Source organism: Oncorhynchus nerka, linkage group LG14, assembly GCF_034236695.1.
Source record: "Oncorhynchus nerka isolate Pitt River linkage group LG14, Oner_Uvic_2.0, whole genome shotgun sequence".
Lineage (NCBI taxonomy): Eukaryota > Metazoa > Chordata > Actinopteri > Salmoniformes > Salmonidae > Oncorhynchus > Oncorhynchus nerka.
Genome location: NC_088409.1, coordinates 27,619,312 through 27,691,400, shown reverse-complemented (window position 1 = coordinate 27,691,400; position 72,089 = coordinate 27,619,312). Strand labels below are relative to the sequence as shown.

Here is a 72,089-nt window from a genome sequence, read left to right as displayed (position 1 = left end):
GTCCCTCTCTCTCTCTCCCTCCCTCTTTCTGTCCCCTTTTCACTCTTTCCCTCTCTCTCTCCCTCCCTCTTTCTGTCCCCTTTTCACTCTTTCCTCTCTCCCTCCCTCTTTCTGTCCCCTTTTCACTCTTGCCTCTCTCTCTCCCTCCCTCTTTCTGTCCCCTTTTCACTCTTTCCTCTCTCTCCCCTCCCTCTTTCTGTCCCCTTTTCACTCTTTCCTCTCTCTCTCCCTCCCTCTTTCTGTCCCCTTTTCACTCTTTCCTCTCTCTCTCCCTCCCTCTTTCTGTCCCCTTTTCACTCTTTCCTCTCTCTCTCCCTCCCTCTTTCTGTCCCCTTCTCCCCGTCCCTCTCTCTCTCCCTCCCTCTTGCTGTCCCCTTTTCCCCGTCCCTCTCTCTCTCCCTCCCTCTTTCTGTCCCCTTTTCCCCGTCCCTCTCTCTCTCCCTCCCTCTTTCTGCCTTCCTTTTCCCCGTCCCTCTCTCTCTCCCTCCCTCTTTCTTCCTTTTTCCCCGTCCCCTCTCTCTCCCTCCCTCTTTCTGCCTTCCTTTTCCCGTCCCTCTCTCTCTCCCTCCCTCTTTCTGTCCCCTTTTCCCCATCTCTCTCTCTCTACCTCCCTCTTTCTGCCTTCCTTTTCCCCGTCCCTCTCTCTCTCCCTCCCTCTTTCTGCCTTCCTTTTCCCCGTCCCTCTCTCTCTCCCTCCCTCTTTCTGCCTTCCTTTTCCCCGTCCCTCTCTCTCTCCCTCCCTCTTTCTGCCTTCCTTTTCCCCGTCCCTCTCTCTCTCCCTCCCTCTTTCTGTCCCCTTTTCACTCTTTCCTCTCTCTCTCCCTCCCTCTTTCTGCCTTCCTTTTCCCCGTCCCTCTCTCTCTCCCTCCCTCTTTCTGCCTTTTCCCCGTCCCTCTCTCTCTCCCTCCCTCTTTCTGTCCCCTTTTCACTCTTTCCTCTCTCTCTCCCTCCCTCTTTCTGCCTTCCTTTTCCCCGTCCCTCTCTCTCTCCCTCCCTCTTTCTGTCCCCTTTTCACTCTTTCCTCTCTCTCTCCCTCCCTCTTTCTGCCTCCCTTTTCCCCGTCCCTCTCTCTCTCCCTCCCTCTTTCTGTCCCCTTTTCACTCTTTCCTCTCTCTCTCCCTCCCTCTTTCTGCCTCCCTTTTCCCCGTCCCTCTCTCTCTCCCTCCCTCTTTCTGTCCCCTTTTCACTCTTTCCTCTCTCTCCCTCCCTATTTCTGTCCCCTTTTCACTCTTTCCTCTCTCTCTCCCTCCCTCTTTCTGCCTCCCTTTTCCCCGTCCCTCTCTCTCTCCCTCCCTCTTTCTGTCCCCTTTTCACTCTTTCCTCTCTCTCTCCCTCCCTCTTTCTGTCCCCTTTTCACTCTTTCCTCTCTCTCTCCCTCCCTCTCTCTGTCCCCTTTTCCCCGTCCCTCTCTCTCTCCCCTTTTCCCCGTCCCTCTCTCTCTCCCTCCCTCTTTCTGTCCCCTTTTCACTCTTTCCTCTCTCTCTCCCTCCCTCTTTCTGTCCCCTTTTCACTCTTTCCTCTCTCCCTCCCTCTTTCTGTCCCCTTTTCACTCTTGCCTCTCTCTCTCCCTCCCTCTTTCTGTCCCCTTTTCACTCTTTCCTCTCTCTCCCCCTCCCTCTTTCTGTCCCCTTTTCACTCTTTCCTCTCTCTCTCCCTCCCTCTTTCTGTCCCCTTTTCACTCTTTCCTCTCTCTCTCCCTCCCTCTTTCTGTCCCCTTTTCACTCTTTCCTCTCTCTCTCCCTCCCTCTTTCTGTCCCCTTCTCCCCGTCCCTCTCTCTCTCCCTCCCTCTTGCTGTCCCCTTTTCCCCGTCCCTCTCTCTCTCCCTCCCTCTTTCTGTCCCCTTTTCCCCGTCCGTCCCTCTCTCTCTCCCTCCCTCTTTCTGCCTTCCTTTTCCCCGTCCCTCTCTCTCTCCCTCCCTCTTTCTTCCTTTTTCCCCGTCCTCTCTCTCTCCCTCCCTCTTTCTGCCTTCCCTTTTTCCCGTCCCTCTCTCTCTCCCTCCCTCTTTCTGTCCCCTTTTCCCCATCTCTCTCTCTCTACCTCCCTCTTTCTGCCTTCCTTTTCCCCGTCCCTCTCTCTCTCCCTCCCTCTTTCTGCCTTCCTTTTCCCCGTCCCTCTCTCTCTCCCTCCCTCTTTCTGCCTTCCTTTTCCCCGTCCCTCTCTCTCTCCCTCCCTCTTTCTGCCTTCCTTTTCCCCGTCCTCTCTCTCTCCCTCCCTCTTTCTGTCCCCTTTTCCCCGTCCCTCTCTCTCCCTCCCTCTTTCTGCCTTCCTTTTCCCCGTCCCTCTCTCTCTCCCTCCCTCTTTCTGTCCCCTTTTCCCCGTCCCTCTCTCTCCCTCCCTCTTTCTGCCTTCCTTTTCCCCGTCCCTCTCTCTCTCCCTCCCTCTTTCTGCCTCCCTTTTCCCGTCCCTCTCTCTCTCCCTCCCTCTTTCTGTCCCCTTTTCACACTTTCCTCTCTCTCTCCCTCCCTCTTTCTGTCCCCTTTTCACTCTTTCCTCTCTCTCTCCCTCCCTCTTTCTGTCCCCTTTTCACTCTTTCCTCTCTCTCCCTCCCTCTTTCTGTCCCCTTTTCCCCGTCCCTCTCTCTCTCCCTCCCTCTTTCTGTCCCCTTTTCACTCTTTCCTCTCTCTCTCCCTCCCTCTTTCTGTCCCCTTTTCCCCGTCCCTCTCTCTCTCCCTCCCTCTTTCTGCCTTCCTTTTCCCCGTCCCTCTCTCTCTCCCTCCCTCTTTCTGTCCCCTTTTCCCCGTCCCTCTCTCTCTCCCTCCCTCTTTCTGCCTTCCTTTTCCCCGTCCCTCTCTCTCTCCCTCCCTCTTTCTGTCCCCTTTTCCCCATCCCTCTCTCTCTCCCTCCCTCTTTCTGCCTTCCTTTTCCCCGTCCCTCTCTCTCTCCCTCCCTCTTTCTGCCTTCCTTTTCCCCGTCCCTCTCTCTCTCCCTCCCTCTTTCTGTCCCCTTTTCCCCATCCTCTCTCTCTCCCTCCCTCTTTCTGCCTTCCTTTTCCCCATCCCTCTCTCTCTTCCTCCCTCTTTCTGTCCCCTTTTCACCATCCTCTCTCTCTCCCTCCCTCTTTCTGTCCCCTTTTCCCCGTCCCTCTCTCTCTCCCTCCCTCTTTCTGCCTTCCTTTTCCCCGTCCCTCTCTCTCTCCCTCCCTCTTTCTGCCTTCCTTTTCCCCGTCCCTCTCTCTCTCTCCCTCTTTCCCTTCCTTTTCTGTCCCCTTTCTCCCTCCCTCTTTCTGTCCCCTTTTCTCTTTCCTCTCTCTCCCCTCTTTCTGCCTTCCTTTTCCCCGTCCCTCTCTCTCCCTCCCTCTTTCTGCCTTCCTTTTCCCCGTCCCTCTCTCTCTCTCCCTCCCTCTTTCTGCCTTCCTTTTCCCGTCCTCTCTCTCTCCCTCCCTCTTTCTGCCTTCCTTTTCCCCGTCCTCTCTCTCTCCCTCCCTCTTTCTGTCCCCTTTTCACTCTTTCCTCTCTCTCTCCCTCCCTCTTTCTGCCTCCCTTTTCCCGTTCCTCTCTCTCTCCCTCCCTCTTTCTGTCCCCTTTTCACTCTTTCCTCTCTCTCTCCTCCCTCTTTCTGTCCCCTTCTCACTCTTTCTCTCTCTCTCCCTCCTCTTTCTGCCTTCCTTTTCCCCGTCCCTCTCTCTCTCCCTCCCTCTTTCTGCCTTCCTTTTCCCCGTCCCTCTCTCTCTCCCTCCCTCTTTCTGTCCCCTTTTCCCCGTCCCTCTCTCTCTCCCTCCCTCTTTCTGCCTTCCTTTTCCCCGTCCCCTCTCTCTCTCCCTCCCTCTTTCTGTCCCCTTTTCCCCATCCCTCTCTCTCTCCCTCCCTCTTTCTGCCTTCCTTTTCCCCGTCCTCTCTCTCTCCCTCCCTCTTTCTGCCTTCCTTTTCCCGTCCCTCTCTCTCTCCCTCCCTCTTTCTGTCCCCTTTTCCCCATCCCTCTCTCTCTCCCTCCCTCTTTCTGCCTTCCTTTTCCCCATCCCTCTCTCTCTCCCTCCCTCTTTCTGTCCCCTTTTCACCGTCCCTCTCTCTCTCCCTCCCTCTTTCTGTCCCCTTTTCCTCGTCCCTCTCTCTCTCCCTCCCTCTTTCTGCCTTCCTTTTCCCCGTCCCTCTCTCTCTCCCTCCCTCTTTCTGCCTTCCTTTTCCCCGTCCCTCTCTCTCTCTCCCTCCCTCTTTCTGTCCCCTTTTCACTCTTTCCTCTCTCTCTCCCTCCCTCTTTCTGCCTTCCTTTTCCCCGTCCCTCTCTCTCTCCCTCCCTCTTTCTGCCTTCCTTTTCCCCGTCCCCTCTCTCTCCCTCCCTCTTTCTGCCTTCCTTTTCCCCGTCCCTCTCTCTCTCCCTCCCTCTTTCTGTCCCCTTTTCACTCTTTCTCTCTCTCTCCCTCCCTCTTTCTGCCTCCCTTTTCCCCGTCCCTCTCTCTCTCCCTCCCTCTTTCTGTCCCCTTTTCACTCTTTCCTCTCTCTCTCCCTCCCTCTTTCTGCCTTCCTTTTCCCCGTCCCTCTCTCTCTCCCTCCCTCTTTCTGTCCCCTTTTCCCCGTCCCTCTCTCTCTCCCTCCCTCTTTCTGCCTTCCTTTTCCCGTCCCTCTCTCTCCCTCCCTCTTTCTGTCCCCTTTTCCCCATCCCTCTCTCTCTCCCTCCCTCTTTCTGCCTTCCTTTTCCCCGTCCTCTCTCTCTCCCTCCCTCTTTCTGCCTTCCTTTTCCCCGTCCCTCTCTCTCTCCCTCCCTCTTTCTGTCCCCTTTTCCCCATCCCTCTCTCTCTCCCTCCCTCTTTCTGCCTTCCTTTTCCCCATCCCTCTCTCTGTCCCTCCCTCTTTCTGTCCCCTTTTCACCGTCCCTCTCTCTCTCCCTCCCTCTTTCTGTCCCCTTTTCCCCGTCCTCTCTCTCTCCCTCCCTCTTTCTGCCTTCCTTTTCCCCGTCCCTCTCTCTCTCCCTCCTCTTTCTGCCTTCCTTTTCCCCGTCCCTCTCTCCCTCCCTCTTTCTGCCTTCCTTTTCCCCGTCCTCTCTCTCTCCCTCCCTCTTTCTGCCTTCCTTTTCCCCGTCCCTCTCTCTCTCTCCCTCCCTCTTTCTGTCCCCTTTTCACTCTTTCCTCTCTCTCTCCCTCCCTCTTTCTGCCTTCCTTTTCCCCGTCCCTCTCTCTCTCCCTCCCTCTTTCTGCCTTCCTTTTCCCCGTCCCTCTCTCTCTCCCTCCCTCTTTCTGCCTTCCTTTTCCCCGTCCCTCTCTCTCTCCCTCCCTCTTTCTGCCTTCCTTTTCCCGTCCCTCTCTCTCTCTCCCTCCCTCTTTCTGTCCCCTTTTCACTCTTTCCTCTCTCTCTCCCTCCCTCTTTCTGCCTCCCTTTTCCCCGTCCTCTCTCTCTCCCTCCCTCTTTCTGTCCCCTTTTCACTCTTTCCTCTCTCTCTCCCTCCCTCTTTCTGCCTCCCTTTTCCCCGTCCCTCTCTCTCTCCCTCCCTCTTTCTGTCCCCTTTTCCTCTTTCCTCTCTCTCTCCCTCCCTCTTTCTGTCCCCTTTTCACTCTTTCCTCTCTCTCTCCCTCCCTCTTTCTGTCCCCTTTTCAATCTTTCCTCTCTCTCTCCCTCCCTCTCTCTGTCCCCTTTTCCCCGTCCCTCTCTCTCCCCTTTTCCCCGTCCCTCTCTCTCTCCCTCCCTCTTTCTGTCCCCTTTTCACTCTTTCCTCTCTCTCTCCCTACCTCTTTCTGTCCCCTTTTCACTCTTTCCTCTCTCCCTCCCTCTTTCTGTCCCCTTTTCACTCTTTCTCTCTCTCTCCCTCTCCTCTTTCTGTCCCCTTTTCACTCTTTCCTCTCTCTCTCCCTCCCTCTTTCTGTCCCCTTTTCACTCTTTCCTCTCTCTCTCTCCCTCCCTCTTTCTGTCCCCTTCTCCCCGTCCCTCTCTCTCTCCCTCCCTCTTTCTGTCCCCTTTTCCCCGTCCCTCTCTCTCTCCCTCCCTCTTTCTGCCTTCCTTTTCCCCGTCCCTCTCTCTCTCCCTCCCTCTTTCTTCCTTCCTTTTCCCCGTCCCTCTCTCTCTCCCTCCCTCTTTCTGCCTTCCTTTTCCCCGTCCCTCTCTCTCTCCCTCCCTCTTTCTGTCCCCTTTTCCCCGTCCCTCTCTCTCTCCCTCCCTCTTTCTGCCTCCCTTTTCCCCGTCCCTCTCTCTCTCCCTCCCTCTTTCTGTCCCCTTTTCCCCGTCCCTCTCTCTCTCCCTCCCTCTTTCTGCCTTCCTTTTCCCCGTCCCTCTCTCTCTCCCTCCCTCTTTCTGCCTTCCTTTTCCCCGTCCCTCTCTCTCTCCCTCCCTCTTTCTGTCCCCTTTTCCCCGTCCCTCTCTCTCTCCCTCCCTCTTTCTGCCTTCCTTTTCCCCGTCCCTCTCTCTCTCCCTCCCTCTTTCTGCCTCCCTTTTCCCCGTCCCTCTCTCTACCAGCTGGTATTTGTACATGAGTAATGGGATTACCACAGTGAACGTTGGAGCAGGGAGAGAGAAGGGGGGAAAGTCACAGTGGAGGGGAAACAGTAGGGAGGTTAAGGTGGGGAGAAGAAAGACTGATAAATGAGGATGTAAACAATGCTGGATATTCTGATGATTGTAAACGGAATGTCACAGATTGAGTTTTGCCAGTGACATGCAGAGAATCCAAGCACACACACACACACACACACACACACACACACACACACAATACGTGTCCTAGTATACCCACAGAAGTACACCTGACTCTCTCTTTTAGAAGACAGCTTCTATGTAGCACTGGCATTCCAATGCATGCCAGCTTAAAACCAGCCCCTGGCACTATTTCCATCACCCTAGAGCTAGACAGAAAGCCACACATTTAATGTAGGATTACCATGGCAATGGCCGAGCCAGTAAAGAACAAAAAGCTCATTTTGCAGTCTGGAAAGTCTGGAAAAAGTGTGCAGGGTGGACCTTATTAAAATGGGGAGGTGGAAAGAGAGGGTAATGTGAGCGCTGGAGAAAGGCACAGAGAATGTGTGTTATATTAAACCACTGTCTGGCAGTGTGTCAAGCCTGCAATACACTGAGTAAGAAAATCCAAGGTCCAATGCAGCTGTTTTTTATCCCAACAGCAAATAATTTCTGGGTAACAATTTAAGTACCTTACTGTGATTGTTTTCAATTAAAATGGTAATATATATATACAGTGCCTTGCGAAAGTATTCGGCCCCCTTGAACTTTGCGACCTTTTCCACATTTCAGGCTTCAAACATAAAGATATAAAACTGTATTTTTTGTGAAGAATCAACAACAAGTGGGACACAACCATGAAGTGGAACGACATTTATTGGAAATTTCAAACTTTTTTAACAAATCAAAAACTGAAAAATTGGGCGTGCAAAATTATTCAGCCCCTTTACTTTCAGTGCAGCAAACTCTCTCCAGAAGTTCAGTGAGGATCTCTGAATGATCCAATGTTGACCTAAATGACTAATGATGATAAATACAATCAACCTGTGTGTAATCAAGTCTCCGTATAAATGCACCTGCACTGTGATAGTCTCAGAGGTCCGTTAAAAGCGCAGAGAGCATCATGAAGAACAAGGAACACACCAGGCAGGTCCGAGATACTGTTGTGAAGGAGTTTAAAGCCGGATTTGGATACAAAAAGATTTCCCAAGCTTTAAACATCCCAAGGAGCACTGTGCAAGCGATAATATTGAAATGGAAGGAGTATCAGACCACTGCAAATCTACCAAGACCTGGCCGTCCCTCTAAACTTTCAGCTCATACAAGGAGAAGACTGATCAGAGATGCAGCCAAGAGGCCCATGATCACTCTGGATGAACTGCAGAGATCTACAGCTGAGGTGGGAGACTCTGTCCATAGGACAACAATCAGTTGTATATTGCACAAATCTGGCCTTTATGGAAGAGTGGCAAGAAGAAAGCCATTTCTTAAAGATATCCATAAAAAGTGTCGTTTAAATTTTGCCACAAGCCACCTGGGAGACACACCAAACATGTGGAAGAAGGTGCTCTGGTCAGATGAAACCAAAATTGAACTTTTTGGCAACAATGCAAAACGTTATGTTTGGCGTAAAAGCAACACAGCTCATCGCCCTGAACACACCATCCCCACTGTCAAACATGGTGGTGGCAGCATCATGGTTTGGGCCTGCTTTTCTTCAGCAGGGACAAGGAAGATGGTTAAAATTGATGGGAAGATGGATGGAGCCAAATACAGGACCATTCTGGAAGAAAACCTGATGGAGTCTGCAAAAGACCTGAGACTGGGACGGAGATTTGTCTTCCAACAAGACAATGATCCAAAACATAAAGCAAAATCTACAATGGAATGGTTCAAAAATAAACATATCCAGGTGTTAGAATGGCCAAGTCAAAGTCCAGACCTGAATCCAATCGAGAATCTGTGGAAAGAACTGAAAACTGCTGTTCACAAATGCTCTCCATCCAACCTCACTGAGCTCGAGCTGTTTTGCAAGGAGGAATGGGAAAAAATTTCAGTCTCTCGATGTGCAAAACTGATAGAGACATACCCCAAGCGACTTACAGCTATAATCGCAGCAAAAGTACAAAGTATTAACTTAATGGGGCTGAATAATTTTGCACGCCCAATTTTTCAGTTTTTGATTTGTTAAAAAAGTTTGAAATTTCCAATAAATGTCGTTCCACTTCATGATTGTGTCCCACTTGTTGTTGATTCTTCACAAAAAAATACAGTTTATATCTTTATGTTTGAAGCCTGAAATGTGGCAAAAGGTCGCAAAGTTCAAGGGGGCCGAATACTTTCGCAAGGCACTGTATATATTTAGCAAACCGCAATTTCTCAAGCAAGAATTTAGCTAGTGTAACGGATGTGAAACGGCTAGCTTAGTTAGCGGTGGTGCGCGCTAAATAGCGTTTCAACCGGTGACTTCACTTGCTCTGAGACCTTGAAGTAGTGGTTCCCCTTGCTTTTGTGGAGCGATGGGTAACGATGCTTCGTGGGTGACTGTTGTTGATGTGTGCAGAGGGTCCCTAGTTCGCGCCCGGGTATGGGCGAGGGGACGGTGTAAAGTTATACTGTTACACTAGGACTGTCTGGGAGTGGTCAGAGTGGGGAGGGGGAAACTGAAAACTAGCTGTTATTGGCAGAGCTTTGGAACTCTCATTCTTATTGGTCTATTAACCAATTTACGCTGGTAATGCCACCAGGCAGGCCAAAACTCCATCCTGCCAAAACAGGCTCAAATTTAAGGCAGTCTTATCAAACGGCTCTTACAATAAGAATCCATTAATCATCATTTTCACAGTATTATTCCAACCTCATAGTGTGGCAGTGCAGTATGTACAGCATAAAACATAGGAAAATCACTTTTTGGACTGCACTGAGCCTTTAATGGCAGAGAGACCATGTTAATTTAGCCATCAAGACATGACACTGACAGGAGTAGCAAGAAAGGAGAGATATGAAGTAGGAAGTTAATTTGGGGGGTTTTAAGGTCGCGCTGGGTGTGGGCAGAGATGGAGAGGGAGAACGTGAGCGAGGAAGAGAGGGTGTAAAAGGAGAGAGAGGTATGCCTGGCATTGTGACAGTTGCTATATTGAGCATAGCATGCGTGTTGACAGTGTCTCCTGTATCTCACAGAGGAACAAACTCTTCCTATTGGCACAGTTGTCAGCTTCCCTTCTCTCACCCTCCTACTCCCCCTCTCATTCCCTCTCTCCCCCCTCTAACCCCTCACTGACCAAATTGTTCTCACCCTTCCTCTCTCAAAACCACGTCTCCCCTCTCCTCTATTGTGTCATCCTCTACCTCTCTACTTTTTACCCCTCTTTCTCCATGTATTCCCCCTCCACCTATCTCTTCTACACATGTCATAGCAGGGCTAGAATTAGATCAGGCAACTGTAGCCCTCTCAGATGAGCTGGCTAGGTGAGAGAGTGAGTTACTGAGTGTTTGTGAGTGAGTGTGTGTGTGAGAGAGAGAGAGGTCTGAGTCAGATCCAATCAGGGCCTGCCCCTCACCCCTTCTCCCATCCCCATCACATCATCAGAGCAGGGCCACAGGGCCACTCACCCCCTCCTACCAGATTACACCCCTTTCATCCCCCCTCACCCCACTACCAAATGAAACTCATGCCCTGTCCATCTCATGCTCTCAGAGCCAGTCGGAGTGTGTTCAGATAGAATGGTCTAAGACTAGGAGGTTGTGGTTGGGACCCTGATCCTTGGTATGGGCCTTGGTCTCTGGTTGTGCTGTGTGGCATCATTGGCATGTAGACAGCAGGTCTGTGGGTGGTTCAGCTATGTGTCATACTGTGACAGGCCAGTAGCAGTGTCAGTCTAGGGGCGGGCTGCTCTCACTGGAACATGGAACTGCTGTGTTCCACTGGTGAGTCTGGTGTGTTCTGCCCTCCCTCACCCGGGCATGGCTGTGGGTGGTGTAGTAATGTGTCTTAGCTGCAGGGGTGGGTTGTGGATTCCTCTCGTGTGTTGTGTGTGCTGCCCTCCCTCACCCGGGCATGGCTGTGGGTGGTGTAGTAATGTGTCATAGCTGCAGGGGTGGGTTGTGGATTCCTCTCGTGTGTTGTGTGTGCTGCCCTCCCTCACCCGGGCATGGCTGTGGGTGGTGTAGTAATGTGTCATAGCTGCAGGGGTGGGTTGTGGATTCCTCTCGTGTGTTGTGTGTGCTGCCCTCCCTCACCCGGGCATGGCTGTGGGTGGTGTAGTAATGTGTCATAGCTGCAGGGGTGGGTTGTGGATTCCTCTCGTGTGTTGTGTGTGCTGCCCTCCCTCACCCGGGCATGGCTGTGGGTGGTGTAGTAATGTGTCATAGCTGCAGGGGTGGGTTGTGGATTCCTCTCGTGTGTTGTGTGTGCTGCCCTCCCTCACCCGGGCATGGCTGTGGGTGGTGTAGTAATGTGTCATAGCTGCAGGGGTGGGTTGTGGATTCCTCTCGTGTGTTGTGTGTGCTGCCCTCCCTCACCCGGGCATGGCTGTGGGTGGTGTAGTAATGTGTCATAGCTGCAGGGGTGGGTTGTGGATTCCTCTCGTGTGTGAGTTTGTTGTGTGTGCTTTTTTTAAAAGTTGAAGTTCTGTACAATGGGTTCATTTGTGGTGGGTGCTGATGTAACATGTTATGTTCAAATGGATTTATTTCCTTTGTAGATGTTGTATTGTGGAGAGTTATGGTGTACAGTAAATGCTAACAAAACTAACATTAAATTGACACTGTATAGCATACTGTGTTTAGAATTGTGCTAAATGTGCTTATTCTAAACAAAGTTTATGCCCTACTGTTGGAACCAGTAGGTCTCCCCACCAGTGTGGGTGCAGTGCTGTTCTAAACCATGTCAGGTTGACTGTTCTGTAGTCCTGAAGTGTGTTCTGTTGGTATGTCTATCAGTGTTGAGGGGTACAGCCTTGGTTTCAACAGAGCTACTTACTGTTCTGGAGTGGATTTCTCTGTACTCTGGCTGTTGTGAGTGATGTGTGATACCTGGGTGAACGGGTTTCCCTGTTGTACCCACTGTGTGTGTGTGTGTGTGTGTGTGTGTGTGTGTGTGTGTGTGTGCCTCCAGTCTTGTGCCCACTGTGTGGATGAGAGTGGCAACGTGCTTCCAGGCCCTCTCTGTGCCCACCCTAGTTGCGGGCGAACTGCTGTATGTACGGTGAGGGGGTGGGAGCAGCAGGAGGGAGCTGACTGAGACTCAGAGTGAGTGGAGGAGAGCATTCAGAGATGACTGACAGTTGCTACAACCAATCTATCCTTTCAAGGACTGAGAGGGAGCAAGTCACGATATTATATTCAAACTGGGGTTACCTTTGCTACACTTTGGATCCTTACCATCCTAAACAGGGCATCGCGGAGGCGGTAAGGGACCTGAAGACCTTTAAATTGGATGCACTGATTGACACACTGGTCGACTCCATCGGTCAATATGGGCCCAGATTGTCACCATAGTAATATGATCCTATGTACACAACATGATCAGTGAGTCATTGTGCGGTGGGCGTCAGAAAGCTGCTGTCACACTCACACACTGTTACCACACAGAGTCCTCCACCTCCTACTGTTGCACATAGACACGACACACACACACACACACACACATTCAGCACGCACGCATATGCCACGCACAACACACACACTGGCAAACACACTCAGCATGCGCACGCACAGACGTACAGAGAGCGACAGACGGAGAAAGGGCCAAACACAGTCAGTGATGTTTGTCAATCAACAGATGTCCTATGACTCAGTCGAGAAGGACAGAAAGAGAGAGAGTCAGACTCCTCTTCTCTCTGTCCAGGTCTGCTGCGTGACTACTGCTCATCTGCTGGGTATCATCAGTTGTTGGTCTCACTGATAATCAGGTCCAGGCCTCCACCTAGTGGTGGCCTACTGCTAGAGCATGTTGAGCTGACACCTAGTGGTGGCCTACTGCTAGAGCATGTTGAGCTGACACCTAGTGGTGGCCTACTGTTAGAACATGTTGAGCTGACACCTAGTGGTGGCCTACTGTTAGAACATGTTGAGCTGACACCTAGTGGTGGCCTACTGCTAGAGCATGTTGAGCTGACACCTAGTGGTGGCCTACTGTTAGAACATGTTGAGCTGACACCTAGTGTTGGCCTACTGCTAGAACAGCTGACACCTAGTGGTGGCCTACTGCTAGAACATGTTGAGTTGACACCTAGTGGTGGCCTACTGCTAGAACATGTTGAGCTGACACCTAGTGGTGGCCTACTGCTAGAACATGTTGAGCTGACACCTAGTGGTGGCCTACTGCTAGAACATGTTGAGCTGACACCTAGTGGTGGCATACTGCTAGAACATGTTGAGCTGACACCTAGTGGTGGCATACTGCTAGAACATGTTGAGCTGACACCTAGTGGTGGCCCCCTGCTAGAGCATGTTGAGCTGACACCTAGTGGTGGCCTACTGCTAGAACATGTTGAGCTGACACCTACTGGTGGCCTACTGTTAGAACATGTAGAGCTGACACCTAGTGGTGGCCTACTGCTAGAGCATGTTGAGCTGACACCTAGTGGTGGCCTACTGCTAGAACATGTTGAGCTGACACCTAGTGGTGGCCTACTGCTAGAGCATGTTGAGCTGACACCTAGTGGTGGCCTACTGTTAGAACATGTTGAGCTGACACCTAGTGTTGGCCTACTGCTAGAACATGTTGAGCTGACACCTAGTGGTGGCCTACTGCTAGAACATGTAGAGCTGACACCTAGTGGTGGCCTTCTGCTAGAACATGTTGAGTTGACACCTAGTGGTGGCCTACTGCTAGAACATGTTGAGCTGACACCTAGTGGTGGCCTACTGCTAGAACATGTTGAGCTGACACCTAGTGTTGGCCTACTGCTAGAACATGTTGAGCTGACACCTAGTGGTGGCCCCCTGCTAGAGCATGTTGAGCTGACACCTAGTGGTGGCCTACTGCTAGAGCATGTTGAGCTGACACCTAGTGGTGGCCTACTGTTAGAACATGTTGAGCTGACACCTAGTGTTGGCCTACTGCTAGAACATGTAGAGCTGACACCTAGTGGTGGCCTACTGCTAGAACATGTTGAGTTGACACCTAGTGGTGGCCTACTGCTAGAACATGTTGAGCTGACACCTAGTGGTGGCCTACTGCTAGAACATGTTGAGCTGACACCTAGTGGTGGCCTACTGCTAGAACATGTTGAGCTGACACCTAGTGGTGGCCTACTGCTAGAACATGTTGAGCTGACACCTAGTGGTGGCATACTGCTAGAACATGTTGAGCTGACACCTAGTGGTGGCCTACTGCTAGAGCATGTTGAGCTGACACCTAGTGGTGGCCTACTGCTAGAGCATGTTGAGCTGACACCTAGTGGTGGCCTACTGCTAGAGCATGTTGAGCTGACACCTAGTGGTGGCCTACTGCTAGAACATGTTGAGCTGACACCTAGTGGTGGCCTACTGCTAGAACATGTTGAGCTGAATTTCCTTTAAGACCTTCAGGGTTAACATTCTAAAACAAGAGCTATAATAGAGATGAGAACGTGATCTAGAGATATTAGAGTGTAGTGTACTGTTTTAAACACACCAGAGGCCACAATCATCTGTACAGTTTTTGTCTCCTGTTTTTATTTGGATGAATGAAACACTTTCAGTTACAAAAATGACTTTAAATGAACAACACTGTACTATGAACAAGCAGAGATATTTTTCTTGTTTTTTTGTTTTTGTTTTAAAGATAAACACAGTAAAAGGCTAAGTTGCTACCACAAGGAAGAAGGGAGGGAGAGACAGAGGAGGACTGCTCACATGATGTAAGACACATGATGGTAGAACAAATGACGGGAGAGAGGATAAGGACACACACACACACTAAAATGGATAGGGAAACAAACAACAAAGGTTGAAGGTCGGACAGAGGGAAATTAACTACATGTTGACTAACAGTAAATCCCCAATCAAGCCAATGTTTACAAACCTGTTGCTTATCTAACAGATGAAATACATTTTGAGGCGAGCGCACACACACACCTACACCTTGGGGACTTATTTCCACAGAACAGTTATAGCAGTTATGACAGTTTTCCCTCCTCCCTCCGTTTATTAACCCCTCCCCACAAACCACCAAAGAAGTCTGGAATTCCCTGGAAAAACTCACATTTTCGGTTGAAACATGTAGCTTTTCCCTCTGCCCAATGAACACAGAGGACAACATGGAATACAGACAGACAGGCAGTGGTAAGGGACAGACAGACAGGAATACAGACAGACAGGAATACAGACAAACAGGAATACAGACAGACAGGAATACAAACAGACAGACAGACAGTGGTAAGGGACAGACAGACAGGAATACAGACAGACAGGAATACAGACAAACAGGAATACAGACAGACAGGAATACAAACAGACAGACAGACAGTGGTAAGGGACAGACAGACAGGAATACAGACAGACAGACAGACAGACAGACAGTGGTAAGGGACAGAGAGACAGAACTAAAAGGACAGGGTCAACAAACCCCGAGAGGATCATGGGATCATCAGAATTACTCTGGCAGCATGAGCAAAAAGGACGAATCTCAAAAAAGATCAGAACAACTACAGAGATACCAAGAGAAACATCATTATCGTCATCATCATCATCATATTTACGAGAATCTTAAGGTAACTTTCCAATGACAAATACTTAAAAATATACATTTTTATCATGATCTTAATCATCATTATTATCATCATTGATATAGCTGAGGTCAGAAACTGGGTTACTAGGTGACGGGGTTGGAGCAGAAAAGAGATGAATAGACAGAAAGGAGAGAAAGAAAGAGGGATGCAGTGGCTGTCTGTGAAAGAGAGGAGGAATGTCGAACTCTTTGGTTTTATTCTGTACGATCGGACTTTGCTGTCTTGCTTAAGGAACTTTGGACTGAAGCTGTATTGTACAAGAGAGAGAATGAAGACAGAAGAAAGCATGAAAGAGAGGGTGTGTGGAAGTGAGTAGGTACGAGGAATATCAGTCATCCTCCTTTTTTTGTTTCTTTGCTCCTGATTTTGTCTTTTTGTCCCCCTTTGCTTTCTCCTGCCTTGACATCTACACAATGTTCTGTCATCTATCAGTAAACTGTTAATCATTGCCTGTTCTGCTCCAATTTAAATCAATTCCAGCTTGGTCTCATACCAAACGTAACATGTACTAATTACACTGTCTCGGATTTACATTTACTATGTTACGTCTATCCTTGAGTCCAGGTTGCAATATCGATTCCTACATTTCACAGTTTCCTTTGTTTCTCATTTGACACGGTTGCTAAGGTGTTTCGCTGAGACTACAAGGAATTAATCCATGAACTGAATCAATGTTGTGATGTTCAGACTGTAGAAATGTACAAAATGGTTCATGCCAAAGATGTCTGGAGATGTTCTTCCAGACTAAACTCTGCTGGGATAATGTTGACCCAGGCTATATTAAAGGGAGTAGGATTTGTTGCCTCTAGATGCTGATCTAAGGTCAGTTTTGTGTTCTCCCTACACTAATAGCTATGATTAGGGAAAGGTTAACAGATCCTAGATCTGCACCTATGCCCAGGTGACTACTCAGTCTATAGGAGAGGTGTAGTCTCTGAATGGACAAATCACATTTTATTGGTCGCATACACATATTTTGCAGATGTTATCGCGGGTGTAGCGAAATGCTTGTGTTCCAACAGTGCAGACACGGGTAAACAGCAGGGTTTTAGGGAGTGAGTGCATGGTGCCGTATCCAACAGTAGGGCATAAACTTTGGTATCATTCTCTTGTGGGGGTATCCCTACTGAAAGGACTTACACTTTGCATGTGATCCCTAAGACCCTGAGATCCACAGAAGCATCCTACCAGGATGTAGAGGACCTAAACTGATCTACACCTCATTACAGAAGGAAAGAGCAAGGGAGAAATAGGGACTTCCACCTTGGGGGAGTGTATGCATGCGTCACCTAGCAACCACAGTCTCAGCCCTTCCCCAGTCACCTACCCCTCTGCGCTCGCTGCCACACACATCTCTGACGGACACAACATCCAGTCAATAATCTAAACAACACAACATCCAGCCAATCACCTAAAGACGCTGGGTACCCAGAGGCTAGCCCCTGTAAAAAAGCTTTGTGTTAAGGAGTAGGACAAAGCTGCTCCATAGACACTGACCTAAGGCCAGTGTTATGTGCCCTGAATGGTTAAGATTAGGATTTGGAGGAAGGTAAGCTGATCCTAGATCTGTGCCTATGGGAAACTTATACTTGGAGAGTGTTTCGTTTCAGCACGGAGGGAGCAGTAGGGGAGAGGGGGATGGAGAGAGGGCTGTACAGAGCAGGGGGATTGTTCTACAGACCAGACTGAGAGGGAGGTGTGTGGGGGAGTGGACTGGGAACCACAGCGAGAGGGCTGGCATACAACTTGCTACCCAAAATGTCTCCTGATTTGGATGGGGCACAAGAAATGTGAACTCTGACCCCATTACCTTTGAACTCTGCCGGACCCAAGCCTCGCTCTGGCCATTCGTGGTCACACTCACACGTACACACAATACCACCCCACACCCCGATCCCCACACGAACCCCGCTTTAAAAAAAAAAAAGCTTTAATCTATTTGGTTTATCATCAGAGTATATGAGGTATATCTCTCTTTAACATCCTACAGTAGATGTGGGAAACAAAACCTACCAACATCAAGAAAAGTCAAAACAGAAAGAAAAGAAAACAAGTCCCTCTGTCACGTTCCTTTACCCCAGTCAATGCATCTTCTAACTAGTTTTTTGGTTTGGTAGCTGTTTAAAGCTTTCAATGTATTTCTCATGAGGAGAGGAGAGGTTGTGAGGGAACAGCACTGTATCTTGAAGAACAATCTGCCTGCCTGACCATCCCTGTCAGCGGAGCTCTCTTCCAGAACTGTTGGGCTATATTCAAACATACATTATACTATCTTATAGGCAGCGCTGACTACGTGTACATCCGGGATATAATCCCTCTAACCTGATCCGTCCAAAGTATATGGTATACATCGTAATGGGAACAAACAGTTCTAAAGCTTTGAGATTTATTAATACAATGTTTTAAAAGTTTCACTCATGACTGGTTTGATCCCACCTGGGTGTGGGTCTCCAGTAACAATCCTGGACTGTAGTAAGGCTGTAGAGAACCCTACTGAGGCTCCCTATCCCCACTTCAACTAAACACAACATCACAAGACCGCACATAAAGCCAGAAACACTCAGATGCTCTGTCCCTCTCATCTCACCAGTCATTACTCATCAATCATACAATAAGGACATCACTAGTAATATCATTATCGTTAGGACAATTAACCCCATATTTAGGAAAGACAGCATGCAACACCTGAAAACATTGAATTGCTCAAATGTACATCAATATGAAGCTGACGTTCCTATTCCCATGACCTTTCCCTGCCCTGTAAATGCCTGAGAAAACGCTGTTAGGTGGTCATACTGAAGTGCTCTATGTAGACACAGTGCTGGCCCCTGTAAGCTCACCCCAACCATTTGAAAAGAGTCTCGGTGAGCTCACCCCCACCCCTTTAAGAGCTTTAAGAGTAGTCGCAGTAAGTCTGTGGCCAAACATGACCATGTTCTCCTAGGCCCCGTGAGACCTGTGGTTGCATGTATCTGGTTTGAAGAGGTGAGAAGGTACTTCAGCAGGATTTTTGGTCACAGCCCCGTAATATATATTCTAAATATATACCCCAAAATATATCCCCTGTAAAAAGACTCTAGAATAAATAAATAACAAATAAATAGTTAGAAGAAATCAATATAAGCTTAAATCAATCAAATTTAAGATGAATAAATAGTACAATCAATCAAAAGTCCTAAATGATTCGACAAAGAAAAATAAACCATATATTTATCAAGAGAGAGTAACATTTTTGGTCTAAAATCAAGTCATTATCATCAATGTTTTTAAGATATTTTTTGTATGTTTCTCAATACATTAGCAATAAGTAAGCATTAGGACACAGATCTTTTTTTCTACTAAATCTATAGAAGCACTAACAGATACATTCCGTCTAAGAGTTCATGTTGAGGAAAGGTTTCACCTCGTGGTTAGAACCCCCACATCTAAAATAGATTAATTCATTAAGGATTCTCATTTGACAACTGTATTTCTGTGTGTCAAACCAAATACTCTTTGGATGCATTTTAAACTCGACTGTAAATTTTTGCCGAAGTGTGTGTGTGTGTGTGTGATAATGGCGGTAAACGTGCAAGGGAGGACATCTTTGTAAACTCCACTGAATTCTTTCTATAATGCATGTACACACAACACACACATACACACACACACACAATATCACACCCTCACACAACGCACACACTTCAGATAAATTGACACAATCATAAGTGTGAGCCCTAATGCAACGGCAGGGACGGCAGTTGGACCATCTCTAGTTTTATCCTGCCTTTTTGGTTTGGTTTGGTATTTGGTGTTTGATTTGGTGTTTGGTTTGGTATTTGGTTTGCACGTTTTGCTTTTCAACTCTTGTTTTGGACTTTTTATGTGTCTTTTTTCTGCCAAGACAGTCAGGTTTTTTTTTTATCTAATAAAAATCTGGAAGCTACATTTTCACAGTATTTTTCCAACCACCTGATTAGAAATCTCTAGAACAACTAGGAAAAAATAAGGAGCTGTTGTAGTAAGTGAATACGTTATTATCCCAAATGAGTAAAGAACAGCACATAAACAGCATCAAGAGACACAGCAAACAAATCAAATACAAAATAAACCAACAAACAGGAAAAATAAAAACTGACTTTGAAGATTCAGTTCAATGAGGTCATTAGAGATTTCTCCATCCAGGACCAGAGAAGAAGAGCTGAGTTTGGAGAGAAAAAGACAGGGGAGAGGGAGGATGTCTCTCTATACATCTGTCCATCTGTGCTACACAGTGTAGAGAGGGCCACTGAAGCCCAGTTAGTTGGATAACAGACAGAGGTGTCAGCTCCAGTCTGTAAAAACACATTTGTCCTCCTCCCCTCACCCCCCCCCCCCCCCATCCATATTTGGTTGTGTTTCTTTTTGGTTTGTTTCTGACATTTTTGGTTTGTATTTTTGGTATCCTCTTACAAAAACATCCCCTCTTTCTGTATGTTTGATCCCATCACACCATCCGATCCCCTCCCCGTATGCACCCCTTTTATGTTGGGTGAGGGTTCTGTCCTTTTGAAGTGACCCTCTCGGGCATAAGGAGATGGAAGGGGTCAACTAGGGGGGTTCAGCGGGAGGGGTAGGGTGTCCCCCCAACCCCTACAGTATGTGAGTGTTAATGTCATGGCTGACTCCTCTGAAGAGTAACAAATGCTTTGGTTTAAACGTGGAATAATGGCAGATTTGGGTGGAAAATGACAGTGAAAATGGGATGGTTGGAGGGATGATGAACAATAAAAACAACGTATATTAAACATTAAACAGGTTTTGATCTCTGTTTCTCTACTGCATGTCGAGACAGATGACTGATTGACAACGTAAGACAGACCTGTCCATGACTAAACTAACATTTTTATTAATTTACCTCTTTCTTGCCTCAATGTTACTAGTTTAAATCTCCAATCATGCTCAATTTCATACTGTCATCATGGTGGATTGGCCATTCACAAGGACTACATTGAGTCTATGTCTAATATTATTTCATCAAGTGAGTCATTTTGTTGTGAGTAATTACGGAGAGAGAGAGGTTTTTATCAAGGCTGGAAACTGCTACACTCAGCCTGATCTCTTGTTCACTCTTGTCTCTTATTATCTCTGACAACATGAAGTAAATGGCACAGCATGATGATGACAGACTCCAACGCTATCAGTAAACTATTGGAAATCAAGGGGGAGATAGGATACCCAAAGAAGCAGAGGTAGGAAAACACAAACAGAGACACACCTGTAAGCTTGGCTCATTCAGTATCAACCATTTACAACAATCTAAAATATCCCACAGAAACAACAAAATTGCTGTGAAAGTGAGTGACAGACTATGACAGACATGATGGGTGGATGACTGATTGGATGGATGAATGTGATTGGCTGTGGATATTGTGTGTGTGTGTGTGTAGCAGAGTCCTGGTCCTGGATAGGATCAGTATGTACAAGTCGTTTGGATAAAGCTTTTCCTTCCGTATTTTTGGTTTCTGGGATTTTGGTATGGTTGTTGATTTTTGTCATCGTGCGTTCCTCTTCTCCTCCTCAGGTACATTTTTGGTTTAAAATCCTCCCATTTCCTCCTCATTCAGACCTGCAGCTTTTCAAAGAAAATCATCCACTTATTTTTTCTGTCCCCGTCACCATTCCCCCAAAACACACAGTAATGTTTATTTTTGTCATTTTTGGTTCACACGATTCGACACATCTCTAATCCTGTTATTTGTCATTGGTTTATTTTCCCGGGAAAGAAAGAGAGACAGAAAGGAGAGGTGCGATATCGCTCAGTATTGACTAAACAGTCCCACGATGCCTCCTCCATCACTTTGGATAGATAAAGATTTTTGGTTTAAATCTTCCTCTTTCCCCCCTTCTCCCCCTTTTCACTTCTGACTCCCCCCTCTCCTCTCTTTCATTCTGTGTATTTTTGGCATCGAAAGACTGGGGGGGAGAGAGAGAGAGTGTAGGGCGAGAGTGATAAAAGAGATAGCTTTGGTTGAAAGGCGAGGTTGTCGTTTCCTCCTTTCTCCTTCTCCTCTCTGATTGGCGCTTGGCTGTGTCACTCAATCTTAGCCCCTCCCAACGAGGATGGGCTGTGTGCCAATTCATTGAAGTCGCAGGAAGAGGCGGGGCTAGAGCAAGGGGAGGGGGAGCAGGGGGTGGGGCTTATGCTACTGGTGGAGGGGAAAGGGGAGGGCTGGGATGCTTTGGCTATGGCAGCGCTGATCAATCCAGAACCAGAATTCTGGCCCATGTGGAGGAAAGCGGGGTGGTTGAGGAAGAAGGAGGACTGGAGACCCCCTCCCTGCCCCCCTGCACTACCCAGCAACACCTTACTGCCTCCCTCAAGACTGGAAAGGGGCAGCTGGCCACCACTGGCTGCTAGGGCTGAGAAGGGACGGAGATGAGAGTTAACGTCATTATACCTACTGTGAAATAACTACATTTACTATAGACTTTACTATAGAGATTAAATTAAGAAGTGGATGAATGAGAGAAAAATAATAAAACACACACACACACACACACAGAGATGGGGATGAACATGTGGGAGTGATGGGACATCCCTGTCATAGCCCTGCTCACCAGTTCTCCAGTTTCTTCCATCAGATGATCTATCATTCATCTCATCATCTCTGACAACAGAGACACACATACCTATACTGTACACACACACACACACACACAGATGGGGATGAACATGTTGGAGTGATGGGACATCCCTGTCATAGCCCTGCTCACCAGTTCTCCAGTTTCTTCCATCAGATGATCTATCATTCATCTCATCATCTCTGACAACAGAGACACACATACCTATACTGTACACACACACACACACAGATGGGGATGAACATGTTGGAGTGATGGGACATCCCTGTCATAGCCCTGCTCACCAGTTCTCCAGTTTCTTCCATCAGATGATCTATCATTCATCTCATCAGCTCTGTCATTCTTTCTGTCTAGCATTCATTAACATTACTTACCTTTATTATCACTTTGTACCTCAAATTACTGTCCCTCCCTCTCCACTTTCTCTCCCCCTGTCTCTCTCTCTTCCTCCTTTATTTCCCTCTCTTTTCCCTCCTTCCCTACACCTCTCTCTCCCTCTAACACACCTTGTATAGTAGCCAAAGGGTTGTTGCTGAGGAGAGCTTGGTTCAGAGCCTGGTTCCCTGTGTTTACTCCCATCACAGTGTTCCTGTGTTACATGTACATATACACACACACACACAGGAGGAAATCCATTTACATACAGAGGAGAAACGGAGAGAGAAGCAGGTTTAGCAGCAGAACAGACAGAAGACAGACTCAGGGACCTGAACACAGACACACTGCAGGAGAAACCCACAGGTCAGATACACACACAACCATCTTGATTCATATCTTGTTTTTATGAGCTACAAATCCAAATGCTTGCTTGTGGACCTTGTGTCTGTGTGCGGACGATCATATTCCTGTAAGAGAGAGAGTGTGTGTGTGTGGGTGGGTGTACAGTATAGGTATGTGTGTCTCTGTTGTCTTCACCTCAAGTTTGCAGCAAAATCGGTGATGTAGTTAGACACGTCACCATTCTTTTTACCCAAACGCCATAAGCTGTGGACACAAAACACACAGTCACACACACAGGTTAGAAAGTACTGCTGCACAGAAGTAGCAGTGTCAATCATGTGTGGGTGTGATAAACATTTGCTGCAAACTGCAGGTGAACCAATGGTGAAGCACAGTGGCCAAAGTGTACACTTTGTATGCATACTCACCCTGTGTTGAGACTCAGTGTGCTGTGGCTGGGAGGGGCTGGGCTAGCAGTGCTTCGAGGAGGAGTCACTGGAGAGGAGGCAGAGCTGAGAGATGAGTGGGTGGGACCACTGGGGGTATGAGGGGAGAACGATGACATGGTGGTCAATGTGGTACTGAGGCTGGTCACTGCCTGGGACAGCTGACTGGACAGCTGACTGGACAGCTGACTGGACATCTGACTGGACAGCTGACTGGACAGCTGACTGGACATCTGATAGAGAGACGGGTGAGAAAGACAAAGAGAAAAAGAGGGAGAGTGTATATTTAAAAGAGTATCTATACTTAGCTGTATCCAATAGAAAAAGGGCTAAATGGGATAGGATTATTAATGTGTAATAGCAAAGCACTAAAGCAATGCAGGTTGGGTAGTACCATCTGCACACTGGAACAGGGGTGCAGAAGAACATCCACTATGACATGCGGGACACACCATTCATATGGGGATGGCTAAGGTTGGGAGAGGGGGATCATGCGGGTCAGGCCATACCATGTGTGGGCTGTAGCAGGGGGGTTTGTGTGTCGGTGGGGCTTGGGGGAGCTGACTGGGCAAGGGAGGGGTGGCACTGTTGGGGTTGATACGCTTCTCTTTCTGTCGGCGGTTGCAGAACCACACGCGGATCACCTCCTTCTCCATGCTGAGCTGGTCCGCGATACACAGGATCTCCTCTGAGGTAGGCTTCTGGTTCTGCTGACACACGGGAAAGACAGAGATGGACACATTAGTACTAATAGACACTTAGCCTTATATCACCTCTCTGATATCACGGTGTCGTAGTGTTCTTCTGAGGGCAGAAACTACAGAACAAGCCGTGTAGATGTTATGTCAGCTAAAGATTTATGTCTCCTGTATGACAGTGTTATGAAGGCCTTATGTCAGTGATCTTGTGATGGAAACATTTGTTTGTGCTTTTCTAATAACCAATTTCTGTGTTCATGCAAGTGACTGAACAAATCAGTCACACAACTTTCAAATCCACATTCATTTAGTACTATTCCCAAACACACTCAGTAATCACCCTTATTACTCCATGTGCATCTTCAACGATTCTCCTGTCGTTACTACCTATGCACCATATGTATCTTTCTATACATATAGAATAGCCTCACATTCAGAAATAAAACTCTCTTTCATATCAACGATTCTTCTGTCGTTACTACCTATGCAACTACCACATTCACTTAGAACTATTCCCAAACACACACAGTAATCACCCTTATTACTCCATGTGCATCAGTATCTGCAATTTGGCAGTATGCCCAGAACCTTGTCTTGAGAAAGGGATATCTGAGTTTCAAGGTCTCAGCTTAGAGAGAAGAAGCCTCATGAAGTATTGGTCCGTCACATGCATGAACCAGTATTGGTCGGTCACATGAAGGAAGCAAACGTTAATTATGAATGATGAATAAGCTAAAATATGCTAATATAATTTGTCCGTCTTTAAGAGAACTAATGGGACTGCCCCGGGTGGAGCTCCTGATTGACATGTGTACTTGGTGCATTGAGTTGGTTGGAACCTCTTCAGCACGCTGATAATAACCAATGATTCATTTAAGATTGACTTTGAGTGTCCCTGTGTAGAATTTCCCCAACAATTTGGCGTCAACAAACAGGATGATTGAATCTGCCTGCGGAGCTTTTCAGTGGGGGTCTGCGAGATAAACCAATGACATTTTTTATGAAGCGTGAGGGAAATTCCCATCTGACCAAAAGATGACGAGACCTGCCCACACCCTTACTGTGAGCTTTCCAGGAGGAGACACATCATCCGCAGGATGTAAATTTAAATGAATTTGTATAAAAATAGAAAAAATACTAATAAAACCAATCAAACTAAAGATCTAAATGGAGGAGGCTACCACTAGTCTTAAGTCATATCATAGAATGAAGTGGATGTGAGAGTGTGAAAGAGGTGCGTGTCTGAAAGAATACGCCAACTAGTTCTGTGATCTGAATGTTTCGATCTATAACGTTATCTACGGTTGTTATATTTGTATAGGAAGTAACGGCAAGCTAGTCTTAGGAGAAGGCTTGAGTGAGGGCAGAGAAGCCCCACTGACAAATTGTCTGTAGGCATTTATTATAGAAGTGTCTACGTGGTCGAGAACCACTGGGAACATTGAAGATACATATGTCGTCCACCACCACCCATCGATCTACAGGTAATGAGCACTGACAGGAGAAGCAATTGAAAAGAGAGGGTAACAGCTGAGATGGGTAAGGGCTGTAACATGCCCCCGGACACTGAGATTTCCTTCAGAATATGATGTGTGTACCTCTCGGGCTGATGCACTGTGATCGCTGCTAGTGGTGTGGACGTGAATAACTAAAGATGTATAATGTCATATCGGGATTCTGTATGGAGCTATGAAAGAAGAGAGTATTATTTCCGAATATGAGGCTATTCTATATGTATAGAAAGATACATATGGTGCATAGGTAGTAACGACAGGAGAATCGTTGAAGATGCACATGGAGTAATAAGGGTGATTACTGAGTGTGTTTGGGAATAGTACTAAGTGAATGTGGATTTGAAAGTTGTGTGAGTGTGGAAAGGACGTGTTAAGCTGATTGAAATCTGGATAATAAACTGATTGATTGAAATTTGGGACAGAGGTACAAATAATTGAATAAGACACGCTTTTAACAATTTCCAATTATTATTCATCAATTCTATAGTTTGGGTAGCACCAGTGATTTAAGTAAGTAATGTCATCTAAAACAATAATCGGTTTCCATTACGTGGAACTGTGTCCAGAATTGAAGTATGCTCTCTCTAATTCTCTTTTTCTCCCTTTCTCCCTTTCTCCCTTTCTTTCTTTCTTTCTTTCTTTCTTTCTTTCTTTCTTTCTTTCTTTCTTTCTTTCTTTCTTTCTTTCTTTCTTTCTTTCTTTCTTTTTCTTTCTTTCTCTCTCTCTCTCGGAGGACCTGAGCCCTAGGACCATGCCTCAGGACTACCTGGCATGATGACTCCTTATTGTCCCCAGTCCACCTGGCCGTGCTGCTGCTCCAGTTTCAACTATTCTACCTATTCTACCCTGACCTGTTCACTGTGATTACTATTATTTGACCATGCTGGTCATTTATGAACATTTGAACATCTTGGCCATGTTCTGTTATAATCTCCACCCGGCACAGCCAGAAGAGGACTGGCCACCCCTCATAGCCTGGTTCCTCTCTAGGTTTCTTCCTAGGTTTTGGCCTTTCTAGGGAGTTTTTCCTAGCCACCGTGCTTCTACACCTGCATTGCTTGCTGTTTGGGGTTTTAGGCTGGGTTTCTGTACAGCACTTTGATGTATCAGCTGATGTAAGAAGGGATTTATAAATCAGTTTGATTTGATTTCAAGGCCATTTTGTTTGTTTTTTTACCACATACACACAACCCACCTTGATAAGACATGTACTGAAAAACCCCATTTAAACCTGATACACAAAATGTTTGAAATAACTAATCACCCTCACTAGAAAGACTAGAGACATTGGGTGAGATTTAAATGTGCTATGTCAACACAAATAATTAGAAGAAATGTATAATTTATCAATAGTCTTATGTGTGATTCGGAACAAGAGAAGGAGAGAGAGAGAGCGCTGCCCCTGAATGAGCGCTGCCCCTGATGACACCTCACCTTTTACCATTACCTTATGGGATACAGTTAAGTTAAGATGGAGTTATCAAGAGTTGTAATTCTAATTTGATTTGTTATTTTGATTTAACAGGCAGTGTTGTTGTTGTTTTTTTGGACACATGAATCACGATGAACCAGTCATGTGTCCAAAGGGGGAATTACCAGTCCCCTGGGGCCCTTTAGTAAATATGCAAATTTACCATTTGTCATACAGTAAATAATTTGTCTGGATTTCCAGAATCAGAAATGCCCTAAACTAAACTGTTGCTCTGCTCTGTCCTCTCTCGAGGTTATGGCGAAGGTAACAGATGGTATCTAGATACATGGAAGGGATAATTCGGCTGAGAACAGTGTGAACCTCACCCCCTCTAACCGGTTGAAGTAATGTGGACAATGGCTTCAATATGGTCCTTCACCACTTCTACCGTGAGACCTGAGTCCGAGCCAGCAACCTGTACACAGCATCCAGTCAAAGCTATCAACTGCCTTTTTTCTTAGGAGTGAAACATGAGTCCACGTGGAGTGAGCATGGAGAGAGATCTCGTCCAAACCTCTCTCATGCTGCCGGTGTACTGGTCGGAAAATGGACAAGACATAATGGACTGTGAAGGACAGTGGCGGCTCAGGTGAGAGACATTATCAAGGGCCATCCACTTTCAATATGTGCCATTGGAAGGACGAACCGAAACAACAGAAGAATGAGTGCCGGGAGGGAGGGTGGTGGTCAACCCTGCCCGTAATTTATTTAGGCTTATCCAAAATAGTTTATTTGGGGTATCAGGTGTGATTGTGGAGGTCTGCACAATGCAAAATATATAGTAATTTAGACTAGAAATGCATTGAGATACTGATCTGTCATGCCACCTGCGACAAAAGCTCCAGCTGAAATCTCTTTGCCAGAATCCATGAATGAAATTGTGCAGTGAAGCATATGTGTAACTGTATGAAGCGAAGGCCTTAAGTTAAAACATTCCACTGCAATGATTTTACACGTACAACCCAGAATGATTGTATAACCCAGAATGAAGGGTTTGAAATGATGAAATGTCTGGTTTTATGTGTTGATTTCCCTTTAATAGAAATATGATATAGAAGCTAAAATCAAATGCTTACCTTAATATTTAATGATTATTATCACACAAGTGACAAGAGGATGGAATGTGATGGACATTTTTATGTTTGTGCTTTTCTAATAACCAATTTCTGTGTTCATGCAAGTGACTGATTGAACAAATCCTCAGTATCAGTATCTGCAATTTAATGATGAATTAATTATGAATGATGAATAAGCTAAAAATATGCTAATTTAATTTGTCTGTATATAAGAGAACTAACGGGGCTGCCCTGGGTGGAGCTCCTGATTGACATGTGTACTTGGTGCATTGAGTTGGTTGGACCTCTCCAGCGCGCTGATTGTCCATGTGTAGAATTTCCACAACAATTTGTCATGTCTCTCACCGTGATGAAGGCTCTCTCCAGCGCCACGCGGACGTTAGTCTCGATGCTGGTTCTTTTCTTCCTGCGTCGGCCCGGCAGGCCCTCGAAGCCCATTGAGGAAGAGGTCATAGAGCTGGGGCTGGGCATAGTACTGTCTGTGGACATGGTCTCTGTCAAACAGAGAGATTGATTAGTGGGATGATTTAAAATCACACAAACTGGTCTCCTCATTCTACAGATATTAACTCAAGGTTACATTCATTCAGATCCAACCCACATGTAACGCGAGTGTTCAGAGGCAACATCAAACGAAGGGTTTCACTTTATGCTGATGACTTGCTTCTCTATATCTCAAACCCTAATGTATCCTTACCCATTGTGCTATCTGTTCTTAATGCATTTGGCCTAGTCTCTGGTTACAAGTTAAATCTAAATAAGAGCAAGCTTTTCCATTTAAATGCAGCAGCTCGTAACTACCCATTACACACATTTTCATTCAGAGTAGTTCTCAACAAATGTACATACTTGGGGGTACATGTCATAGACAAGTTGATAACCTTTTTAAAGGCTAACTTTACTCCTCCTTACTCTGGTGGAGAAACATTTTGAACAATGGCCACTACTCCACCTATCATTGGCTGGTCAAATTAATTTGGTTAAAATGAATACTCTTCCTAAATTCTCCTACCTCTTTCAATGTGAACCTATTTTTATTTCCAAATCTTTTTCTGCAAACTACATGGGATTATCTCACACTTCGTCTGGAACTTCCATGTAATTCAGTACTGGATCTGTGCAGATACCCAACATATCATTCCATCATGGTTGAAGATAGAATCTTCCTCATGTACAGTATGCCATCCTCACTGGCTGCTTTGGTACATTCCCCTATCCATTCTGCTTTGGTACATTCCCCTATCCATTCTGCTTTGGTACATTCCCCTATCCATTCTGCTATGGTACATTCCCCTATCCATTCTGCTTTGGTACATTCCCCTATCCATTCTGCTTTGGTACATTCCCCTATCCATTCTGCTATGGTACATTCCCCTATCCATTCTGCTTTGGTACATTCCCCTATCCATTCTGCTTTGGTACATTCCCTATCCATTCTGCTTTGGTACATTCCCTATCCATTCTGCTTTGGTACATTCCCCTATCCATTCTGCTTTGGTACATTCCCTATCCATTCTGCTTTGGTACATTCCCTATCCATTCTGCTTTGGTACATTCCCTATCCATTCTGCTTTGGTACATTCACCTATCCATTCTGCTTTGGTACATTCCCCTATCCATTCTGCTTTGGTACATTCCCCTATCCATTCTGCTATGGTACATTCCCCTATCCATTCTGCTTTGGTACATTCCCCTATCCATTCTGCTTTGGTACATTCCCCTATCCATTCTGCTTTGGTACATTCCCCTATCCATTCTGCTTTGGTACATTCCCCTATCCATTCTGCTTTGGTACATTCCCCTATCCATTCTGCTTTGGTACATTCCCCTATCCATTCTGCTTTGGCACAACCTATCCATTCTGCTTTGGTACATTCCCCTATCCATTCTGCTTTGGCACATTCCCCTATCCATTCTGCTTTGGTACATTCCCCTATCCATTCTGCTTTGGTACATTCCCCTATCCATTCTGCTTTGGTACATTCCCTATCCATTCTGCTTTGGTACATTCCCCTATCCATTCTGCTTTGGTACATTCCCTATCCATTCTGCTTTGTTACATTCCCCTATCCATTCTGCTTTGGTACATTCCCTATCCATTCTGCTTTGGTACATTCCCTATCCATTCTGCTTTGGCACATTCCCTATCCATTCTGCTATGGTACATTCCCTATCCATTCTGCTTTGGTACATTCCCCTATCCATTCTACTATGGTACATTCACCTATCCATTCTGCTTTGGCACATTCCCCTATCCATTCTGCTATGGTACATTCCCCTATCCATTCTGATATGGTACATGTCCCTATCCATTCTGCTATGTTACATTCCCCTATCCATTCTGCTTTGGTACATTCCCCTATCCATTCTGCTTTGGTACATTCACCTATCCATTCTGCTTTGGCACATTCACCTATCCATTCTGCTTTGACACATTCACCTATCCATTCTGCTTTGGCACATTCACCTATCCATTCTGCTTTGACACATTCACCTATCCATTCTGCTTTGGCACATTCACCTATCCATTCTGCTTTGACACATTCACCTATCCATTCTGCTTTGGCACATTCACCATTCCATTCTGCTTTGGCACATTCACCTATCCATTCTGCTTTGGTACATTCACCTATCCATTCTGCTTTGGCACATTCACCTATCCATTCTGCTTTGGCACATTCACCTATCCATTCTGCTATGGCACATTCACCTATCCATTCTGCTTTGACACATTCCCCTATCCATTCTGCTTTGGCACAACCTATCCATTCTGCTATGGTACATTCCCTATCCATTCTGCTTTGGCACAAAATATCCATTCTGCTTTGGCACATTCACCTATCCATTCTGCTTTGGCACATTCCCCTATCCATTCTGCTATGGTACATTCACCTATCCATTCTGCTTTGGCACAACCTATCCATTCTGCTTTGGCACATTCACCTATCCATTCTGCTTTGGTACATTCCCCTATCCATTCTGCTATGGTACATTCACCTATCCATTCTGCTTTGACACATTCCCCTATCCATTCTGCTTTGGCACATTAACCTATCCATTCTGCTTTGGCACATTCACCTATCCATTCTGCGTTGGCACATTCACCTATCCATTCTGCTTTGGCACATTCACCTATCCATTCTGCTATGGTACATTCACCTATCCATTCTGCTTTGACACATTCCCCTATCCATTCTGCTTTGGCACATTCACCTATCCATTCTGCTTTGGCACATTCACCTATCCATTCTGCGTTGGCACATTCACCTATCCATTCTGCTTTGGCACATTCACCTATCCATTCTGCTATGGTACATTAACCTATCCATTCTGCTTTGGTACATTCCCCTATCCATTCTGCTTTGGTACATTCCCCTATCCATTCTGCTTTGGTACATTCCCCTATCCATTCTGCTTTGGCACAACCTATCCATTCTGCTTTGGTACATTCCCCTATCCATTCTGCTTTGGCACATTCCCCTATCCATTCTGCTTTGGTACATTCCCCTATCCATTCTGCTTTGGTACATTCCCCTATCCATTCTGCTTTGGTACATTCCCCTATCCATTCTGCTTTGGTACATTCCCCTATCCATTCTGCTTTGGTACATTCCCCTATCCATTCTGCTATGTTACATTCCCCTATCCATTCTGCTTTGGTACATTCCCCTATCCATTCTGCTTTGGTACATTCACCTATCCATTCTGCTTTGGCACATTCCCCTATCCATTCTGCTATGGTACATTCCCCTATCCATTCTGCTTTGGTACATTCCCCTATCCATTCTACTATGGTACATTCACCTATCCATTCTGCTTTGGCACATTCCCCTATCCATTCTGCTATGGTACATTCCCCTATCCATTCTGATATGGTACATGTCCCTATCCATTCTGCTATGGTACATTCCCCTATCCATTCTGCTTTGGCACATTCACCTATCCATTCTGCTATGGTACATTCACCTATCCATTCTGCTTTGGCACATTCACCTATCCATTCTGCTTTGACACATTCACCTATCCATTCTGCTTTGGCACATTCACCTATCCATTCTGCTTTGACACATTCACCTATCCATTCTGCTTTGGCACATTCACCTATCCATTCTGCTTTGACACATTCACCTATCCATTCTGCTTTGGCACATTCACCATTCCATTCTGCTTTGGCACATTCACCTATCCATTCTGCTTTGGTACATTCACCTATCCATTCTGCTTTGGCACATTCACCTATCCATTCTGCTTTGGCACATTCACCTATCCATTCTGCTATGGCACATTCACCTATCCATTCTGCTTTGACACATTCCCCTATCCATTCTGCTTTGGCACAACCTATCCATTCTGCTATGGTACATTCCCCTATCCATTCTGCTTTGGCACAAAATATCCATTCTGCTTTGGCACATTCACCTATCCATTCTGCTTTGGCACATTCCCCTATCCATTCTGCTATGGTACATTCACCTATCCATTCTGCTTTGGCACAACCTATCCATTCTGCTTTGGCACATTCACCTATCCATTCTGCTTTGGTACATTCCCCTATCCATTCTGCTATGGTACATTCACCTATCCATTCTGCTTTGACACATTCCCCTATCCATTCTGCTTTGGCACATTAACCTATCCATTCTGCTTTGGCACATTCACCTATCCATTCTGCGTTGGCACATTCACCTATCCATTCTGCTTTGGCACATTCACCTATCCATTCTGCTATGGTACATTCACCTATCCATTCTGCTTTGACACATTCCCCTATCCATTCTGCTTTGGCACATTCACCTATCCATTCTGCTTTGGCACATTCACCTATCCATTCTGCGTTGGCACATTCACCTATCCATTCTGCTTTGGCACATTCACCTATCCATTCTGCTATGGTACATTAACCTATCCATTCTGCTTTGGCACATTCACCTACCCATTCTGCTTTGGCACATTCACCTATCCATTCTGCTTTGGCACATTCACCTATCCATTCTGCTTTGGCACAACCTATACATTCTGCTATGGTACATTCCCTTATCCATTCTGCTTTGGCACAACCTATCCATTCTGCTATGGTACATTCACCTATCCATTCTGCTTTGGCACATTCACCTATCCATTCTGCTTTGGCACATTCACCTATCCATTCTGCTTTGGCACATTCACCTATCCATTCTACTTTGGTACATTCCCCTATCCATTCTGCTTTGGCACAACCTATCCATTCTGCTTTGGTACATTCACCTATCCATTCTGCTTTGGCACATTCACCTATCCATTCTGCGTTGGCACATTCACCTATCCATTCTGCTTTGGCACATTAACCTATCCATTCTGCTATGGTACCTTCCCCTATCCATTCTGCTATGGTACATTCACCTATCCATTCTGCTATGGTACATTCACCTATCCATTCTGCTATGGTACCTTCCCCTATCCATTCTGCTATGGTACATTCACCTATCCATTCTGCTTTGGCACAACCTATCCATTCTGCTTTGACACATTCACCTATCCATTCTGCTTTGGCACATTCCCCTATCCATTCTGCTATGGTACATTCACCTATCCATTCTGCTATGGTACATTCACCCATCCATTCTGCTTTGGCACAACCTATCCATTCTGCTTTGGCACATTCACCTATCCATTCTGCTTTGGCACAACCTATCCATTCTGCTTTGGCACATTCCCCTATCCATTCTGCTATGGTACATTCACCTATCCATTCTGCTATGGTACATTCACCTATCCATTCTGCTTTGGCACAACCTATCCATTCTGCTTTGGCACATTCCCCTATCCATTCTGCTATGGTACATTCACCTATCCATTCTGCTATGGCACATTCACCTATCCATTCTGCTTTGGCACAACCTATCCATTCTGCTATGGTACATTCCCCTATCCATTCTGCTTTGGCACAACCTATACATTCTGCTATGGTACATTCCCCTATCCATTCTGCTATGGTACATTCCCCTATCCATTCTGCTATGGCACAACCTCTCCATTCTGCTTTGGCACATTCACCTATCCATTCTGCTATGGCACATTCCCCTATCCATTCTGCTTTGGCACATTCACCTATCCATTCTGCGTTGGCACATTCACCTATCCATTCTGCTTTGGCACATTCACCTATCCATTCTGCTTTGACACATTCACCTATCCATTCTGCTTTGACACATTCCCCTACCCATTCTGCTTTGGCACATTCACCTATCCATTCTGCTTTGGCACATTCACCTATCCATTCTGCTATGGTACATTCCCCTATCCATTCTGCTTTGACACATTCACCTATCCATTCTGCTTTGGCACATTCACCTATCCATTCTGCTTTGGCACAACCTATCCATTCTGCTATGGCACATTCCCCTATCCATTCTGCTATGGTACATTCACATATCCATTCTGCTTTGGCACATTCACCTATCCATTCTGCTTTGGCACATTCACCTATCCATTCTGCTTTGGCACATTCACCTATCCATTCTGCTTTGGCACATTCACCTATCCATTCTGCTTTGGCACATTCACCTATCCATTCTGCTTTGGCACAACCTATACATTCTGCTATGGTACATTCCCTTATCCATTCTGCTTTGGCACATTCACCTATCCATTCTGCTTTGGCACAACCTATCCATTCTGCTTTGGCAAATTCACCTATCCATTCTGCTTTGACACATTCCCCTATCCATTCTGCTTTGGCACAACCTATACATTCTGCTATGGTACATTCCCCTATCCATTCTGCTTTTGCACAACCTATCCATTCTGCTATGGTACATTCCCCTATCCATTCTGCTTTGGCACAAAATATCAATTCTGCTTTGGCACATTCACCTATCCATTCTGCTATGGTACATTCACCTATCCATTCTGCTTTGGCACATTCACCTATCCATTCTGCTTTGGCACAACCTATCCATTCTGCTTTGGCACATTCACCTACCCATTCTGCTTTGGCACATTCACCTATCCATTCTGCTTTGGCACATTCACCTATCCATTCTGCTATGGTACATTCCCCTATCCATTCTGCTTTGGCACAACCTATCCATTCTGCTATGGTACATTCCCCTATCCATTCTGCTTTGACACATTCACCTATCCATTCTGCTTTGGCACATTCACCTATCCATTCTGCTTTGGCACAACCTATCCATTCTGCTATGGCACATTCCCCTATCCATTCTGCTATGGTACATTCACCTATCCATTCTGCTTTGGCACATTCACCTATCCATTCTGCTTTGGCACATTCACCTATCCATTCTGCTTTGGCACATTCACCTATCCATTCTGCTTTGGCACATTCACCTATCCATTCTGCTTTGGCACATTCACCTATCCATTCTGCTTTGGCACAACCTATCCATTCTGCTTTGGCAAATTCACCTATCCATTCTGCTTTGACACATTCCCCTATCCATTCTGCTTTGGCACAACCTATACATTCTGCTATGGTACATTCCCCTATCCATTCTGCTTTAGCACAACCTATCCATTCTGCTATGGTACATTCCCCTATCCATTCTGCTTTGGCACAAAATATCCATTCTGCTTTGGCACATTCACCTATCCATTCTGCTATGGTACATTCACCTATCCATTCTGCTTTGGCACATTCACCTATCCATTCTGCTTTGGCACAACCTATCCATTCTGCTTTGGCACATTCACCTATCCATTCTGCTTTGGCACATTCCCCTATCCATTCTGCTATGGTACATTCACCTATCCATTCTGCTATGGTACATTCACCCATCCATTCTGCTTTGGCACAACCTATCCATTCTGCTTTGGCACATTCACCTATCCATTCTGCTTTGGCACAACCTATCCATTCTGCTTTGGCACATTCCCCTATCCATTCTGCTATGGTACATTCACCTATCCATTCTGCTATGGTACATTCACCTATCCATTCTGCTTTGGCACAACCTATCCATTCTGCTTTGGCACATTCCCCTATCCATTCTGCTATGGTACATTCACCTATCCATTCTGCTATGGCACATTCACCTATCCATTCTGCTTTGGCACAACCTATCCATTCTGCTATGGTACATTCCCCTATCCATTCTGCTTTGGCACATTCCCCTATCCATTCTGCTTTGGCACAACCTATACATTCTGCTATGGTACATTCCCCTATCCATTCTGCTATGGCACATTCCCCTATCCATTCTGCTTTGGCACATTCACCTATCCATTCTGCTTTGGTACATTCACCTATCCATTCTGCTTTGGCACATTCACCTATCCATTCTGCGTTGGCACATTCACCTATCCATTCTGCTTTGGCACATTCACCTATCCATTCTGCTATGGTACATTAACCTATCCATTCTGCTTTGGCACATTCACCTATCCATTCTGCTATGGTACATTCCCCTATCCATTCTGCTTTGGCACAACCTATCCATTCTGCTATGGTACATTCCCCTATCCATTCTGCTTTGACACATTCACCTATCCATTCTGCTTTGGCACATTCACCTATCCATTCTGCTTTGGCACAACCTATCCATTCTGCTATGGCACATTCCCCTATCCATTCTGCTATGGTACATTCACCTATCCATTCTGCTTTGGCACATTCACCTATCCATTCTGCTTTGGCTCATTCACCTATCCATTCTGCTTTGGCACATTCACCTATCCATTCTGCTTTGGCACAACCTATCCATTCTGCTATGGCACATTCCCCTATCCATTCTGCTTTGGCACATTCACCTATCCATTCTGCATTGGCACAACCTATCCATTCTGCTTTGGCAAATTCACCTATCCATTCTGCTTTGACACATTCCCCTATCCATTCTGCTTTGGCACAACCTATACATTCTGCTATGGTACATTCCCCTATCCATTCTGCTTTGGCACAACCTATCCATTCTGCTATGGTACATTCCCCTATCCATTCTGCTTTGGCACAAAATATCCATTCTGCTTTGGCACATTCACCTATCCATTCTGCTATGGTACATTCACCTATCCATTCTGCTTTGGCACATTCACCTATCCATTCTGCTTTGGCACAACCTATCCATTCTGCTTTGGCACATTCACCTATCCATTCTGCTTTGGTACATTCCCCTATCCATTATGCTATGGTACATTCACCTATCCATTCTGCTTTGACACATTCCCCTATCCATTCTGCTTTGGCACATTCACCTATCCATTCTGCTTTGGCACATTCACCTATCCATTCTGCGTTGGCACATTCACCTATCCATTCTGCTTTGGCACATTCACCTATCCATTCTGCTTTGGTACATTCCCCTATCCATTCTGCTTTGGCACATTCACCTATCCATTCTGCTTTGGCACAAACTATCCATTATGCTTTGGCACATTCACCTATCCATTCTGCTTTGGCACATTCACCTATCCATTCTGCTTTGGCACATTCACCTATCCATTCTGCTATGGCACATTCACCTATCCATTCTGCTTTGACACAACCTATACATTCTGCTATGGTACATTCCCTTATCCATTCTGCTTTGGCACAACCTATCCATTCTGCTATGGTACATTCACCTATCCATTCTGCTTTGGCACATTCACCTATCCATTCTGCTTTGGCACATTCACCTATCCATTCTGCTTTGGCACATTCACCTATCCATTCTGCTTTGGTACATTCCCCTATCCATTCTGCTTTGGCACAACCTATCCATTCTGCTTTGGTACATTCACCTATCCATTCTGCTTTGGTACATTCACCTATCCATTCTGCTTTGGCACATTCACCTATCCATTTTGCTTTGGCACAACCTATCCATTCTGCTTTGGCACATTCCCCTATCCATTCTGCTTTGGTACATTCACCTATCCATTCTGCTATGGTACATTCACCTATCCATTCTGCTATGGTACATTCCCCTATCCATTCTGCTTTGGCACAACCTATCCATTCTGCTTGGTACATTCCCTATCCATTCTGCTTTGGCACATTCCCTATCCATTCTGCTTTGGCACAACCTATACATTCTGCTATGGTACATTCCCCTATCCATTCTGCTTTGGCACAACCTATCCATTCTGCTTTGGCACATTCCCCTATCCATTCTGCTATGGTACATTCACCTATCCATTCTGCTTTGGCACATTCACCTATCCATTCTGCTTTGGCTCATTCACCTATCCATTCTGCTTTGGCACATTCACCTATCCATTTGCACATTCCCTATCCATTCTGGCACATTCATTCCTATCCATTCTGCTTTGGCACATTCACCTATCCATTCTGCTTTGGCACAACCTATCCACATTCCCTATCCATTCTGCTTTGACACATTCCCTATCCATTCCTATCCATTCTGCTATGGTACATTCCCTATCCATTCTGCTTTGCACAACCTATCCATTTTGGCACATCCATTCTGCTTTGGCACAAAATATCCATTCTGCTTTGGCACATTCACCTATCCATTCTGCTATGGTACATTCACCTATCCATTCTGCTTTGGCACATTCACCTATCCATTCTGCTTTGGCACAACCTATCCATTCTGCTTTGGCACATTCACCTATCCATTCTGCTTTGGTACATTCCCCTATCCATTATGCTTGGTACATTCACCTATCCATTCTGCTTTGACACATTCCCTATCCATTCTGCTTTGGCACATTCACCTATCCATTCTGCTTTGGCACATTCACCTATCCATTCTGCGTTGGCACATTCACCTATCCATTCTGCTTTGGCACATTCACCTATCCATTCTGCTTTGGTACATTCCCTATCCATTCTGCTTTGGCACATTCACCTATCCATTCTGCTTTGGCACAACCTATCCATTATGCTTTGGCACATTCACCTATCCATTCTGCTTTGGCACATTCACCTATCCATTCTGCTTTGGCACATTCACCTATCCATTCTGCTTTGGCACATTCACCTATCCATTCTGCTTTGACATTCAACCTATCCATTCTGCTATGGTACATTCCCATTTTATCCATTCTGCTTTGGCACAACCTATCCATTCTGCTATGGTACATTCACCTATCCATTCTGCTTTGGCACATTCACCTATCCATTCTGCTTTGGCACATTCACCTATCCATTCTGCTTTGGCACATTCACCTATCCATTCTGCTTTTACATTCCCTATCCATTCTGCTTTGGCACAACCTATCCATTCTGCTTTGGTACATTCACCTATCCATTCTGCTTTGGTACATTCACCTATCCATTCTGCTTTGGCACATTCACCTATCCATTTTGCTTTGGCACAACCTATCCATTCTGCTTTGGCACATTCCCCTATCCATTCTGCTTTGGTACATTCACCTATCCATTCTGCTATGGTACATTCACCTATCCATTCTGCTATGGTACATTCCCCTATCCATTCTGCTTTGGCACAACCTATCCATTCTGCTATGGTACATTCCCTATCCATTCTGCTTTGGCACATTCCCTATCCATTCTGCTTTGGCACAACCTATACATTCTGCTATGGTACATTCCCTATCCATTCTGCTTTGGCACAACCTATCCATTCTGCTTTGGCACATTCACCCATCCATTCTGCTTTGGCACATTCACCTATCCATTCTGCTTTGGCACATTCCCTATCCATTCTGCTTTGGCACAACCTATCCATTCTGCTATGGTACATTCCCCTATCCATTCTGCTTTGGCACATTCCCTATCCATTCTGCTTTGGCACAACCTATCCATTCTGCTATGGTACATTCCCTACTATCCATTCTGCTTTGGCACATTCACCTATCCATTCTGCTTTGGCACATTCACCTATCCATTCTGCTATGGTACATTCACCTATCCATTCTGCTTTGGCACATTCACCTATCCATTCTGCTTTGGCACAACCTATCCATTCTGCTTTGGTACATTCACCTATCCATTCTGCTTTGGTACATTCACCTATCCATTCTGCTTTGGCACAACCTATCCATTCTGCTTTGGCACAACCTATCCATTCTGCTTTGGCACAACCTATCCATTCTGCTTTGGCACAACCTATCCATTCTGCTTTGGCACATTCACCTATCCATTCTGCTTTGGCACATTCACCTATCCATTCTGCTATCCATTGCTTTTGGCACATTCACCTATCCATTCTGCTTTGGCACAACCTATCCATTCATTCCACCTATCCATTCTGCTTTGGTACATTCCCCTATCCATTCTGCTTTGGCACAACCTATACATTCACCTATCCATTCTGCTTTGGCACATTCACCTATCCATTCTGCTTTGGTACATTCACCTATCCATTCTGCTTTGGCACATTCACCTATCCATTCTGCTATGGTACATTCCCCTATCCATTCTGCTTTGGCACAACCTATCCATTCTGCTATGGTACATTCCCCTATCCATTCTGCTTTGGCACAACCTATCCATTCTGCTATGGTACATTCACCTATCCATTCTGCTTTGGCACATTCCCTATCCATTCTGCTTTGGCACATTCCCTATCCATTCTGCTTTGGTACATTCACCTATCCATTCTGCTATGGTACATTCACCTATCCATTCTGCTTTGGCACAACCTATCCATTCTGCTTTGGCACATTCACCTATCCATTCTGCTTTGGCACAACCTATCCATTCTGCTTTGGCACAACCTATCCATTCTGCTTTGGCACATTCACCTATCCATTCTGCTATGGTACATTCACCTATCCATTCTGCTTTGGCACATTCACCTATCCATTCTGCTTTGGCACATTCACCTATCCATTCTGCTTTGGCACAACCTATCCATTCTGCTTTGACACATTCACCTATCCATTCTGCTTTGGTACATTCCCCTATCCATTCTGCTTTGGCACAACCTATACATTCTGCTATGGTACATTCCCCTATCCATTCTGCTTTGGCACAACCTATACATTCTGCTATGGTACATTCACCTATCCATTCTGCTTTGGCACATTCACCTATCCATTCTGCTTTGGTACATTCACCTATCCATTCTGCTTTGGCACATTCACCTATCCATTCTGCTATGGTACATTCCCCTATCCATTCTGCTTTGGCACAACCTATCCATTCTGCTATGGTACATTCCCCTATCCATTCTGCTTTGGCACATTCCCCTATCCATTCTTCTATGGTACATTCACCTATCCATTCTGCTTTGGCACAACCTATCCATTCTGCTTTGGCACATTCCCCTATCCATTCTGCTATGGTACATTCCCCTATCCATTCTGCTTTGGTACATTCCATTCTGCTATGGTACATTCATATCCCTATCCATTCTGCTTTGGCACATTCACCTATCCATTCTGCTTTGACACATTCACCTATCCATTCTGCTTTGGCACATTCACCTATCCATTCTGCTTTGGCACATTCACCTATCCATTCTGCTTTGGCACATTCACCTATCCATTCTGCTTTGGCACATTCACCTATCCATTCTGCTTTGGCACATTCACCTATCCATTCTGCTTTGGCATTCACCTATCCATTCTGCTTTACATTCACCTATCCATTCTGCTTTGGCACATTCACCTATCCATTCTGCTATGGTACATTCACCTATCCATTCTGCTTTGGCACAACCTATCCATTCTGCTTTGGCACATTCACCTATCCATTCTGCTTTGGCACATCCACCTATCCATTCTGCTTTGGCATATTCACCTATCCATTCTGCTATGGTACATTCACCTATCCATTCTGCTTTGGCACAACCTATCCATTCTGCTTTGGCACATTCACCTATCCATTCTGCTATGGTACATTCCCCTATCCATTCTGCTTTGGCACAACCTATCCATTCTGCTTTGGCACATTCACCTATCCATTCTGCTTTGGCACATTCACCTATCCATTCTGCTTTGGCACATTCACCTATCCATTCTGCTTTGGTACATTCACCTATCCATTCTGCTTTGGCACATTCACCTATCCATTCTGCTTTGGCACATTCACCTATCCATTCTGCTTTGGCACATTCACCTATCCATTCTGCTATGGTACATTCCCCTATCCATTCTGCTTTGGCACAACCTATCCATTCTGCTATGGTACATTCCCCTATCCATTCTGCTTTGGCACATTCCCCTATCCATTCTTCTATGGTACATTCACCTATCCATTCTGCTTTGGCACAACCTATCCATTCTGCTTTGGCACATTCCCCTATCCATTCTGCTATGGTACATTCCCCTATCCATTCTGCATTGGTACATTCACCTATCCATTCTGCTATGGTACATTCACCTATCCATTCTGCTTTGGCACAACCTATCCATTCTGCTTTGGCACATTCACATATCCATTCTGCTTTGACACATTCACCTATCCATTCTGCTTTGGCACATTCACCTATCCATTCTGCTTTGGCACATTCACCTATCCATTCTGCTTTGGTACATTCACCTATCCATTCTGCTTTGGCACATTCACCTATCCATTCTGCGTTGGCACATTCACCTATCCATTCTGCTTTGGCACATTCACCTATCCATTCTGCTTTGGTACATTCACCTATCCATTCTGCTTTGGCACATTCACCTATCCATTCTGCTATGGTACATTCACCTATCCATTCTGCTTTGGCACAACCTATCCATTCTGCTTTGGCACATTCACCTATCCATTCTGCTTTGGCACATTCACCTATCCATTCTGCTTTGGCACATTCACCTATCCATTTGCTATGGTACATTCACCTATCCATTCTGCTTTGGCATCCATTCACATTCTATCCATTCTGCTTTGGCACATTCACCTATCCATTCTGCTTTGGCACATTCTGTACATTCACCTATCCATTTGACACACCTATCCATTCTGCTTTGGCACATTCACCTATCCATTCTGCTTTGGCACATTCACCTATCCATTCTGCTTTGGCACAACCTATCCATTCTGCTTGGCACACCTATCCATTCTGCTGGCTATCCATTCTGCTATGGCACATTCCCTATCCATTTCTGCACAACCTATCCATTCTGGTACATTCACCTATCCATTCTGCTATGGTACATTCCCTATCCATTCTGCGTTGGCACATTCCCTATCCATTCTGCTTTGGCACATTCACCTATCCATTCTGCTTGGTACATTAACCTATCCATTCTGCTTTGGTACATTCACCTATCCATTCTGCTATGGCACATTCCCTATCCATTCTGCTTTGGCACATTCACCTATCCATTCTGCTATGGTACATTAACCTATCCATTCTGCTTTGGCACATTCACCTATCCATTCTGCTATGGTACATTCACCTATCCATTCTGCTTTGGCACAACCTATCCACATTCACCTATCCATTCTGCTTTGGTACATTCACCTATCCATTCTGCTTTGGCACATTCACCTATCCATTCTGCTTTGGCACATTCACCTATCCATTCTGCTTTGGCACATTCCCTATCCATTCTGCTTGGCACAACCTATCCATTCTGCTTTGGCACATTCCCCTATCCATTCTGCTTTGGCACATTCACCTATCCATTCTTGGCACATTCACCTATCCATTCTGCATTGGCACAACCTATCCATTCTGCTTTGGCACATTCACCTATCCATTCTGCTTTGACACATTCCCCTATCCATTCTGCTTTGGCACAACCTATACATTCTGCTTGGTACATTCCCTATCCATTCTGCTTTGGCACAACCTATCCATTCTGCTATGGTACATTCCCTATCCATTCTGCTTTGGCACAAAATATCCATTCTGCTTTGGCACATTCACCTATCCATTCTGCTATGGTACATTCACCTATCCATTCTGCTTTGGCACATTCACCTATCCATTCTGCTTTGGAACAACCTATCCATTCTGCTTTGCACATTCACTACATTCCCCTATCCATTCTGCTTTGGCACATTCACCTATCCATTCTGCTTTGGCACATTCACCTATCCTTTCTGCGTTGGCACATTCACCTATCCATTCTGCTTTGGCACATTCACCTATCCATCCTGCTTTGGTACATTCCCTATCCATTCTGCTTTGGCACATTCACCTATCCATTCTGCTTTGGCACAAACTATCCATTCTGCTTTGGCACATTCACCTATCCATTCTGCTTTGGCACATTCACCTATCCATTCTGCTTTGGCACATTCACCTATCCATTCTGCTATGGCACATTCACCTATCCATTCTGCTTTGACACAACCTATACATTCTGCTATGGTACATTCCCTTATCCATTCTGCTTTGGCACAACCTATCCATTCTGCTATGGTACATTCACCTATCCATTCTGCTTTGGCACATTCACCTATCCATTCTGCTTTGGCACATTCACCTATCCATTCTGCTTTGGCACATTCACCTATCCATTCTGCTTTGGTACATTCCCCTATCCATTCTGCTTTGGCACAACCTATCCATTCTGCTTTGGTACATTCACCTATCCATTCTGCTTTGGTACATTCACCTATCCATTCTGCTCTGGCACATTCACCTATCCATTTTGCTTTGGCACAACCTATCCATTCTGCTTTGGCACATTCCCTATCCATTCTGCTTTGGTACATTCACCTATCCATTCTGCTATGGTACATTCACCTATCCATTCTGCTATGGTACATTCCCCTATCCATTCTGCTTTGGCACAACCTATCCATTCTGCTATGGTACATTCCCCTATCCATTCTGCTTTGGCACATTCCCCTATCCATTCTGCTTTGGCACAACCTATACATTCTGCTATGGTACATTCCCCTATCCATTCTGCTTTGGCACAACCTATCCATTCTGCTTTGGCACATTCACCCATCCATTCTGCTTTGGCACATTCACCTATCCATTCTGCTTTGGCACATTCCCCTATCCATTCTGCTTTGGCACAACCTATCCATTCTGCTATGGTACATTCCCCTATCCATTCTGCTTTGGCACATTCCCCTATCCATTCTGCTTTGGCACAACCTATACATTCTGCTATGGTACATTCCCCTATCCATTCTGCTTTGGCACATTCACCTATCCATTCTGCTTTGGCACATTCACCTATCCATTCTGCTATGGTACATTCACCTATCCATTCTGCTTTGGCACATTCACCTATCCATTCTTCTATGGTACATTCACCTATCCATTCTGCTTTGGCACAACCTATCCATTCTGCTTTGGCACATTCCCCTATCCATTCTGCTATGGTACATTCCCCTATCCATTCTGCTTTGGTACATTCACCTATCCATTCTGCTATGGTACATTCACCTATCCATTCTGCTTTGGCACAACCTATCCATTCTGCTTTGGCACATTCACCTATCCATTCTGCTTTGGCACATTCACCTATCCATTCTGCTATGGTACATTCACCTATCCATTCTGCTTTGGCACAACCTATCCATTCTGCTTTGGCACATTCACCTATCCATTCTGCTTTGGCACATCCACCTATCCATTCTGCTTTGGCACATTCACCTATCCATTCTGCTATGGTACATTCACCTATCCATTCTGCTTTGGCACAACCTATCCATTCTGCTTTGGCACATTCACCTATCCATTCTGCTTTGGCACATCCACCTATCCATTCTGCTTTGGCACATTCACCTATCCATTCTGCTATGGTACATTCACCTATCCATTCTGCTTTGGCACAACCTATCCATTCTGCTTTGGCACATTCACCTATCCATTCTGCTTTGGCACATTCACCTATCCATTCTGCTTTGGCACAACCTATCCATTCTGCTTTGACACATTCCCCTATCCATTCTGCTATGGTACATTCACCTATCCATTCTGCTATGGCACATTCACCTATCCATTCTGCTTTGGCACAACCTATCCATTCTGCTATGGTACATTCCCCTATCCATTCTGCTTTGGCACATTCCCCTATCCATTCTGCTTTGGCACAACCTATACATTCTGCTATGGTACATTCCCCTATCCATTCTGCTATGGCACATTCCCCTATCCATTCTGCTTTGGCACATTCACCTATCCATTCTGCTTTGGTACATTCACCTATCCATTCTGCTTTGGCACATTCACCTATCCATTCTGCGTTGGCACATTCACCTATCCATTCTGCTTTGGCACATTCACCTATCCATTCTGCTATGGTACATTAACCTATCCATTCTGCTTTGGCACATTCACCTATCCATTCTGCTATGGTACATTCCCCTATCCATTCTGCTTTGGCACAACCTATCCATTCTGCTATGGTACATTCCCCTATCCATTCTGCTTTGACACATTCACCTATCCATTCTGCTTTGGCACATTCACCTATCCATTCTGCTTTGGCACAACCTATCCATTCTGCTATGGCACATTCCCCTATCCATTCTGCTATGGTACATTCACCTATCCATTCTGCTTTGGCACATTCACCTATCCATTCTGCTTTGGCTCATTCACCTATCCATTCTGCTTTGGCACATTCACCTATCCATTCTGCTTTGGCACAACCTATCCATTCTGCTATGGCACATTCCCCTATCCATTCTGCTTTGGCACATTCACCTATCCATTCTGCTTTGGCACATTCACCTATCCATTCTGCATTGGCACAACCTATCCATTCTGCTTTGGCAAATTCACCTATCCATTCTGCTTTGACACATTCCCCTATCCATTCTGCTTTGGCACAACCTATACATTCTGCTATGGTACATTCCCCTATCCATTCTGCTTTGGCACAACCTATCCATTCTGCTATGGTACATTCCCCTATCCATTCTGCTTTGGCACAAAATATCCATTCTGCTTTGGCACATTCACCTATCCATTCTGCTATGGTACATTCACCTATCCATTCTGCTTTGGCACATTCACCTATCCATTCTGCTTTGGAACAACCTATCCATTCTGCTTTGACACATTCCCCTATCCATTCTGCTTTGGCACATTCACCTATCCATTCTGCTTTGGCACATTCACCTATCCTTTCTGCGTTGGCACATTCACCTATCCATTCTGCTTTGGCACATTCACCTATCCATCCTGCTTTGGTACATTCCCCTATCCATTCTGCTTTGGCACATTCACCTATCCATTCTGCTTTGGCACAAACTATCCATTCTGCTTTGGCACATTCACCTATCCATTCTGCTTTGGCACATTCACCTATCCATTCTGCTTTGGCACATTCACCTATCCATTCTGCTATGGCACATTCACCTATCCATTCTGCTTTGACACAACCTATACATTCTGCTATGGTACATTCCCTTATCCATTCTGCTTTGGCACAACCTATCCATTCTGCTATGGTACATTCACCTATCCATTCTGCTTTGGCACATTCACCTATCCATTCTGCTTTGGCACATTCACCTATCCATTCTGCTTTGGCACATTCACCTATCCATTCTGCTTTGGTACATTCCCCTATCCATTCTGCTTTGGCACAACCTATCCATTCTGCTTTGGTACATTCACCTATCCATTCTGCTTTGGTACATTCACCTATCCATTCTGCTCTGGCACATTCACCTATCCATTTTGCTTTGGCACAACCTATCCATTCTGCTTTGGCACATTCCCCTATCCATTCTGCTTTGGTACATTCACCTATCCATTCTGCTATGGTACATTCACCTATCCATTCTGCTATGGTACATTCCCCTATCCATTCTGCTTTGGCACAACCTATCCATTCTGCTATGGTACATTCCCCTATCCATTCTGCTTTGGCACATTCCCCTATCCATTCTGCTTTGGCACAACCTATACATTCTGCTATGGTACATTCCCCTATCCATTCTGCTTTGGCACAACCTATCCATTCTGCTTTGGCACATTCACCCATCCATTCTGCTTTGGCACATTCACCTATCCATTCTGCTTTGGCACATTCCCCTATCCATTCTGCTTTGGCACAACCTATCCATTCTGCTATGGTACATTCCCCTATCCATTCTGCTTTGGCACATTCCCCTATCCATTCTGCTTTGGCACAACCTATACATTCTGCTATGGTACATTCCCCTATCCATTCTGCTTTGGCACATTCACCTATCCATTCTGCTTTGGCACATTCACCTATCCATTCTGCTATGGTACATTCACCTATCCATTCTGCTTTGGCACATTCACCTATCCATTCTTCTATGGTACATTCACCTATCCATTCTGCTTTGGCACAACCTATCCATTCTGCTTTGGCACATTCCCCTATCCATTCTGCTATGGTACATTCCCCTATCCATTCTGCTTTGGTACATTCACCTATCCATTCTGCTATGGTACATTCACCTATCCATTCTGCTTTGGCACAACCTATCCATTCTGCTTTGGCACATTCACCTATCCATTCTGCTTTGGCACATTCACCTATCCATTCTGCTATGGTACATTCACCTATCCATTCTGCTTTGGCACAACCTATCCATTCTGCTTTGGCACATTCACCTATCCATTCTGCTTTGGCACATCCACCTATCCATTCTGCTTTGGCACATTCACCTATCCATTCTGCTATGGTACATTCACCTATCCATTCTGCTTTGGCACAACCTATCCATTCTGCTTTGGCACATTCACCTATCCATTCTGCTATGGTACATTCCCCTATCCATTCTGCTTTGGCACAACCTATCCATTCTGCTTTGGCACATTCACCTATCCATTCTGCTTTGGCACATTCACCTATCCATTCTGCTTTGGCACAACCTATCCATTCTGCTTTGACACATTCACCTATCCATTCTGCTTTGGCACATTCCCCTATCCATTCTGCTATGGTACATTCACCTATCCATTCTGCTTTGGCACAACCTATCCATTCTGCTTTGGCACATTCACCTATCCTTTCTGCTTTGGTACATTCACCTATCCATTCTGCTATGGTACATTCACCTATCCATTCTGCTTTGGCACATTCACCCATCCATTCTGCTTTGGCACATTCACCTATCCATTCTGCTTTGGCACATTCACCTATCCATTCTGCTTTGGCACATTCACCTATCCATTCTGCTTTGGCACAACCTATCCATTCTGCTTGGGCACATTCACCTACCATTCTGCTATGGTACATTCACCCATCCATTCTGCTTTGGCACATTCACCTATCCATTCTGCTTTGGCACATTCACCTATCCATTCTGCTATGGTACATTCACCTATCCATTCTGCTTTGGCACATTCACCCATCCATTCTGCTTTGGCACATTCACCTATCCATTCTGCTTTGGCACATTCACCTATCCATTCTGCTTTGGCACATTCACCTATCCATTCTGCTTTGGCACAACCTATCCATTCTGCTTGGGCACATTCACCTATCCATTCTGCTATGGTACATTCACCGATCCATTCTGCTTTGGCACATTCACCTATCCATTCTGCTTTGGCACATTCACCTATCCATTCTGCTTTGGCACATTCACCTATCCATTTTGCTTTGGCACAACCTATCCATTCTGCTATGGCACATTCCCCTATCCATTCTGCTTTGGTACATTCACCTATCCATTCTGCTATGGTACATTCACCTATCCATTCTGCTATGGTACATTCCCCTATCCATTCTGCTTTGGCACAACCTATCCATTCTGCTATGGTACATTCCCCTATCCATTCTGCTTTGGCACATTCCCCTATCCATTCTGCTTTGGCACAACCTATACATTCTGCTATGGTACATTCCCCTATCCATTCTGCTTTGGCACAACCTATCCATTCTGCTTTGGCACATTCACCCATCCATTCTGCTTTGGCACATTCACCTATCCATTCTGCTTTGGCACATTCCCCTATCCATTCTGCTTTGGCACAACCTATCCATTCTGCTATGGTACATTCCCCTATCCATTCTGCTTTGGCACATTCCCCTATCCATTCATCTTTGGCACAACCTATACATTCTGCTATGGTACATTCCCCTACCCATTCTGCTTTGGCACATTCACCTATCCATTCTGCTTTGGCACATTCACCTATCCATTCTGCTATGGTACATTCACCTATCCATTCTGCTTTGGCACATTCACCTATCCATTCTGCTTTGGCACAACCTATCCATTCTGCTATGGTACATTCACCTATCCATTCTGCTATGGTACATTCACCTATCCATTCTGCTTTGGAACAACCTATCCATTCTGCTTTGGTACATTCCCCTATCCATTCTGCTTTGGCACAACCTATCCATTCTGCTTTGGCACAACCTATCCATTCTGCTTTGGCACATTCACCTATCCATTCTGCTATGGTACATTCACCTATCCATTCTGCTTTGGCACATTCACCTATCCATTCTGCTTTGGCACATTCACCTATCCATTCTGCTTTGGCACAACCTATCCATTCTGCTTTGGTACATTCCCCTATCCATTCTGCTTTGGCACAACCTATACATTCTGCTATGGTACATTCCCCTATCCATTCTGCTTTGGCACAACCTATACATTCTGCTATGGTACATTCACCTATCCATTCTGCTTTGGCACATTCACCTATCCATTCTGCTTTGGCACATTCACCTATCCATTCTGCTTTGGCACATTCACCTATCCATTCTGCTATGGTACATTCCCCTATCCATTCTGCTTTGGCACAACCTATCCATTCTGCTATGGTACATTCCCCTATCCATTCTGCTTTGGCACATTCCCCTATCCATTCTTCTATGGTACATTCACCTATCCATTCTGCTTTGGCACAACCTATCCATTCTGCTTTGGCACATTCCCCTATCCATTCTGCTATGGTACATTCCCCTATCCATTCTGCTTTGGTACATTCACCTATCCATTCTGCTATGGTACATTCACCTATCCATTCTGCTTTGGCACAACCTATCCATTCTGCTTTGGCACATTCACCTATCCATTCTGCTTTGACACATTCACCTATCCATTCTGCTTTGGCACATTCACCTATCCATTCTGCTTTGGCACATTCACCTATCCATTCTGCTTTGGTACATTCACCTATCCATTCTGCTTTGGCACATTCACCTATCCATTCTGCGTTGGCACATTCACCTATCCATTCTGCTTTGGCACATTCACCTATCCATTCTGCTTTGGTACATTCACCTATCCATTCTGCTTTGGCACATTCACCTATCCATTCTGCTATGGTACATTCACCTATCCATTCTGCTTTGGCACAACCTATCCATTCTGCTTTGGCACATTCACCTATCCATTCTGCTTTGGCACATCCACCTATCCATTCTGCTTTGGCACATTCACCTATCCATTCTGCTATGGTACATTCCCCTATCCATTCTGCTTTGGCACAACCTATCCATTCTGCTTTGGCACATTCACCTATCCATTCTACTTTGGCACATTCACCTATCCATTCTGCTTTGGCACAACCTATCCATTCTGCTTTGACACATTCACCTATCCATTCTGCTTTGGCACATTCCCCTATCCATTCTGCTATGGTACATTCACCTATCCATTCTGCTTTGGCACAACCTATCCATTCTGCTTTGGCACATTCACCTATCCATTCTGCTTTGGCACATTCACCTATCCATTCTGCTATGGTACATTCACCTATCCATTCTGCTTTGGCACATTCACCCATCCATTCTGCTTTGGCACATTCACCTATCCATTCTGCTTTGGCACATTCACCTATCCATTCTGCTTTGGCACATTCACCTATCCATTCTGCTTTGGCACAACCTATCCATTCTGCTTGGGCACATTCACCTATCCATTCTGCTATGGTACATTCACCCATCCATTCTGCTTTGGCACATTCACCTATCCATTCTGCTTTGGCACATTCACCCATCCATTCTGCTTTGGCACATTCACCTATCCATTCTGCTTTGGCACATTCACCTATCCATTCTGCTATGGTACATCCACCTATCCATTCTGCTTTGGCACATTCACCTATCCATTCTGCTATGGTACATTCACCTATCCATTCTGCTATGGCACATTCACCTATCCATTCTGCTTTGGTACATTCACCTATCCATTCTGCTTTGGTACATTCACCTATCCATTCTGCTTTGGCACATTCACCTATCCATTCTGCTTTGGCACATTCACCTATCCATTCTGCTTTGGCACATTCACCTATCCATTCTGCTTTGGCACATTCACCTATCCATTCTGCTTTGGTACATTCACCTATCCATTCTGCTATGGTACATTCACCTATCCATTCTGCTTTGGCACATTCACCTATCCATTCTGCTTTGGCACATTCACCTATCCATTCTGCTTTGGTACATTCACCTATCCATTCTGCTTTGGCACATTCACCTATCCATTCTGCTATGGTACATTCACCTATCCATTCTACTTTGGCACATTCACCTATCCATTCTGCTTTGGCACATTCACCTATCCATTCTGCTTTGGCACATTCACCTATCCATTCTGCCATGGTACATTCACCTATCCATTCTGCTTTGGCACATTCACCTATCCATTCTGCTTTGGCACATTCCCCTATCCATTCTGCTTTGGCACATTCACCTATCCATTCTGCTATGGTACATTCACCTATCCATTCTGCTTTGGCACATTCACCTATCCATTCTGCTTTGGCACATTCACCTATCCATTCTGCTTTGGTACATTCCCCTATCCATTCTGCTTTGGCACATTCACCTATCCATTCTGCTTTGGACATTCACCTATCCATTCTGCTTTGGCACATTCACCTATCCATTCTGCTTTGGCACATTCACCTATCCATTCTGCTTTGGCACATTCACCTATCCATTCTGCTTTGGCACATTCACCTATCCATTCTGCTTTGGCACATTCACCTATCCATTCTGCTTTGGCACATTCACCTATCCATTCTGCTACATCAAGTTATACCTAAAACATTTCAGTTAAAATCACTCTCAAGATCTGGAACCAGTTTAGAAGTCCCTTTGGTTTGCAAGGGCCCCTCTACTCAGAAATAACGTTATTGACGGCATGTTTGCATCGTACCAACAACTCTCAGCTAAATTCCACCTTCCGAATAGTCATTTCTCTAGATATCTACAAGTGTGCAGCTTTGTCCGTGACATGACCTCTCAATTCCTCAGTCTTGATGTGACCCACCAACTGATGCATTTCTCCCACCATCCCCAACAGTAAAAGGTATTATTTCTTATAGCTATGATCAAATTTCCTCTCTTCACAATCCTTCGTTCGTAGCTATTAAAACTTTATGGGGACAGGATCTAGGTGATAAGTTTACTGATGCATCTAGAGGCGAAAGAAACACACACCTGTTTAGGCGAGGTGCTGGCTAGAGGAGTAGAACACCTGAAAGAGAAAAGGTGAGCCGCACGCTCTAGGAGCTCAGATGCAATAATGTAATAACCTAATAACCAACGTGTCCACAGATAAGCTGTCTTCATCAGGGTATACAGAGTTGACTGATGACACATGGGAAGGTATTCTGCACCATGTCCACTCCTCTTCTATTTGCTCTAGGAGCTCAGATGTAATAACCTAATAACCAACGTGTCCACAGATAAGCTGTCTTCATCAGGGTATACAGAGTTGACTGATGACACATGGGAAGGTATTCTGCACCATGTCCACTCCTCTTCTATTTGTGACAAACATGGTTTGATCCAAAGCAAAATCCTCCACCGCACTCACTGGACTAAACTCAGGCTTTCTAACATCTATCCTGATGTCCACCCTGTTTGCGACAGGTGTCGGCAAGCTCCTGCTTCATTAATACGCGTTGGTCCTGCTCTTCCCTGCATAACTATTGGTCTGCCATCTTTGATACCATATCTAAAGTAGTACAGGGACCTTTTGCAACTACTGCCATGACATCATTATTTGGGGTAATACCTGATACTATAACACTACCAAAACACACATCTGACTTTGTAGCCTTTGTTGGCAAGAAGGTTGATTTACTTCTGTGGAAGTCGCCCTCTTCTCCTCCTCATTTTGTGTGGATTAAAGATAAGATCAAATATACCCTTCTTCTGACACATTCTACAGAATGTGGCAACCTTTCTTTACCTATGTAGAGACACTAGCTTTGTATTTCATTGATCTACCTTTGTGAGTGTTTAATATTAGCCTTATTAGTCTTATTATTATTATGAGTCTTATTATTATAATTGTTCTATTCATTTTGAAGACGAGCCATGTTTGTTGTTTCTAATGTTTTGTTATGAATGTATTACTTAAGTCTTTTATATTTTCGTATGGGCGTATACATTCCTACCTCATTCAAAAAGCATGTTTCCATGGTATATCGAATGTATAAAACCACGTGCACTGTACTGTATTTCAACCATTGTTTACTATAACTGTGAAAGGAAATACCAATAAAAAGAGTTGCATTTTTTTTTTACAAATAAAGTTACATTCATTCTACAGATTAATGCAACTTGGGGATTGGTTAATTAATGAACTGATTTATTGATTGATTCAAAGTGTCATACACCTTTCTCCTTCACCAATTCACTCACCTCCTCTCTCCTCCTCTCCCATCCTCCCTCTCCTTTCTCCCGGTCCCTCCCTTCTACCATCCTCCCGTCCTCTCTCTCATCCCCCACCCTCCCGTCCTCTCTCTCCTCTCTCCCGGCCCCTCCCTACTCCCACCCTCCCGTCCTCTCTCTCATCCCCCACCCTCCCCTCTCACCTGCATCATTGAGCCACTTCTCCAGTAGTGGTTTGAGTTTGCACATGTTCTTAAAGCTCAGGTTGAGGGCCTCGAAGCGAGAGATGGTGGTCTGGCTGAAATCATTACCATATAGCTTCCCCATAGCCATTCCCACGTCACCCTGAGAGAGCAAGGGAGGGAGTTAAATAGAGAGTTAGCACACACACACACACACACACACACACACACACACACACACACACACACATACACACACACACACACATACACACACACACATTAAGGCGTACCTGTGTAAAGCCTAGTTTGATGCGTCTCTGTTTGAAGGTGCGGGCGAACACCTCCAGTTCCTCAAGGTCACTGGGCTCCTCGGGGTGAGAGGTCACAGAGGACACAGAGGTCATGACCCCACTGCCCTCCATAGCCTTGTCTCTCTACAGGGGTAGAGGGGGAGGAGGAGGAAAAAGAGAGTGTGAGAGCGAGAGAGAGAGAGAGAGAATTATTTAGCAGAAGAGAGGCGTTTACTGGATATGACAGAATGATGAGGAGAGATGTTTGTTGGAAAGAGCCGGGCCTGTAGCCTCTCTCAAAGCCTGGGTGTTTCCTAAGTGGGCCTACCTGTGCTTGGAGCCCCAGCCTGGGAGCGGACAGGAGGCTCCCTTGGTTTTGCTGAGGTAGCTGAATCAGATTTGGTGTTGATAGTAGTCCTGAGGAGTGAAGAAGTGAGGGAATCAGTAGGCCTTTGATCAGTTATGTGAACAAACAACACACGTAATATTCCACAAAGCTCCATGGTCGATCAGAGAATCCAATAGACATTCTAGTATTAGACAGTTGAAGAACCTGTTAATGGTTGTCAACAGTTGGCACTTATAAATAAATGAAATCTGTTTGTTGATAGTTGGAACATCTACAGCCCATCTTCAGGGCACTGTCCCAATAGAAGAGAAACCGGTGGTAGTGACTAGTGCGAGCAGCCCACCTTGCTGCCCTTGGTGCTGTTGGAGGAGGAACTGAGGAGACTGCAGGTGGTGTCCTGGCACCAGAACCAACTGCTGCAGCTGCAACAACTGCTGGATGTCCTGCAGGGAGACAGGAGGACAGAACAGAGATCAGAGATGGAGAGAACAAAGGGGTCAGAGATGGAGAGATCAGAGGGGTCAGAGATGGAGAGAACAGAGGGGTCAGAGATGGAGAGAACAGAGGGGTCAGAGATGGAGAGAACAGAGGGGTCAGAGATGGTGAGAACAGAGGGGTCAGAGATGGAGAGAACAGAGGGGTCAGAGATGGAGAGAACAGAGGGGTCAGAGATGGAGAGAACAGAGGGGTCAGAAAAGGAGAGAACAGAGGGGTCAGAGATGGATAGAACAGAGGGGTCAGAGATGGTGAGAACAAAGGGGTCAGAGATGGAGAGAACAGAGGGGTCAGAGATGGAGAGAACAGAGGGGTCAGATATGGAGAGAACAGATGGGTCAGATATGGAGAGAACAGAGGGGTCAGAGATGGTGAGAACAGAGGGGTCAGAGATGGAGAGAACAGAGGGGTCAGATGGGGGGGACAAAGGGGTCAGAGAGGGAGAGATGTACAGAAAATAAATGAAAACAACCCCTTCATATAGAGGCCAAGAGAAAAGACTGAAAGAACAGCAGAGCAACACAAGCAATAAAGAAAAAGATCAATAAAAACGGAGGATCCCAGACTGTCTCCTGAATCAAGACCCTTCCCCACCTCTTCCCAGCCAGGATGTGCCTTGTGATTGGTTGTCAGTACCTGGGCGGTGAGCTGAATTGGCTGAGAGAGGGTGAGCTGGGGATGAGTGGGCGGGACAGGGACAGGTTGACCTGTCTGTTCCTGTGTGCTCTGTCCCTGGGGCTGTGATTGGCCCTGCTGCCCTGTCTGTCCCGCCTGCTGCTGCTGGGCATGCTGATTGGCTTGGGCGGCTGCGTGGGCTGCGTGAGCTGCGTGAGCTGCGTTGGACTGCTGAACAGACTGCTGCACAGCTGCAGCTAGAAGCTGAGCCTGAGCCTGCTGCAGTAACAACTGCTGCTGCGCTGGCAAGAGAGCAGTCAACTGAGAAGAGACACCGAGCGAGAGAGAGACACAGAGAAAGAGAGCAAGAGAGCGACAGAGAGAAAGGGAGGGAGGGAGGGAGGGAGGTGCAGAGGGTATGTGAAGGAGCAGAGAAAAGGAAGAAGGTAAAAGCAGTGAACTCAAGCCAGACCATAAGCATGTGTCTGTGTTTTTGTGAGTGTGCATCAATGTGTTTTGTTTGCTAAGCCTCTTCCTCCTTGTCTTACCCCTGCCAGTTGGGAGCTGGTCAGCATGAGCTGTGTGTGTGGGAGGGGCGTCTGTGAGGGGGCGTGGCTGTGGTGGGGAGCAGGGCCCAGGGACATCTCACCACACTCTTCCATCTTATTCTGAGAGGAGGAGAGAAAACAAGGGATACAGTTAAACGAAGCTGACTGTTCTGCTCTGTCTGCTGTGGTAACCTGCATGCCAAAGGAAGGTGTTTGTCTTTTCTTTAGAAACGAGGGATAGTCATCCCTTCTTCCTGGAATGGGCATGTCCAAACTGGCTAGTCTGACTGTTTTGCATACCTGTCAATCTGTATGCAAACGTGGCACACAAAACACACACACACACACACACACACACACACACACACACACACACACACACACACACACACACACACACACACACACCTTGTTGCTGCTGAGGGTTGGAGAAAGGTGAAAGGGACTGATTTTCATCTGCTGAAGCTGTTAAAAGGACAAAAACCATCAGTACAGAGAAACATAAATGATAATAAAAAAAGAATATATGACTGCAGTGTTTCTCAATCCTGTCCTGGGGACCCCGACACACAACATTCCACTCAGTAACTCATCATCCAGTGGAATCAGGTGTATTTTGGGTAAAAACAGAAATGTGCCTCCCTTGGGGTCTCCAGGGCCAGATTTGGGAAACACACTGCTGTACTGATGCTTATGTCTTGGTATTAGGCTACTTGTTGTCAGTCATCTTTACTTTTCAGACCTAATGTGTGTGTTGTTCAGATCATGATTGTCACCATTGAAAATGACTAATTATTATGTTTCCTAGAGGTACATTGCATTTGGAAAGTATTCAGACCCCTTGACCTTTTCCACATTTTGTTACATTACAGCCTTATTCTAAAATGGATACAATTTACTTTTTCCCTCATCAATCTACACAATCTGACAGAGCTCCAGAGTTCCTCTGTGGAGATGGGAGAACCTTCCAGAAGGACAGCCATCTCTGCAGCACTCCACCAATCAACCACTCATCAGTTAAAGGCACATGTCAGCCCCCTTGAAGTTTGCCAAAACCTAAAGACTCTGAAAAGACACCTAAAGACTCTCAGACCATGAGAAACATGAATGCCAAGCGTCACGTCTGGAGGAAACCTGGCACCATCTCTATGGTGAAGCATGGTGGTGGCAGCAGCATCATGCTGTGGGGATGTTTTTCGGTGGCAGGGACTGGGAGACTAGTCCGGATCGAGGGGAAAGATGAACGGAGCAAATTACAGAGAGATCCTTGATGAAAACCTGCTCCAGAGCGCTCAGGACCTCAGACTGGAGCGAAGATTCACCTTCCAACAGGACAACGACCCTAAGCACCCAGCCAAGACAATGCAGGAGTGGCTTCGGGACAAGCCTCTGAATGCCAGAGCCCGGACTTGAACCCGATCAAACATCTCTGGTGAGACCTGAAAATAGCTGTGCAGCGATGCTCCCCATCCAACCTGACAGAGCTTGAGAGGATCTGCAGAGAAGAATGGGAGAAACTCCGCAAATACAGGTGAGCCAAGCTTGTAGCATCATACCCAAGAAGACCTGAGGCTGTAATCGCTGCCAAAGGTGCTTCAACAAAGTACTGAGTAAAGGGTCTGATATTTCAGTCATTTATTTTTAATACATTTGCAAACATTTCTAAAAAACACTTTTTGCTTTGTCATTATGGGGTATTGTGTGTAGAAAAAAACACATTTTAGCAATTTTAGAATAAGGCTGTAACATAACAAAATGTGGAAAAAGTCAGGGGTGCACAGTATATTACCAGCGATATCAGTACTGAAATGAAGGTGAAGCACCAAGCGGACACAAACCTGATGGTTTTTATCAGGACCATTCCGCTCTGAATCTGTGTGGGGGGATAGGAAGCAATTAGAAATTAATCACACAAACGCAGACACAAACGCAGACACACATGCACACACACGAACACATGCAGGTATGTACACACACGCTAACACGCACGCACATACACGCACACACACACGCACGCACACACGCACACACACACACACACACACACACACACACACACACACACACACACATAGAAAAATACCTGTGCTCTCCATTGGAGAGTCAGCCCCTGTGTTCTCAACCTCTACTGGCTTTGACATCCTGATTTCTATGAGAACGAGAGAGAGAGACAGAGAGAGAGACAGAGAGAGAGAGAGAGAGAGAGAGAGAGAGAAATACGGAGGGAGAAACCGAGAGAGAGAGAGAGAGAGAGAGAGAGAGACAGACAGAGAAATACAGAGGGAGAGACCGAGAGAGAGAGAGAGAGAGAGAGAGAGAGAGAGAGAGAGAGAGAGAGACAGACAGACAGAGAAATACAGAGGGAGAGACCGAGAGAGAGAGAGAGAGAGAGAGAGAGAGAGAGAGAGAGAGAGAGACAGAGAGAGACAGAGAAATACAGAGAGAGAGAGAGAGAGAGAGAGAGAGAGAGAGAGAGAGAGAGAGAGAGAGAGAGAGACAGAGAGAGAGACAGAGAAATACAGAGGGAGAAACCGAGAGAGAGAGAGAGAGAGAGAGAGAGAGAGAGGGCAAGAGAGAGACAGAGAGAGAGAGACAGAGAAAGAGAGAGACAGAAAGAGAGGGGGAGGGAGAGACAGAAAGAGAGACAGAGGGAGAAAGAGAGAGAGACAGAGACCAAGAGAGAGACAGAGAGAGAGAGAGAAAGACAAAGAGAGAGAAAGACAAAGAGAGAGAAAGACAAAGAGAGAGAAAGACAAAGAGAGAGAGAGAGAGAGAGAGAGAGACAGAGAGAGAGAGAGAAAGACAAAGAGAGAGAAAGACAAAGAGAGAGAGAGAGAGAGAGAGAGAGAGAGAGAGAGAGAGAGAGAGACAGAGAGACAGAGAGACATAGGGGGGAGAAAGTAGAGAGACGGAGAGAGCAGATGATTAGGTTTAATGACTACCTGTGAGTCAGCATGTTCAGGTTCAACTGAAGCATTATACAGATAATCACATAGCAATAGAAAAAATGGAAGGTGCAAATGCTTTTGGTTGATGTTACGGGCGCTGAAATATGATGTCACACTGCAGTATTGGCTTTTGTATATGCGGTGATATGTTTTGCAGCCTCCGTTCATTCTTTCCTATATGTACAGAGGTGTTTGTTGGGTCTAACAATAGGCCCTACAGAGGTTTGAGTGGGAACAGAACCCTACTAGACACCTCTATACTGATGTTACTCACTGTAGTGTCATCATTACACCACACCACACCCGGCTATACTACACCACAACACTTCCTCCTTCCTCTCCTCTCCTCTGTACTGTACAGACAGCCAGTCAGGGCTGGGACTGTCCCCATAGACAGAGAGTTGGGGTGTGGGGGGAGGGTGAGAGGGAGGGAAAGAGAGAGGAGGAACAGGGGGTGGAATGGGAGAGTGGGTTGGGGCAGCTAGAAAGATTTAACGAGATAGAGAGCGAGAGGTGAGGAGTACACAATTCACTGTAAATAAAATAAAAAGTGAATTATGTTATGTTAATTATTTTAAAGAAAGTTAGCGTAACAGATGTTTAATTTGGCAGTTACTGTATTAACTACCGCTTATTTAGTGAGAAGCCACAATATCTACACAGACACTGGTCTTTGCTGACACACTCCCTCCCTCACACCAACTTCCCTTTTATGAAAACATGCAAATCAACCCAACGAACAACTAATTATATCTGCCACCTGCATTATTAAAAACATTCCTCTCTCTCCCCCTTCCTCACAGTTCTCTCTATCACTTCTCCCCCCCTCTCTTTCTCTTTCTCTCTCTCTCTCTCTCTCTCTCCCTTCCTCACAGTTCTCTCTATCACTTCTCCCCCCTCTCTTTCTCTTTCTCTCTCTCTCTCTCTCTCTCTCCCTTCCTCACAGTTCTCTCTATCACTTCTCCCCCTCTCTTTCTCTCTCTCTCCCTCTTCCTCACAGTTCACTCTATCACTTCTCCCCCCCTCTCTTTCTCTCTCTCTCTCTCTCCCTTCCTCACAGTTCTCTCTATCACTTCTCCCCCTCTCTTTTCTCTCTCTCTCTCCCTTCCTCCCAGTTCTCTCTATCACTTCCCCCTCTTTCTTTCTCTCTCTCTCTCTCTCTCCCTTCCTCACAGTTCTCTCTATCACTTCTCCCCCCTCTCTTTCTCTCTCTCTCTCTCTCTCCCTTCCTCACAGTTCTCTCTATCACTTCTCCCCCTCCCTCCCTCCCTTCCTCTCTCTCTCTCTCCCTTCCTCACAGTTCTCTCTATCACTTCTCCCCCGTCTCTCTCTCTCTCTCTCTCTCTCTCCCTTCCTCACAGTTCTCTCTATCTCTTCTCCCCCCTCTCGGTTCCAGTATAAAGGATGAGTGCTCAGAGTAACATAAATGCTTGTTTTTTTTATTCTCAAAGATGACAAAATCCAGTTTCACTTTTTGAAGTCAACAAAACTAAACTGTGAAACGACAACACAAATTAACAAATACAACCAACAGACTAAGTAAGTTACTATGTCCGTAACAGGTTATTATTTACAGTACCAGTCAAAAGTTTGATGTCTTCACTATTATTCTACAATGTAGAAAATAGTACAAATAAAGAAAAACCCTTGAATGAGTAGGTGTCTAAAACTTATGACTGGTAGTGTTTATGAGTAATGGCATACTTCCCTTGTTTGTCCTCTGGGCTATGGAGCAGGACCAGAGTATGTGAGTGGAGGGGAGCTGAGCCCAATTTAACTGGAGCCTGGAGCGAGGATGTAATGACCACAACAAAGAAGAGAGGGAGTGTGGTGATGTAATGACCACAACAAAGAAGAGAGGGAGTGTGGTGATGTAATGACCACAACAAAGAAGAGAGGGAGTGTGGTGATGTAATGACCACAACAAAGAAGAGCGGAAGAGGGAGTGTGGTGATGTAATGACCACAACAAAGAAGAGAGGGAGTGTGGTGATGTAATGACCACAACAAAGAGAGGGAGTGTGGTGATGTAATGACCACAACAAAGAAGAGAGGGAGTGTGGTGATGTAATGACCACAAAGAGAGGGAGTGTGGTGATGTAATGACCACAAAAGAAGTGGTGATGGACCACAACAAAGAGGGAGTGTGGTGATGTAATGACCACAACAAAAAAAGAGAGGAGTGTGGTGATGTAATGACCACAACAAAGAAGAGCGGAAGAGGGAGTGTGGTGATGTAATGACCACAACAAAGAAGAGAGGGAGTGTGGTGATGTAATGACCACAACAAAGAAGAGAGGGAGTGTGGTGATGTAATGACCACAACAAAGAAGAGAGGAGTGTGGTGATGTAATGACCACAACAAAGAGAGGGAGTGTGGTGATGTAATGACCACAACAAAGAACAAGTGTGGTGATGTAATGACCACAACAAAGAAGAGAGGGAGTGTGGTGATGTAATGACCACAACAAAGAAGAGAGGGAGTGTGGTGATGTAATGACACAACAACAAAGAGTGTGGTGATGTAATGACCACAACAAAGAAGAGGGAGTGTGGTGATGTAATGACCACAACAAAGAAGAGAGGGAGTGTGGTGATGTAATGACCACAACCAAGAGCAAGAGAGGGAGTGTGGTGATGTAATGACCACAACAAAGAAGAGAGGGAGTGTGGTGATGTAATGACCACAACAAAGAAGAGTGGTGATGTAATGACCACAACAAAGAGGGAGTGTGGTGATGTAATGACCACACAAAAGTAATGACCACAAGAGGAGTGTGGTGATGTAATGACCACAACAAAGAGAGGGAGTGTGGTGATGTAATGACCACAACAAAGAAGAGAGGGAGTGTGGTGATGTAATGACCACAACAAAGAAGAGAGGGAGTGTGGTGATGTAATGACCACAACAAAGAAGAGAGGGAGTGTGGTGATGTAATGACCACAACAAAGAAGAGAGGGAGTGTGGTGATGTAATGACCACAACAAAGAAGAGAGGGAGTGTGGTGATGTAATGACCACAACAAAGAAGAGAGGGAGTGTGGTGATGTAATGACCACAACAAAGAAGAGAGGGAGTGTGGTGATGTAATGACCACAACAAAGAAGAGCGGAAGAGGGAGTGTGGTGATGTAATGACCACAACAAAGAAGAGAGGGAGTGTGGTGATGTAATGACCACAACAAAGAAGAGAGGGAGTGTGGTGATGTAATGACCACAACAAAGAAGAGAGGGAGTGTGGTGATGTAATGACCACAAAGAGAGGGAGTGTGGTGAAAGAAGAGAGGAGTGTGGTGATGTAATGACCACAACAAAGAAGAGAGGGAGTGTGGTGATGTAATGACCACAACAAAGAAGAGAGGGAGTGTGGTGATGTAATGACCACAACAAAGAAGAGAGGGAGTGTGGTGATGTAATGACCACAACAAAGAAGAGAGGGAGTGTGGTGATGTAATGACCACAACAAAGAGAGGGAGTGTGGTGATGTAATGACCACAACAAAGAAGAGAGGGAGTGTGGTGATGTAATGACCACAACAAAGAGATAACTAAGTGTGCCATTGTAGCAAAGTCATTTTTTAAAAGTTTCCATAATTTTTGTTCTACTATCTATACAATCGGCCATAATTGATTTTGGCCCAATAGGCCCGGCATATTCCAACTTTTAAGGAGATTTCTGTTTTGATTGGGTTATTTTGCCTAAAAGCCTGTTGGATTACCTATAGAAAAAAACCTCTGCATCTCTGCCCAGCCTGGGCCGGCCAACAGGGTGTTTAGCTTCCCCAGTGGTTCTACAAGTATGGAGAGGATATTCACTGCTGCTGGCCTGCTCTCCAGGCACAATCACATGAGACAGAAGCAGACTGGCCAAACTGGTGTTTCTAAAAATGAATTGAAAGACACTGTAGACTGAGCCTGATAGAAAGATGGCGCTGACGGAGAGGGCTGCCCCGCTTCTAGTCCTTCACAAGCATTTCGCTACACTCGCAATAACCTCTGCTAACCATGTGTATGTGACCAATAACATTTGATTTGATTTAATAAGGCATTTTTTGTTTAATTTGTAAGTTAGTCACAGCCTATATGCTCAATTTATAGACTATAATGACTTTAATACAATGAAATGTTGTTTAAATGTTGAGCGCTTAATAATGTCACTGACTCCCTATCAGCCTAGTGTGTCACGCTCAGCCTAGTGTGTCACGCTCAGTGTGTCACGCTCAGCCTAGTGTGTCACGCTCACAAATGCTTCACAACGGTATTTCTTTGTAGGCTATAGCCTTGAAATAATTAAATAATATAGCTTAAATAATTCATTTCCGTTCCTTCTTAGGCTCAGTCTGGCTCCTGACCTATCTAGAGTGTTTATATGCTGTTTAATACGACATGTAGCCTATTAAAAACTATGACGGCTCCTCACATTCACCTTTTCATGTTTATTAAAATACTTTTCATTCAAATCGTTTGGTTTGGTAGGTCCAAGTAGTGACCGCTCCAACAGCTATGAGCAGAATTTCACATACTCTGAGCAGGACCACTTACCAACCAATAGGGGGCAGTAGTGAAACACTGAACACATTTACCAACAATTACTATGGATGAGGTTCTTTTTTTAATGTTATTTATTTTATTTAACTAGGCAAGTCAGTTAAGAACAAATTCTTATTTACAATGACGGCCTACCCCGGCCAAACCCTAACAACGCTGGACCAATTGTGCACCTTCCTATGGGACTCCCAATCATGGCGGGTTGTTTTACAGCCTGGAATCGAACCAGGGTCGGTAATAACGCCTCTAGCAATGAGAAGCATTGCCTTAAGACCGCTGCGCCACTCAGGAGCGCAGCGGTCTAGGGTACTATTTGTGATATGTAGTGGATTGAATAGCAACAGGACTATTCAATACCAGGCCTCAATACCTGTAGAGCTGCTGGGTTTCCTTTCTCCCAAGTAGTTCACTGATTGATTCATGTTGTTGATTGGCCAGAGAGTCCACTTGCCTGGAGACCCAGGTCTGAATCAGTTAAACCAAACCAATGAAACCAATAGTGGTGAGGCCATTGAGGCCCAGATGTCTGAACAAGCTATATCCAGGCTGGATAACACAGAACACAGGAAGGCAGGGGCAGTACATTACTTGCGACAGTCAGGAGGTTTTTTTTCTACACACACAGGGTCTGCTAGGGGAAGCAGTGGTCAGACAGAAAAGCCCATTGGCTGTTCCTCACCAATGACGTGCACATCGGATCTAACCACAGGAAGGATCCCTCTAAAATAGACAGATTTTATCCATATCTTAATTTAGTCAAAAAAACTCAGATATGAGGAAGCAATTCAATGTTAGTGGTATGTAGTGAGGGTAGTAGTGTATATTCAGTGTTAGTGGTATGTAGTGAGGGTAGTAGTGTATATTCAGTGTTAGTGGTATGTAGTGAGGGTAGTAGTGTATATACAGTGTTAGTGGTATGTAGTGAGGGTAGTAGTGTATATACAGTGTTAGTGGTATGTAGTGAGGGTAGTAGTGTATATACAGTGTTAGTGGTATGTAGTGAGGGTAGTAGTGTATATTCAGTGTTAGTGGTATGTAGTGAGGGTAGTAGTGTATATACAGTGTTAGTGGTATGTAGTGAGGGTAGTAGTGTATATACAGTGTTAGTGGTATGTAGTGAGGGTAGTAGTGTATATACAGTGTTAGTGGTATGTCGTGAGGGTAGTAGTGTATATACAGTGTTAGTGGTATGTAGTGAGGGTAGTAGTGTATATACAGTGTTATTGGTATGTAGTGAGGGTAGTAGTTAATATACAGTAGGCTGGAGTAATGCTAGTGTATAATGGTGTGTTGTATGTCTCTCTCACTTCCCCCCTCTACTTCCCCTAGCTCACACCATCTTGAACACAGAGTGCTAAACCCAACACTTACTGTCAATGAGACTATTAATATTACTCTGATACTTTGTCAATGTCGCACAACACACTGACTGACATCTTAGTCATTTAGCATACGCTCTTATCCAGAGCAATTTACAGGACCAATTTTTCACCTAGTCAGCTCACGGATTTGAACCAGCGACCTTTGGGTTACTGGCCCAACGCTCTTAACAGCGAGGCTACCTGCCGCCCTACTTTCACGCACGCACGCACGCACACACACGCACGCACGCACGCACGCATGCGCACGCACGCACGCACACACACACACACACACACACACACAGAGAGAGAGAGAGAAATACTGTCAATCTAATCTATCTATAGGTGCTGTAATAATACTAACATGGGCACCTATCACGTGACAGTGACAAAACTGTTCTGGTGGTGGTTTAGATACATCTTTACTCTGATACATAAGGAACGGCTCAGTAGGCCCATAATATAGTACTATCGCAGCACTGGCAACATTCTCTGTGATTACATCAAACTGCCATTTGAACTGCCCCACTATAAGACACATAACTACTGATACGTGTCAGCCTTTATAGTCTCTCCTCTCGCTGCCGTGGGAACAAGACAAGCTATTCTCAGAAGCCTTACCACTACCTAATGAATAGGTGTATGTATGTGCCATAGAAACAGATGTCTAGATAGGACAGTCTCACAAACTGTACTCTAAACTGCTGTATACGGTTGCATAGTGCACAGCATGATATGCCTTTTCATTACATGTTCTATGCATTCTGTTTCTATGGTGTGTTCTCCCAGGGGTATTTTGGGTGAAACTGATCTCAAATGAACCTTCACTTCCTGCTGAAGGAGATCACTCTGGCGCCAAGGGGGGGTCTGGGAAATGAAGTCTACTGATGAAACATTTAAACTTTCCATTCATATTTCACTATCGCTATGAAATCATTCAATGAAAAAAACTGTAGAGTCATTGGACTACAACTGTCTGTAAATCTGTGGCAGGTCAGTAGTGTTGTGTGATAATCCTGTCAGTTAACAAACTGCACACTGAAACCCTAACATTATGACTGGTGTATTCACAATGAATACTGACAATCAACTGTGTTGTCTGTGTGCAATTCAAGGCATAGATGAGACACTGTAGTTCACCCTTCAAGTCAACTATTCACCTGAGTAACCTCATTCTCTATCCAGCGGGGATACTGTACTACATGGACACCATAATATGATGTGTCATCCCGTCACCGTGGTCTGGTCACAGGAATGTACAGGGGGGTTGATTTTAAAAAGCCCTATTCATCACTGTCCACGTCGATGTGAGAAATGACAAGGTGCTTCATCGCATGAATCATTCCCATCAAATGGATACGCAGGCACATACCGTAAATGGTCCACTGTGATGTTATCTATACCTGATTATTCATGACATGCAGTAATACTATTGACATTTGTTGATAGGTTTTTATGTTATTGATGAATAATTTCCTGCGAATGTATTTTTGAGAAACTATTTCTCTATCATCTCTTAATTTGAAATTAAAACGTGACAATCTATATGTAGGCTAAAGACCACTTCTAATGCTGTTATGTAGGACACATAACTAAAGTGTACCTTTAGGTTCTCTGTTTAAACAGTTGTAATGACAAGGGATGGATAGGAGAAAACACACACACTGCATCCCTGTCCACCCTGGAGAGACGCGTCTGACCTTTCTCTCTGCCTGCGACAGACATCCACACCTCCATCCTCTCCTCCCCTCTCCTCCCTCCATCCATCTCCCTCTCTTTGATGTGCTCTAATTAGCCATGCTCGTTAGACCCAGTGGTGCTAATCAATTGGCTCAGCCCAGATACACACACACACACACACACACACAGACAAACACACACACACACATACACACACACACAGACAAACACACACACACACACACACACACACACGGCGAGCTTAATTGGGCCGTGCTAATGAAGGCAGGGAGAGGCACAGACACTCACCTGGTACCCACATATTGCAGAAGTCCATGGTTGCTAGAGCTGCTGTCTTGGTCACATCTGTCTGAGTCTCTGAGTCCCCTTCTTTCTCTCTCTCTCTCTCTCTCTCTCTCTCTCTCTCTCTCTGTCTCTTTCTTTCTCTCTCTCTCATTGGAACATTAACGGAGGAGAGATAAAAATCATTCCCCTCCCTCTTGTTGTCCACGCCCCCATACATGCCCCACCCCCTCCCCACATCCTGAGAGAGAGAGAAAGAGAAGAGGAAGTAAACAAAAGAAGAGTAGGAAGTGGGGTCAGAAAGAGAAAGGGGGACACACGAGGTTAAAGAGTGGGAGAGGGTGAGATCTAAGAAATGGAGGAGGAGAAAGAAGAGGGGGAAGACTATCAGTGGAAAGTGACAGGGTGTCTGGAAACTGTCACTCACAGCTCAGAGAAAACAACGCTATGGCTGAGACTACTGCAGTCACACTGCAGAAAAATGATATTCTACCTAGATTCTTTAGTATTGTATTGAGATAATTAAGTGAAAATTACTTGTTTCAAGCTGATTTTGCTTACCAAGGAAATGCATTAAGATATTTTGTTTTCTTTTAAGCCTTTTGTATGTTAAAGAAGGAAAAATGGTCTGCCACACTAAGATAATTTACCCTGGTAAGATGTCTAGTCAACACACTGTATGAGATATCGAGCTGAGATCTAAATGTTTTCCAGTGCACTACTTTTATTAACCTTTATTTAACCAGTCAGTTAGGAACTAGTTCTTATTTACAATGACAGCCTACTCCGGCCAAACCCTAACCCTGACGACGTTGTGCCAATTGTGCACATCCTTATGGGACTCCCAATCACAGCTGGTTGTGATACAGCCTGGAATCAAACCAGGGTCTGTAGGGACTCCAACACTGAGATGCAGTGCCTTAGACTGCTGCGCCACTCGGGAGCCCAAACTACCTGGCCAGTTAGAGACTTAACCCATCATATGCCATACAATAAGACAGGGCTCATACATGCTTATAACTAGTGATATAGCATTATACCTGCTGTCGACTTTAAGTCAAGTGTTACCAAACATTTAATCCACATGCTCAACAGTTTTCATTATGTTGGCACTTTTGTTGGTTCTACCTACTCGGGCTGTGTTTCTGTTATAGATCTCGCTGTCACATGAGGCGGGAGATGTGAGCAATCACAACATCCCCATAAACCACTACCCCTCTCACCCCCACTCCTCCAACAGAGGAAAAATTGAGTAAGTGCAGCACTACCGCTGACCAACCAGCTTGAGTTCACTACTACAGTGGAAATATGGGTTTCTCTGAAGTAGCATGAGTCAGCCACATGGTGGCAGTATTGGCAATAAATTCCACATACAGATGCAGGTAGCATCCATCCAAGGCCAAGGAGAGGGAACTGTGACCCCCCCCCTCTTCCTCTCCCTTTCTTTCATTCCCCCTCTCTCTCTATCTCCCTTTCTTTCATTCCCCCTCTCTCTCTATCTCCCTTTCTTTCATTCCCCCTCTCTCCCTCTATCTCGCTTTCCTTCATTCCCCCTCTCTCTCTATCTCCCTTTCTTTCATTCCCCTTCTCTCTATCTCCCTTTCTTTCATTCCCCCTCTCTCTCTATCTCCCTTTCTTTCATTCCCCCTCTCTCTCTATCTCCATTTCTTTCATTCCCCCTCTCTCTCTATCTCCTTTCTTTCATTCCCCCTTCTCTCTCTATCTCCCTTTCTTTCATTCCCCCTCTCTCTCTATCTCCCTTTCTTTCATTCCCCCTCTCTCTCTATCTCCCTTTCTTTCATTCCCCCACTCTATCTCCCTTTCTTTCATTCCCCCTCTCTCTCTATCTCCCTTTCTTTCATTCCCCTCTCTCTCTATCTCCCTTTCTTTCATTCCCCCTCTCTCTCTATCTCCCTTTCCTTCATTCCCCTCTCTCTCTATCTCCCTTTCTTTCATTCCCCCTTCTCTCTCTATCTCCCTTTCTTTCATTCCCCCTCTCTCTCTATCTCCCTTTCTTTCATTCCCCTCTCTCTCTATCTCCCTTTCTTTCATTCCCCCTCTCTCTCTATCTCCCTTTCTTTCATTCCCTCTCTTTCTATCTCCCTTTCTTTCATTCCCCTCTCTCCCTCTATCTCCCTTTCCTTCATTCCCCCTCTCTCTCTATCTCCCTTTCTTTCATTCCCCCACTCTATCTCCCTTTCTTTCATTCCCCCTCTCTCCCTCTATCTCCCTTTCCTTCATTCCCCCTCTCTCTATCTCCCTTTCTTTCATTCCCCCTCTCTCTCTATCTCCATTTCTTTCATTCCCCTCTCTCCCTCTCCCTTTCTTTCATTCCCCTCTCTCTCTATCTCCCTTTCTTTCATTCCCCTCTCTCCCTCTCCCTTTCTTTCATTCCCCCTCTCTCCCTATCTCCTTTCTTTCATTCCCCCTCTCTCCCTCTCCCTTTCTTTCATTCCCCCTCTCTCTCTATCTCCCTTTCTTTCATTCCCCTCTCTCTCTATCTCCCTTTCTTTCATTCCCCTCTCTCCCTCTCCCTTTCTTTCATTCCCCCTCTCTCTATCTCCCTTTCTTTCATTCCCCCTCTCTCTCCCTCTCCCTTTCTTTCATTCCCCCTCTCTCTCTATCTCCCTTTCTTTCATTCCCCCTCTCTCCCTCTCCCTTTCTTTCATTCCCCCTCTCTCCCTCTCCCTTTCTTTCATTCCCCTCTCTCTCTATCTCCCTTTCTTTCATTCCCCCTCTCTCTCCCTCTCCCTTTCTTTCATTCCCCCTCTCTCTCTATCTCCCTTTCTTTCATTCCCCCTCTCTCCCTCTCCCTTTCTTTCATTCCCCCTCTCTCTCTATCTCCCTTTCTTTCATTCCCCCTCTCTCCCTCTCCCTTTCTTTCATTCCCCCTCTCTCTCTATCTCCCTTTCTTTCATTCCCCCACTCTATCTCCCTTTCTTTAATTCTTCACTAATTTAAAAACTATCGATGGAGAGCTCTCAAGTTTGCATGTGTGTGTGTGTGTGTATGTGTGTTAGAAGGTGGTGACCCCAACAGTCATGGATGTCCAGAGACAGTGACAGACTGAGTGTGGGGGCGGGGGGTCTATGGGTCAGAGGTCGTCTGGGCAGCCTGGATTTGGCCGTGGCCCTACTACCACCATCCCCCCTCTCCCCTGTGTGTGTGTGTGTCATGTCCAGGGACAAGGGGGTCCTTCCTGCCTTTGAGGAGGCCTAAGCCTTGGTTACCATGACAGCCAGACCCAACGACACTCCGTTCTGGCTAATCTGAGGATGCTGGGGTAAGATAATATCACAGGCATGATATGTATAATAACATAATGATTAGGAACCAATACAATGACATACAACATCACCTAAAGAAATCATCCTTTCATGATATGTATAATAACATAATGATTAGGAACCAATACAATGACATACAACATCACCTAAAGAAATCATCCTTTCATGATATGTATAATAACATAATGATTAGGAACCAATACAATGACATACAACATCACCTAAAGAAATCATCCTTTCATGATATGTATAATAACATAATGATTAGGAACCAATACAATGACATACAACATCACGTAAAGAAATCATCCTTTCATGGAATTTCAGAAACACACTGCTGTACTTGATTAATAATAACTCAGTTATTCATGAAATTGTATCGATTTAACTATATATATTTTAATACGGTATGAAAACACACGCGCAGAAATGAAAACAAAATCAGACACACACACACGCAATCTGATAGTGGGACCCCAGGGAGGGGGATGGGGAGGATGGGGCCTTCTGAGTAACATCAATCACCCTGCTGTCACTGAGAGAGAGAGGGAGGGGAGGGAGGGGGAGAGAGGTAAAGAGATAGAGAGAGGGAAGGAGGGGGAGAGAGATAAAGAGATAGAGAGAGAGGGACGGAGGGTAGGAGGGGGAGAGAGATAAAGAGATAGAGAGAGGAAAGGGGGGAGAGATAAAGAGATAGAGAGACAGAGGGACGGAGGGGAGAGAGATAAAGAGATAAAAAGAGAGGGAAGGAGGGGGAGAGAGATAAAGAGATAAAGAGAGAGGGACGGAGGGTAGGAGGGGAGAGAGGTAAAGAGATAGAGAGAGGGAAGGAGGGGGAGAGAGATAAAGAGATAGAGAGAGAGGGACAGAGGGTAGGAGGGGAGAGAGATAAAGAGATAAAGAGAGAGGGACGGAGGATAGGAGGGGAGAGAGATAAATAGATATAGAGATATGGACAGAGGGTGGGAGGGGAGAGAGATAAAGAGATAAAGAGAGAGGGACAGAGGGTAGGAGGGAGAGAGAGATAAAGAGATAAAGAGAGAGGGTAGGAGGGGGAGAGAGATAAAGAGATAAAGAGAGAGGGGCGGAGGGTAGGAGGGGGAGAGAGATAAATAGATAAAGAGAGAGGGAAGGAGGGGGAGAGAGATAAAGAGATCAAGAGAGAGGGACGGAGGATAGGAGGGGAGAGAGATAAATAGATATAGAGATAGGGACAGAGGGTAGGAGGGGGAGAGAGATAAAGAGATAACGAGAGAGGGAAGGGGGAGAGAGATAAAGAGAGAGGGACGGAGGGTAGGAGGGGGAGAGAGATAAATAGATATAGAGATAGGGACAGAGGGTAGGAGGGGAGAGAGATAAAGAGATAGAGAGAGAGAGGGACAGAGGGTAGGAGGGGAGAGAGATAAAGAGATAAAGAGAGGGAAGGGGGAGAGATAAAGAGATAGAGAGACAGGGGGTAGGAGGGTGAGAGAGATAAAGATATAAAGAGAGAGGGACGGAGGGGGAGAGAGATAAAT

At 45.5% G+C, this 72,089-nt stretch overlaps 1 protein-coding gene across 8 annotated transcripts; it reads right to left on the bottom strand.

The window, feature by feature from the left end:
• Positions 1-14,018: 14,018 nt before the first annotated feature.
• LOC115126874 (POU domain, class 2, transcription factor 2-like) lies at positions 14,019-67,402 on the bottom strand. Of its 8 annotated transcripts, none has more exons than XM_065027895.1 (16): positions 67,292-67,402; positions 58,532-58,597; positions 58,287-58,321; positions 56,857-56,913; positions 56,449-56,568; positions 55,922-56,221; positions 55,134-55,233; positions 54,770-54,858; positions 54,442-54,585; positions 54,170-54,311; positions 27,969-28,117; positions 23,374-23,574; positions 22,847-23,097; positions 22,614-22,682; positions 22,205-22,287; positions 14,019-21,476 (listed from the first exon to the last, which is right to left on the bottom strand). In XM_065027895.1, exons 1-16 carry the CDS (start codon positions 67,317-67,319, stop codon positions 21,148-21,150), a joined length of 2,163 nt encoding a protein of 720 aa, XP_064883967.1. In that variant the 5' UTR covers positions 67,320-67,402; the 3' UTR covers positions 14,019-21,147. The 8 variants fall into 8 exon arrangements, with proteins under 8 accessions (XP_064883967.1, XP_064883971.1, XP_064883968.1 ...); XM_065027899.1 differs by having other exon boundaries at positions 23,509-23,574; XM_065027896.1 differs by having other exon boundaries at positions 23,374-23,571.
• Between the last annotated feature and the right edge of the window lie 4,687 nt (positions 67,403-72,089).

Excerpts from the sequence above, each read along its gene's own strand:
- LOC115126874 (XM_065027895.1), bottom strand. The coding sequence starts at position 67,319 with ATGGACTTCTGCAATATGTGGGTACCAG. Across the intron at positions 54,859-55,133 it reads ACAGCACCAAGGGCAGCAAG|GACTACTATCAACACCAAAT; the intron begins GTGGGCTGCTCG and ends TTCACTCCTCAG. Across the intron at positions 54,586-54,769 it reads GGCTGGGGCTCCAAGCACAG|AGAGACAAGGCTATGGAGGG; the intron begins GTAGGCCCACTT and ends CTACCCCTGTAG.